Source organism: Lynx rufus, unplaced genomic scaffold (assembly GCF_022079265.1).
Source record: "Lynx rufus isolate CCGP_SWC_20201006 ecotype Redwood Valley unplaced genomic scaffold, mLynRuf1.p SCAF_14, whole genome shotgun sequence".
Classification (NCBI taxonomy): domain Eukaryota; kingdom Metazoa; phylum Chordata; class Mammalia; order Carnivora; family Felidae; genus Lynx; species Lynx rufus.
The window spans coordinates 65,558,012-65,630,100 of record NW_025814828.1 but is presented as its reverse complement, the minus strand read 5'-3'; the positions used below and the strand labels follow the sequence as shown (position 1 = coordinate 65,630,100).

At 40.6% G+C, this 72,089-nt stretch overlaps 1 protein-coding gene across 1 annotated transcript; it reads right to left on the bottom strand.

Moving 5' to 3' along the window:
• Positions 1–19,648: 19,648 nt before the first annotated feature.
• On the bottom strand, positions 19,649–58,143 carry LOC124509298 (nuclear RNA export factor 3-like). The gene is given in 23 exon segments (XM_047075807.1): positions 19,649–19,765; positions 20,653–20,836; positions 21,358–21,430; positions 21,902–21,944; positions 22,038–22,153; positions 22,269–22,327; positions 22,447–22,554; positions 22,693–22,748; positions 22,834–22,902; positions 23,253–23,289; positions 25,075–25,178; positions 25,579–25,667; positions 25,821–25,890; positions 26,017–26,097; positions 26,222–26,326; positions 26,419–26,502; positions 27,147–27,300; positions 27,514–27,688; positions 28,614–28,695; positions 30,646–30,756; positions 56,392–56,442; positions 57,858–58,028; positions 58,120–58,143. Coding segments are annotated over 23 exon segments (2,163 nt in total).
• Between the last annotated feature and the right edge of the window lie 13,946 nt (positions 58,144–72,089).

Below are 72,089 nucleotides of genomic sequence, written 5' to 3'. Positions count from 1 at the left end.
AGATTGGAGTGCTACAGGATATGGTACTAGGAATTGTTTGCCCCTGGGGTATTAGGTCTTTAACTACTGGAATGAGGCATTGTATGGCCTTGGACTTTAGTGGATATTGAAGTGATTTGGGAAGAGATTTAGTTTTGCCTATCTTAACTTTTATAAGTTCTTCACTTTTTATTCTCCAATTGTCACTGTTAGAGGTGGCCACCAGATATTCAAACAGCTGGATTAAATTAATGATCTTTTGCTGGAATTCTTACTCTTCTATATCGAAGAAAGATTGTGAGAAACATAAAAGATCAGGTTCAAGTTGTTCAGGAAATTCTGAAGTAAGGTCTCCATTTGAGGCCAAATATGTTAGCCCCTTAGATTTAGAAAGGAGATCTCTACCTAATAGATCAACTGGAGCTGTATCACATAGCAAAAATAATGTTTTTCAGTGAAAGGTCCCAGAGACTTTTTCACTGGTTGAAATAGAAGCTGTCTCTGAATTTTATTAGATACCTCCATTATAGAAGTTTCTTTCTATTCAGAGAGATCTGTTGTCTTATGAAAGTGGCATTTAAAGTAGAGAGTGTAGCTTTGGTATCTACCAGATTTTGGAAATATTTTCCATTAACTATGATTTTGGTTTCTGTTTGGTTTTGAAATGGAATTACTGGTAGCAGTGTACCAGAGAATCCCTGAGTCCTGTCAACCTAGAGAGATATTTATTTGGGGGCTCTCCTTAGAGGGTAGGTTTGAAAACATTTGAATTGATGTTGAAGGATTTGCACAAAATCTTGGACAATCTTTTTTTCAGTGTTCTAGTTGATTACAAATGACACACTGCTTCCTGAGGTAGTGTTTTGATGATGGACTCCTAGGAGGATACAATGGGGGATGCACAGGTATTGTTTTGGGTTTCTAGCCTTGGGACTACTGCAGCTCTAAGGCTAATAATTTCAACTTTTATTTACAGCCTTGTTCCTTGTTCCAATGTTCTTCAAAAGTGCGCAACAATGATCATGAATTCAGTCAAACATGTGGTTTTCCATCTTATTTTCTGCCCCTTAATCAACCCACTAAATCTCAGGAGGCAATCCATTTACAGTGGAACCCAGAATGCCATAGAAAGAGAGCTTCCAGACAAGCTTTAAAGTCTGCCACAGATTTATTTTTCTTTTGTTTTCATGTTTGGATAGACCAATCAGTGAAAGCAGGGATTACTCTAGGAATAGTTTAAAAAATGGTTTGCTATTTTGCAAGCTTTTTCTGGTCTATAAGGGGACCCTGTTGAAGATCAAGGATCTAGAAAATCATCCTCAGGGTTATGCCATTCTACTTCCACAGCCATTTTTGGACTTTGCCATGTCCTACCAGCATGTACACAAGTTGATAAAGATCTTGCAGCACAGGGTTATAGGTTCGTATGAGGGCTGTAAGTTCTTCAGAAAAATTTTGGGGATCCTCCCTGGGTTTAGAAAATTAACTATGGCCCTTGTTCAGTCTTTGACCAAGGAGTAAAATATACATGAAGAGAATCACCTGCAGCCTTGGGTGGTTTTGTTTTAGGAGTTTAATAGTTTCTTCAAAGTAGAAGGACAATTTAGTATTGTCTAATACTAAAGAATTAGTATCCTGTGAAAACTCAGGTAAATGAGGATAGAGGGTAGCAGTAGGAATTACATCAGTGATATTCTTTGGTTTTGTGTCTTTGATTTTTCCCTGGCCTTTTGCAATAAGTCTTTCAATGAAGTTATTTTGGAATCTTAAACTATTTTGGAGGCTTCTGCATACCAATTAAAATAGGTGTCCCATTCTGTTTATTTGATTTGGGAAAACTTGCTTTCAAGGCACTTCTCAAATAAATAAATTTTTTCTAATAGGAACATTCTGCATAATGGCCATTGTAATTATTGGTTGTCTTTATTAAGATTTTGCCATTTTAGTAGTATCCATAGCTTCCAGGACCACATTTCTTAGACATAAAATAAACAGGTGTATTGGAATGTAGTGTACTCAGTTCTTTGAACTTGATGATTCCATTTTTTTTATGGATAAATCTTTAGGTCTCTCAGAGGCAAATTAATACTTAAGAGGGATGTGTAACTGGGAGTTGTGGGGTGTCTTATAGGATATCTCATTGCATGGAAATTTTATTGAGGTGGGAAGGTGATCTATTAGCAATGTAACCAATTCCATGATCAACTGATTCTAACACAAGTCTTACAGTTAGGTGATGAGTGCTCTAATGGCTTTTAAGTGCTCAACTGTACCAACCAATTTTATGGTTCTGGTTTCTGAGATTCCCATTTACAATAGATCTATTATTCCTTTACCTTATGTGTATATTAGCAGAAACTGACAGGAACTGTGGAAATAGGATTGTGGTCACAGCAGTAAACAAAGAGATAGAGATGGTGTATGGTATTACAGACTGACCAAGAGAAGGCCTTAGATGTATACCACCAAATTTCCCGAAGTGGAACTACTGAATGAACCGGCAGCCCTGAAGAAATGGGAACCTTGGACTAACCAAAGGCTAGTGACTTGGATTCTGGGTGGAAGCATCTGCCAGTTCAAGCTGACCTGCTAATCTCTGAACTGAAATGTCAATTAGGTCAGGAGCTCAATGCAAAGTGAGTGGAACTGAAAAACAAGAAGAACTTACACACAGCCCTCAGATAGGATGGGAAAGACAGAGAACTCAAAGGGTTTGTGGGTCCCAGTACCTTTTTCTCAGTGTCCCCAAAGCTATCAGAAGTCTCGTCAGATCCCATTGCTGCCATCAAAACTGGTAAAAAAGCAAAATTCAACTAATTACATTTTAGGATCTTATTTATTAGCCTTTATTAATTCGTGAACCAGGAAGCATTTAATTCAACAGATATAAAGGAGCTCTGAGGAGGTGTACAAAATGAAATACTTTTTTAGGCATAAGGGAGCAGGAGTAGAGAAGTCATACAAGCAAAAAAGGGGAGGGTTGTGGCAAGATCACTTTCCTTTAGAGGATGGCAAGTGTCTATCAGATCATGGACCTAGTGCTGATTAGGTGATTCTTGATTGACTGGTTTATGATTACATTTCTAGGAGAGCAAAAACTTATTTAAGTCTTGGTTTGGTGAGATGAGGCTTAGCATAGTGACTCCATTTTGGATCTGTTTTTTTTCTTTTTTCTTTTTAACAGTCCCCAATACCATTCCCCTGTTTTCCTTTACTCATCTTACATCCATTTCTTTATCTCTTTTTTTATAAAAATATGTAAGCAACTATATACATATTTCATATGTCCCTATTTTAGATAAATGGTGCATACTTTACATACATTTCTTCATTTTCATATTTTAACAATATTTCCTAGCAATTTACTATAATAATATATTGAAGTATTACCTATCCAATTTACAGCATAATACTCTGTGTGGATGTTCCACAATATTTTCTCACTCTTCAGGCTCTCTCTCCCATCTTTTTTTGTTTCTTTTTATCTTTTGACTCCTTTTGCCTTTCTCCCACCCACCACCCCCTGACTCTGGCAACCAACAATCTGTTCTCTGAATCTAAAGTTTTCTTTCTTTCTTTCTTTCTTTCTTTCTTTCTTTCTTTCTTTCCTTCCTCCCTTCCCTCCTTCCTTCCTTCCTTCTTCCCTGCCTCCCTCCCTCCCTCTCCCCCTCTCTTCCTTCTTTCTTTCTTTCTTTCTTTCTTTCTTTCTTTCTTTCTTAGATTCCACATATTAGAGAGATCATACAATATTTGTCTTTCCTTGTCTGACTTATTTTACTTAGCATAATGTCCTCAACTTCCATCCATTTTGTTGCAAATAGCATGATCTCATTTATAATGATTAAATAATATTACATTTAGTGACTGAATATGAATACATACACATATACATGTATACATGTATCCATCAATAGACACAGCTTTCTTCCATGGCTTGGCTATCATAAATAATGCTGTAGTGAACATGGGGTGCGTATATATTTTCAAGTAAGTACTTCTTTTTCTTTAAATATCCAGAGTAGAATTGCCAGATCATAGGGTAGTTCCATTTTTAATTTTTTGAATAAACTCCATACTGATCTCCATACCTGCTACACAAATTTACATTCCCATTAACAGTGTACGATATTACTGTTTTCTCCATATCCTCACTAACATTTATTATTACTTGTCTCTCTGATAATAGCCATTCTAACAGATGTGAGGTGATATTTCATTGTGGTTTTGATTTGAAATTCCTTGACGATTAATAATGTTGAGCATCTTTTTCTTTTTTAATATGAAATTTATTGGCAAATTGGTTTCCATACAACACCCAGGGCTCATCCCAACAGGTGCCCTCCTCAATGCCCATCACCCACTTTCCCTTTCCTCCCACCCCCATCAACCCTCAGTTTATTCTCAGTTTTTAAGAGTCTCTTATGGTTTGCCTCCCTCCCTCTCTAACTTTTTGTTCCCTTCCCCTCCCCCATGGTCTTCTGCTAAATTTCCCAGAATCCACATAAGAGTGAAAACATATGGCATCTGTCTTTCTCTGACTGACTTATTTCACTTAGCGTAACACTCTCCAGCTCCATCCACATTGCCACAAAAGGCCATATTTCATTCTTTCTCATTGCCAAGTAGTATTCCATTGTGTATATAAACCACAATTTCTTTATCCATTCATCACTTGATGGACATTTAGGCTCTTTCCATAATTTGGCTATTGTTGAAAGTTCTGCTATAAGCATTGGGGCACAAGTGTCCCTATGCATGAGCACTCCTGTATCCCTTGGGTAAATCCCTAGCAGTGCTATTGCTGGGTCATAGGGTAGGTCTATTTTTAATTTTTTGAGGAACATCCACACTGTTTTCCAGAGTGGCTGCACCAGTTTGTATTCCCACCAACAGTGAAAGAGGGTTCCAGTTTCTCCACATCCTCTCCAGCACTTATAGTCTCCGATTTGTTAATTTAGCCACTCTGACTGGCATGAGGTGGTATATCAGTGTGGTTTTGGTTTGTATTTCCCTGATGAGGAGTGACGTTGAGCATCTTTTCATGTGCCTGTTGGCCATCTGGATGTCTTCTTTAGAGAAGTGTCTACACATGTCTTCTGCCCATTTCTTCACTGGATTATTTGTTTTTCAGGTGTGGAGTTTTGTGAGTTCTTTATAGGTTTTGGATACTAGCCCTTTGCTGATATGCCATTTGCAAATATCTTTTCCCATTCTGTTGGTTGCCTTTTAGTTTTCTTGATTGTTTCCTTTGCAATGCAGAAGATTTTTATATTGATGAGGTCCCAATAGTTCATTTTTGCTTTGAATTCCTTTGCCTTTGTAGATGTGTCAAGTAAGAAATTGCTGCGGCTGAGGACAGAGAGGTTTTTTTTCCTGCTTTCTCCTCTAGGATTTTGATTATTTCCTGTCTCACATTCAGGTTCATTGTCCATTTTGAGTTTATTTTTGTGTATGTTGTAAGAAAGTGGTCTAGTTTTATTCTTCTGTATGTTGCTTTCCAGTTTTCCCAGCACCATTTGTTAAAGGAACTGTCTTTTTTCCATTGAATATTCTTTCCTGCTTCATCAAAGATTAGTTGGCCATACTTTTGTGGGTCCAATTTTGGGTTCTCTATTCTATTCCATTGGTCTATGTGTCTGTTTTGTGCCAACACCATGCTGTCTTGATGATTACAGCTTTGTACTAGGGACTAAAGTCTGGGATTGTGATGCCTCCCACTTTGGTCTTCTTCAATATTACTTTGGCTATTCAGGGTCTTTTGTGCTTCCACACAAATTTTAGGATTGCATGTTCTAGCTCTGAGAAGAATGCTGGTGCAATTTTGTTTGGGATTGCATTGAATGTGTACATAGCTTTGGGTAGTATTGACATTTTAACAATATTTACTCTTCCAATCCATGATCACAGAATGTTTTTTCCATTTCTTTGTATATTCTTCAGTTTCCTTCGTAAGCTTTCTATAGTTTTCAGCATAAAGATCTTTTACTTCTTTGGTTAGGTTTATTCCTAGGTATTTATGATTCTTGGTGCAATTGGGAATGGGATCCCAATTTTGGGATCCTGTATTTGTCTTTCTGTTGCTTCATTATTAGTATATGAGAATGCAACTGATTTGTGTACATTAATTTTGTATCCTGCGGCTTTGCTGAATTCATGTATCACTTCTAGCAGACTTTTGGTGGAGTCTATCGGGTTTTCCATGTATAGTATCATGTCATCTGCAAAAAGTGAAAGCTTGACTTCATCTTTGACAATTTTGATGTCATTGGTTTCCTTTTGTTGTCTGCTGATGCTAGAACTTCCAACACTATGTTAAACAACAGCAGTGAGAGTAGACATCCCGTGTTCCTGATCTCAGGGGGAAAGCCCTCAGTTTTTCCCCATTGATGAGGATATTAGCTGTGGGCTTTTCATAAATGGCTTTTATGATGTTTAAGTATGTTCCTTCTATCCCAACTTTTTTGAGGGTTTTTATTAAGAAAGGATGCTGAATTTTGTCAAATGCCTTTTCTGCATCGATTGACAGGATATATGGTTCTTATATTTTCTTTTATTAATCTGATGCATCCCATTGATTGATTTGCGAATGTTGAACCAGGCTTGCAGCCCCATAAGTTGGAACATCCTTTCATGTACATACTGGACAAATTTATGTATTAATTGGAAAAAATATATCTATTCAGATTTGCCCATTTTATTTTAATTTTTTTTAAGTTTTATTTATTTATTTTTGAGAGAGAGACAGAGAAAGTGAGTGGGGGGAGGGGCAGAGAGAGGGAGAGAGAGAATCCAAAGCAGGCTCTGTGCTGTCAGCACGGAGCCCGACGTGGGGCTCGAACCCACACATCGTGAGATAATGACCTGAGCCGAAACCAAGAGTCGGACTCTCAACCCACTGAGCCACCCAGGCGCCCCCAGATTTGCCCATTTTAAATTATATTTTTTGTTGTTTTATTGAGTTGTATGAGCTCTCTATTTTGAATATTAGCTTTTTATTTGCAATTTTTATTTGAAAATACTTTATTTTTCCATTTACTGGTTGCATTCTTATTTTGTTGGTTTTTTTGATGTGCAGAAGTTTGTATTAATTTTAATTTTAATTTTTTTTTAGTTTACTTGAATTCAAGTTAGTTAACACACAGTATAGTATTGGTTTCAGAAGTAGAACACAGTGATTCATCACTTACATGTAACACCCAGTTCATCCCAAAATGTGTCCTCCTTAATTTAATACCCTTCACCAATTTAGTCCACCTTCCACCCACTTCCCTTCCAGCAACCCTCAGTTTGTTCTCTGTACTTGAGTCTCTTACAGATTGCCTCCCTCTTTGTTTTCATCTTAGTTTTCCTTCCCTTCCCTTATGTTCATCTGTTTTATTTCTTAAATTCCACATGTGAGTGAAATCATATAATATATGTCTTTCTTTGACTGACTAATTTCACCTAGCATAATACACTCTACTTTCATCTATGTTGTTGGAAATGGCAAGATTTCATTCTTTCTGACCACTGAGTAATATTCCATTGAATATATATACCACATCTTCTTTATTCATTCATCAGTTAGTGGACATTTGGGCTCTTTCCATAATTTGGTTATTATTGATAGTACTTCTGTACACATTGTGGTGCATGTGCCCCATGGAATCAGCATTTTTGTATCTTTGGATAAATATCTAGTAGTGTAATTGCTGAGTCATAGGGTAGTTCTATTTCTCATTTTTTGAGGAATCTCCGTACTGTTTTCCAGAGTAGTTCTACCAGTTTGTATTCCCACCAGCAGTGCAAAAGTGTTCCTTTTTCTCATCATTCTCACCAACATCTGTTGTCTTCTGAGTTGTTAATTTTACCCATTCTGACAGGTATGAGGTGGTATCTCATTGTGGTATTGATTTGTATTTCCCTGATGATGAGTGATGTTGAGCATCTTTTCATGTGTCTGTTTGCCTTCTGGGTGTCTTCTTTGGAAAATTGTGTATTCATGGCTTTTGCCCATTTCTTCACCGGATTATTTGTTTTTTTTAGGTGTTGAGTTTGATAAGTGCTTCATAGATTTTCAATACTAACTATTTGTCCATTATGTCATTTGTAAATATCTTCTCGCATTCCACCAGTTGCCTTTTAGTTTTGTTGATTGTTTCCTTCACTGTTGCAGAAGCTTTTTATCTTGATGAGGTCCCAATAGTTCATTTTTGCTTTTGTTCCTCTTGCCTCTGGAGACTTGTCTAGTAAGAAGTTGCTGCAACCAAGGTCAAAGAGGTTGCTGCCTGTTTTCTCTTCTAGGATTTTGATGGTTTTCTGTTCTACATTTAGGCCTTTCATCCATTTTGAATTTATTATTGTGGACGATGTAAGAAAGTGGCCCATTTTTATTATTCTGCATGTCGCTGCCCAGTTTTCTGAGTGCCATTTGCTGAGGAGACTGTGTTTTATTGATTGGATACTCTCCTTCTTTGTCAAAGATTACTTGACCATACATTTGTGAATCCATTTCTGGGTTCTCTATTCGGTTCCATTGATCTATGTGTCTGTTTTTATGCCAATACTACACTGTCTTGATGATTACAGATTTGTAATACAGCTTGAAGTCTGGAATTGTGATGCCAAGCTTTGGTGGTCTTTTTGAATATAATTTTGGCTATTTGGGGTCTTTTCTTGTTCCATACAAATTTTAGGATTATTTGTTCTAGCTCTGTGAAGAATGCTGTTGTTATTGTGATAGATATTGCATTGAATGTGTAGATTACTCTGGGAAGTATAGACATTTTAATAATATTTGTTCTTCCAATCCATGAGCATGGAATGTCTCTCCATTTCTTTGTGTTTTCTTCAATTTCTTTCATAAGCTTTCTATAGTTTTCAGCATACAGATCTTTTACCTCTTTGGTTATGTCTATTCCTAGGTCTCATGATATTTGGTGCAATTGTAAATGGAATCCATTCCTTGATTTCTCTTTCTGTTGCTTCATTATTGATGTATAGAAATGCAAACAATTTCAGTATACTGATTTTATATCTTGTGACTTTGCTGAATTCATGTATCGGTTCTAGCAGTTTTTTGGTGGAGTCTTTTGGGTTTTCCACATAGACTATCATGTTATCTGCAAAGCGTGAAATATTGACTTCTTCCTTGTTGATTTGTATGCTTTTATTTCATTTTGTTGTCTGGTTGCTGTGGCTAGGACTTCCAACACTATGTTGAACACCTGTGGTGAGAGAGGATATCCCTGTCACCGTCCTGACCTTAAGGGGAAAGCTCTCAGTTTTTCCCCATCGAGGATGATAATAGCTGTAGGTCTTTCATATATGGCATTTATGATGTTGAGGTATTTTCCTTCTACCCCTACTTTCTTGAAGGTTTTTATCAAGATGGTGTATTTGGTCAAATGCTTTTTCTGCATCTATTGAGAGGATCATATGTTTCTTATACTTTCTTTTATTAAGGTGATATATCACATTGATTGATTTGCGAATATTGAACCAGCCCTGAAGCCCAGGAATAAATCCCATTTGACCGTGGTGAATAATTATTTTAATGTACTGTTGAATTTTATTTGTTAGTATCTTGTTGAAAATTTTTGCATCCAGTTTCATCAGAGATATTGGCCTGTAGTTCTCCTTTTAAGTGGAGTTTTGTCTGGTTTTGGAATTAAGGTAATCCTGATTTCACAGAATGAGTTTGGAAGTTTTCCTTCCATTACTATTTTTTGAAACATTTTGAGAAGAATAGATGTTAACTCTGCTTTAAATGTATGGTAGAATTCCCCTGGGAAGCCACCTATCCCAGGACTCTTGTTTTTTGAGACTTTAATTACTGGTTCAATTTCTTTCATAGTTATGGGTCTGTTCAAATTTTCTATTTCTTCCTGTTTCAGTTTTGGTAGTTTGTATGTTTCTAGAAATTTGTCCATTCCTTCGAGATTTCCCAGGTTGCTGGCATAGAATTTTTCATAGTATTCTTTTATAATTGTTTATATTTTTGTGGTGTTGGCTGTGATCTCTCCTCTTTCATTTGTAATTTTATCTATTTGGGTCCTTTCTTTTTTTCTTTTTGGTAGGTTTGGCTAGGGGTTTATCAATTTTGTTTATTGTTTCAAAGAACTAGCTCTTAGTTTCGTTGATCTATTCTACTGTTTTTTCTTTGTTTCTATATAATTTATTTCTGCTCTAATCTTTAATACCTCCTTTCTGCTGGCTGTAGGCTTTATTTCCTGTTCCTTTTTTAGTCCCTTTAGGTGTGAGCTTAGATTATGTATTTGGGACCTTTCTTGCTTCTTGAGGTAAACCTGAATTGCAATATACTTCCCTCTTAGGACTGCCTTTGCTGCAACTCAAAGGTTTTGGACTTTTGTGTTTTCATTTTCATTGGTTTCCATGTATTTTTTCTTTATATTTATTTATTTTCTTTTATTTCATGGTAAACCCATTCATTCTTTCATAGGCTGTTCTTTAACCTCCATGTATTTGAGAGCTTTCCAAATTTTTCTTTGTGGTTGATTTCAGGTTTCAAGTGTTGTCATATGCGTTTTGATCTTTTTGTACCTGTTGAGCACTGATTTGTGACACAGTATGTGATCTATTCTGGAGAATGTTCCATGTGCACTCCAGAAGAATGTGTATTATGCTGTTTTAAGGTGAAATGCTCTCAATATATCTGTTAAGTTTATGTACTACAGTGTGTCATTCAAAGCCATTGTTTTCTTGTTGATTTTCTACTCAGATGATCTGTTCATTGCATAGGTGGGGTGTTGCAGTCTCCTACTATTATTATATTTTTATCAATGTGTTTCTTTATGTTTTTGATTAATTGATTTATATATTTGGGTGCTCCCAAGTTGGCAGCATGAATATTTACAATTGTTAGATCTTCTTGATGGAGAGAGCTCTTAATTATGATATAATTCCCTTCTTAATCTCTTGTTACCATCTTTGTTTTAAAATCTAGTTTGTCTGATATAAGTATGGATACTTTGAAATTCTTTTGACATCCATTAATATGATAGATGTTTCTCCATCTCATCACTTTCTATCTGCAGGTGTTTTTTATGTCTAAAGTCAATGTCTTGTAGGTAGCATATACATGAGTCTTGTTTTTTTTTTAATCTATTGTGATACTCTATGTATTTGAGTCTTGTGTTTTTTTTAATCTATTGTGATACCCTATGTATTTTGATTTCAACATTTGTTCCATGTACATTCATAGTGATTATTGACAGGTATGAGTTTAGTGCCTTTGTGTTACCTGTAGAGTCGGTGTTTCTGGTGATGTTCTCTGGTCCTTTATAGTCTTTGTTGCTTTGGTCCTTTTTTTTTTCTCCACTCAGACAGTGCCCTTTAAAATGTCTTGCTGGGCTGGTTTAGTGGTCACAAACTCCTTTAGTTTTTGTTTTTCTGGGAAATTTGATCTCTCCTTCTATTGTGAATGACAGCCTTGCTGGATAAAGAATTCTTTGCTGTATATTTTTCCCATTCATCACATTGAACATTTCCTGTCACTCCCTTCTGGCCTGCCAAGTGTCAGTAGACATGTCTTCTGCTAACCTTATGGATCTACCCTTGCCGGTGAAGAACCATTTGTCCCTAGCTGTTTTCAGAACTGTCTCTCTATCTTTGTATTTTGAATATTTCACTATGATATGTTGTGGTGTTGACCTGTTTTTGCTGATTTTGAGGGGAGTTTTCTGTGCCTCTTGTACTGGAATACCTGTTTCCTTCCCCAGATTAAGGAAGTTCTCAGCTATAATTTGTTCAAATAAACCTTCTGCCCCTTTTTCATGCTCTTCTTCTTCTGGGACTCCTATGATATGGATATTGTCTCATTTGATGGAATTACTGAACTCTCTAATTCTCTCTTCATGACCTAATAGTTTCCTTTACCTCTTCTTTTGTGCCTCATTACTTTCCATGATATTATCTTTTATATCACCTATTCTCTCCTCTGCTTCTCCAATCCTTGCTGAAACTGTATCCAGTTGGTTTTGCATCTCAGTTATAGCATTTTTTTTTATTTCAACGTGACTAGTTTTTAGGTCTTTGATCCCTGCATCAAGGGTTTCTCTCATGTCTTCTACGCTTTTCTAAGCCCAACTAGTAGTCTTATTAATGTTGTTCTAAATTCTTGTTCAGATATATTGGTTATATCTGTTTTGAGCAATTGCCTGGCTGTGATTTTTTTCTTGATCTTTCTTTTAGGGAGAATGCCCTCTGTCTTGTTATTTTGGCTAAGTTTCTGTGTTTTGTGTGATTATTTATTTTTAATGATTATTCTTTCTTTGAAAGACAGACAGAAAGAGCGTTAGTAGGATAGGGGCAGTGAGAGAAGGAGACACAGAATCCGAAGCAGGCTTCAGGTTCTGAGCTATCAGCACAGAGTCTGACATGGGGCTTGAACTCACAGACCATGAAATCATGACCTGAGCCAAATTCTGACACTTAACTGACTGAGATACCCATGCACCCCTATCTTTTGTGTGTTTTAAAAGCTTGTTATGTTTCTTGCACCTGTGAGTAATGCTATATTAAAAAGGGTTCATACATTGTCCAGGAACTTTCACTTCATGAAGTTTTGCTAGTGTATGTTGTGTACACTCTGCTGTTGCATTTTGGCTGCTCTTTCCACTGGTCAGTCTTATGGAAAGCTCATCCTTGCTTGCAGTGGGGAGTGTTTGGACTTTTAGCTAGGTGTGCTTTGATTTGTTTGTTAAAATAAATGTGAAAAAAAGGGGAAACAAAAACCATGACACCAAAAAAAAAAGAAAAGAAAAAAAGGAAAGGGAAGAAATAAAAACAAACAACCAAAAAACCTTGAGTTTGATTCCAAAGAAATAGAAAGGAAAAAAGAAGAAAAGAAAAAAAGAAAGAAAAAGAAAAGAATAAAGAAGATTGAGCGAGAGAGAGAGAGAAAAAATGAAATAAAATAAAATAAAAACAAGAAACTATGAGCCTGATTCCAAAAGAAAAAGAGAAAGAGAATGAAAGAAAAGAAAAGAAAAAAAAAAGTAAGTCTGGTCCTATTTTCACCAGTACTACAGGTGTTACTTCGAAGGACTCAATTTTCGGCACATTTGGTCTATGTGGGGTGCTTGTTACGCTTGTCTTCTGGAGGACAGCCCCTCTGTTTTGGCTTAGAGTCAGTCTTGCCCTAGTAAATAAGCAGTTGCCAAAGACAGGGGACAGGGTTTGGTGTAAGTCAGTCCCTTCTCCACTGGGGGCTGCTGTGTTGCTGTCTGAAGTCCCACCCATTGGTGTTTAGGGGGAAAATGGTGCCACCCCAATGTCTTCTCCTTGACAGAGGATCTCACCCTTCCCCAAGTGTTCAGACAGCCCTCACAGAATAGCGAGGCCAGTCAGCCTTCCCTGGGCCACAACTCTTCTGTGGTTTTTCTTTGGCATGCTCCTGGGATTAAAAACTTAAGTTTTAAAGGGCCAAGAGTCATTTGGACCTGCCCCCCTCCTCTGGAGTAGAGCCTCTCCAAGCTGTCTGAAATTTTCATCCCTGAAAAACATTCCCACAATGGCACAGTGCACGGAATCTCTGATGTAGCACTGCTGAAAGCCACAAAGGTTATATTCCCTCTGGGTGCACCTAGTCCCCTGCTAATGAAAGGCATTTTGCTCCTGCCTACAGGGCTTTTTGCCCTTGGGAAAGCAGTATACCCTCTTCTAAAAGTACTCCAGGAAAGAAAATCTTCTCTCCCAAAGCATCCCAGAGATTTCTACACCATACTATGCACTCAGGGCCAGCTCCCTCCTCCCCAGGAGCGTGCACCACAGCATTGCTCTGGAGAAGGTCACACACTTACAAAACTTCAGAATTTGAGCTCCAAATACTGCTTACAAAAAAAAAAGACAAAAACAGAAAACAAAAACCTGCGATACTCAGTAATTTTTGCTCCCCAATCCATAATCCAGAAAGGTTTTTCTCTTGAGTGAACCTGATGCCGCATTCTCTCAACCCCTCTTTTTCTCCCTTTTGTCACTCAATGGAAAGTTCCCTCCACTCCGTGGCACCATTTTTCTCTCCCCCAATTCACTTCCATGCACCACTCATCTGCCATGCTGTCTCCCTCCAACCATGGGGATCCTTCTGCCAGTCTGCAGATTGGTTTCCTGTTGTTCCAGGTGATCTGACCTTAATACAGCTGTGTTTGAGAGACTAAGAAAGCCCAGGGACCCACTGCTTCTCTGCCATCTTAACTCTACCCTTGATGTGCAGAAGCTTTTTAATTTGATGTTGTCCCACTTATTTTTGCTTTTCTTGCACTTGCTATTTGTGTCAGATTTTGAGAAAGCAAAAGATCTATGTCAAAAAGCTTACCACTTATGTTTTCTTCTAGGAGTTTTATATTATTAGGTCCTACATTCAAATCTTTAATACATTTTCAGTTAATTTCTGTGTATGGTGTAAGATAGCTCTCCAGTTCATTCTTTTGCATGTGGCTATCCAGTTTTCCCATTTTTAAATTGAATTATTTTTCTTTTTTATTTTTGAGTTCTGAGAGTTTTTATATATTCTAGATAGAAGCTCCTTATCAGTCATATAATTTACAAATATTTCAGCCCACTCGTTGGGTTATTTTATCACATTCTTAATGGTGCCATTTGAAGCACAATAGTTTTTAATTTCAATAAAGTCCAGATTATTTACTTTTTTCTTTTGTTGGAAAATTTTTTGTTGTCATATCTAAGAAAGTTTTGCCTAGTTCAAGGTCACAAATACTTAACCTTTACATTATCTTCTAAGAGTTTTATGGTTATACTTTGATAATAGTCACATGGTTTTATTTCTGGACTCTCATTTCTATTCCACTGATATATATATATATATATATATATATATATATATATGTCTACCTTTGTGTTAGTACCACACATTCTTAATTCCCATTGTTTTGTAGTAAATTTTGAAATTTGGAATCGTAAGATTTAGTAATTTATTCTGATTTTTAAAGATTGTTTTAGCTACTGTGGGACTCTTGCATCTCACTATGAATTTTAATACCTGATTGTCAATTTTGGCAAAGGAGGCAACTGGAATTTTGAGAGATTGTGCTAAATTTGTAGAACACATTAATGTATATTTTTGTCTTAAAAACTAAGTCTTCTAATTCATTAACATGAATATATTTCCACTTATTTGTACTTAAAACATTTGTTTTGTGTTTTGTGGTTTTCAAGTTTCAAATCTTGCACTTTCTTGGTTAAATTTATTCCCAAATATTTTATTCTTTTTGATGTTACTGTACATAAAATAGTGTTCTCAATTTCATTTTCAAATTGTTCATTGACAATGTAGAGAAATACAGGTGATTTGCATATGTTGATCTTGTATCCCGAAACATTACTGAACTTGTATATTAACCTTGTGTGTGTGCATGGAGAGTGAGGAAAAGTTTTTTTAAAAAAAAACCCTGCAGTCAACATTGTAGATAATTGTGCCAGACTGAATGCTCTATATCTAGGATCCAAAATAGAACAAATATTTCCACTCTTATCAGTTTTATTAAAAAAGATTATCAGTGGTTTTCTCAGTACAAACCTTGCAGGCCAGAAGACACTGTGACAATATATTTAAAATAGTGAAAAGGAAAAAATATAGACAAAATGAGGATTCTTTGTACAGCAAAACTTTCCTTCAAAAATGAGGGAAAAATTAAGAAACTCACAGACAAACACAAAATGAGAGAATTTGGTAAGGTAGAAAAGGTAAATGCTAAAAATATGAAAACCAGCATGATTATAATTTTTGTTTCAAAACTTACTTTTTGCTTTTCAACAGGATTTGAAAAAGAAAAACATAATAAATCTATATTAATGGATATATAATATATAAAGACATAATTTGTAACATCAATATCAAAGTGAGGGAGACAGAGTTGGAAAGTTGTAGAATTTTGTGTGATTCAAGTTAAGTAGGTATCAGTTTAAAACAGATTGTTAAGACTCTGGATGTCATATATCATGTTCATGGTAACCAGAGGAAATATCTACAGAATATACAAAAAAAATAAAATAAGAAAAGAATCAAAATATGTCACTACAAAAAAAAATCAACTAAACACAAAGAAGGGCCATCATGGAAAAAATGAGACACACAAAAAAAGTGTAAGACACACAGAAAACAAATAACAACATGGCAACCATAAGTTCATCCCTATCAGTAATTGCTTTAAATGTAAATGGATTAGTATCCCCAATCAAAAGACATAGATTGGCAGAATGCATTAAAAAAAACATAATCCAATTGTTTCAATTTTTATTCTAGAGGATAGCATTGACGAAGAGAACATGCCAAAGATGATGTAGGAGGGCAATTGGTATCTCTTAAAGAAAGATCCTTTTGTTGGTATAAAAGGAGTGGGTAATATAAAAAATAAAAACTGGGGGCACAAAAGCACATGAAACAAGAGGAAATAAGGTTGTGATTTTAATTCTCAACCTAAAGCACTGAATCATGTCCTTCCTAAGACAAAATGTAGCAGAGCTGGTGATGACAGACACTAGCTGGGCTGTAAGGGGTGCCTTTGTCTGTTCTGAGTCATTTTCTGTGACCTCAAAACTGGACAATTTTGATTGAGTGGATGTGTGATTTTTGGACAGGGAGGCAGGGATTACAATAGAGGAGAGAGACATTAGGGGATCTTGGCATGGTTAATATGTGGCAACTGTGGCTCAAAATATCTGGTATCTGATGTTCTTTAACCAAGATCTCAGAAGCCACATGCTCATATTTGACAATCTGTCTCTTAAAATGTTTCTGTGGACATAAAAGCAGTAAATGCTACTCAATAAATGACAGGTGCTTTCATTTCAGCTGGTTCAAGAAACATAGTTACCTTACACAAAGGACAATAGGATGATGACTTCTGTTGACTGCCTATAGATAGTGAGCTCCAATTGAAAGTTATGAAAATGTAGAGTAGGCATGAAGTAAACAGAACATATTGCATTTGGACCTTCTGTGGGTTTTTGATCCTGTACTAAGCTCTTCGTGACCCTTAGGATGTTTTTGCCCAAGAGGATTTCTGGTTGTCAGCTGAGCTGCAGATATCATAAACATAAAGGCTTCCCAGGAAGTAGTGATCTGAAGGGTCTTTGCAGATATAATTAAGATAAAAATCTAAAAATGACAGCAGCTTGGATTAGGGTGTATTCTAAATCTAATAAAACATTTCCTTATTAAAAACAGAAAAGTAGAAGACAGAGTCAGAGGGAAGAAGGCAATGTGAAGATGGAGACAGAGATCTGAGTTCTGCTGCCACAAGCCAAGGAAACTCCATACCCACCAGAAACTGGAAGAGGCAGGAAAGGTTTTCCCTTAAAGACTTTGTATGGAGCATGACACTGTTGGTACTATGATTTGGATTCTTGGCCTCCAGAACCATGAGAATTGATTTCTACTGTTTTAAAACATCCAGTTTGTAGAACTTTGTTATGGCAGTCTTAGTAAACTAACAAATATTCTAGTATCTGGAATCTAGTTCTGTGCAAATAAATACCTAAATATGTGGAAGTAGCTTTGGAATTGGGAAATGGGTAGAGAATGAAAGAACTTTGAAAGGCATGGCAGGAAAAGCCTAGGTGGTATTGAAGAGACTGTTCGTGGAAATATGTTGCTTCTGGTGAGGTCTCAGAAATGAGGAACACATTATTGGAAAATGTAGGAAAAGAAATTTTCCTATGAGAGAGGAGAAACTCCACTGAATTATGCTTGGTTAGGTAGAAAGCAGAATTTGTAAACAATGTACTTGAATATTTTGCTGAGGAGATTTCCAAGCAAATTGTCCCTGCTGTTTATGGTAAACACCCTGGTTTCTCCATGCTGTTTAAAAGATGAGAGGAAAGGGTTAAATTGAAGAAGGAATTGTTAAGTAAAAAGGAGCCAGCACTTGATGATTTGGAAATTTTTCAGTCTATTTAAGTTGCAAAAGATTTTAAGTGTGTTCTGGAAAAACAGCTGAGTGTGACTGAACACCTTTTGCTGAAGACATTAGATGTGTGACTAATGGATCCAACCAACTTCTCAGCAGAGTCCAGAAATAAAGATGAGGTTATGCAGCAAGTATCTGTGGAGAACCCTCTTTTCTGTTGGCATGGATACCCTAGGCATACATGGGAGATCCATAAGGTTTTTAAAAAGAGTGTTATACTACCCAAAACATTGCCAGCTTGACTTGGACACAACAAAGGAGGGACAAAATGAAGGAAGCCTGCAGACTTCTGTGATTCTAAAGGCAGGAAACAAGATGGCAGAGGTACTTGGCTGATAACATGTGTCATTCTTCAAGAAAAAGAAAGAATGACTATGAGGGCAAAGACATGGATGCAGATGCAGGGCCAGAGAGAGCAGGGCAATTCCTATGAGCTCAGAGAACAGATCTCCAAGCCATAAAAGATTATTCCTGTGTATTGAAACCTAACAAAATTTACTTTGCTGGATTTCAAACTTTCTTGGGACTAGTAACTTTTTAATCCTTTCATGTTCTCTTTTTCAGAATGATAATGTATAACTGATGCCTTTAGCACCATTTTATTTTGGAAGTAGATAACGTGTTTTCTGGTTTTACAGGTCCACAGATGGAAAGAAATTTTCCCTACACATGGATTATAACCAGAGTCTCACCCATATCTGATTTAGATGAGATTTGGGGCTTTTGAATTGATATTTAGGTGAGATATGGTCTTGTGAAGATGGAAGCAGACATATGAGTTATGTTGCCACGAACAAAAAACAAAAATGCAAACAAAACAAAACAAACAACAACAACAGCAACAACAAAACAAGAGCAATGAAAAGCTGGAAGAGTCAAGAAAGGATTTTCTCCAAGAGCCTTCAAAAGAAACATGGCCTTCTGGCACCTTAGTTTTGATTTCTGGCATGCAGAATGGTGAGACAATCGATTTTTGCTGTTTTAAACCATCCACTTCATTGTAATGTTATGGCAGTTCTAGGAAACTAACACATTAATATAGAGACACCTGCAACGCATGTGCGCGCACTCTCTCTCTCTCTTCTCTGAAAATACACCCATTATTTTTCTTTACTCATTTGTTACCTTATCACAATGTTTTCAGTTGTAGTTTTGTAGATTATTATGCTTGCAAAGCTTTTCATTGATTTCTTAGATATTCCTATTGCATTTAATAACAATTTTAATATCAGTTTACCTTCTCTCTACTGATTTCTTTATATGTCAAAGTCAGTCATACATGAGGGCATGTTTTTTTCTTTTCAGGTTATCTTATGCTCATTAATGCTGTCTTCTCCAAATACATTGCTTTACAATTTGAATAGATTTGTTTAACTAAGAATGTAACACTGTTCTCTGCCTAAAAATATGTGATTAATATACTAGGGGCACAAAACACCATTACAAGGTTTTCCAGAGTTACAGAGTCCCTCACCATGGAAGAAATATGGCCCTGGGAAACACACAGCCTGGAATTTGGGAGGTGTATAATTTGAGACCCCATCCCACTATGTCCCAAGAGTTGCAGACTCTCTCTGACTTTCCTTTTCCTCCCTAGTAGAACAGTGGTCATAATACCTTCCTCACATGGATTTTTCAAGGATTTGACATAACATGTAATGTCATTTATTATCAAAAGAATCAGGGATTCTGAGTGAGACAAATATGCAGAACTGATCTTTTGCGTGGATTAGTGTCAGTTAAAACTTGGCTTCCTGCTGCATGTAAACTTCCCGCTCAGTCACAGGGATATACTCAGACAGAAGGAGGAACACAACAAAGCTGATGAAGATGAAGATGATGACACCCAAGAGTTTCTTGTCAGGGTTGTATTATCAAGATCCTGGATCAGTCTGTATGAGCACCTCCTCTGGGATCATGTGCTTGGCCTGGAAGGAGTGAAGGGAGGGAGTTGGGAAATCAGCAGAGCCACAAGCCCTGAGTCTCATCCCCAGGCTACCCAAACTCTGCTCACTCGGCGTGAATTCCCAGTACTCACCTTCGGCAGAGCAAGAACCAGTGTAGTCCCAGGGGCTGTCATGAAGTCACCTGAGGTGGAGGAAAGACAAGTGACATCAATTATAACCAAAGTGGAGACAACTTGAATATACAGTACCATTTCCCAATCTATCCAATCAATGGAAACATGCCTCCACATTTACTGCAACACATGCAGCAGAATGAGCCCTGTGCAGTGTGTACTGGGAAAAACTCCTGAAACCACATTGTCTGCTAATAAAGGAACAGGGTCCATGGACTTAGAAAAGTAATGAATAAATGTTGTTGTTGTTGTTGTTGTTGTTGCTGTTACTGTTGTTGTTGTTGTTGTTGTTTACCTGCCTAGGGGCACCGTGGCTCAGTCACCTAAGTGTCTGACCATGGCTCAGGTCATGATCCCAAGGCTCATGAGTTCAAGCCTGGCATTGGATTCAGATTCTGTGTCTCCCTCTCTCTCTCTCTGACCCCTGACCTCTCTCTCTCTCTCAAAAATAAACATTTAAAAATTTTGAAAAACTGCCTATCTATAAATAAGTAAATATATACATGCATAAAAATAAAACAGCCTACCATATATGTAATGAAAGGATAATGTTCAGGGTAAGGAGTGAAATAAACAAGGAAAACAAATTATCTGCAAGTTGTCATGATTCACTCCTTGGTTTCTCCCAACTTTCTATTATTCCTATGCACCCTCAGCACTCACTTTTGAGACTACTGGAAGTTCATTCCAGACTGGGTTATGAAAGTATGCACCATTTCCCGCTGCTTCTGGGAAAGGGGTGGGGCAAGAGATGCAGGAAGGTGTGGGCACTGTGATAGGGAATGCATTCTGGGTGTCCTTGAGCCTGGTGTCCCTCGCAAACAGGTAATCGTGCACGATGCTTAGACTGAAAGAAAAACTTCACTCTCAAACAACTGAATGCTGGACAACCCCACACCCCCAAACACAATTCTGCTCCCACATCCACTCAATAACAATATCCTTTCCATACCCCTACTGTAACAGCCATCCAGGTTCCTTGGCTGGTAACTTTACCATTCCCACATAGCCAACCATGGAAAGGTTGTCTACCACACTTACTTTACTAAGTTTATTCCCACACCAGGGACAATTATATAACCACAATTACCCTGTATAACAGAACAAGGATTGGTCAGTCTAATCACCATTTTCACAGGAAGACACTTTGTCACAGACTCAACCAAGGTAACAACCCTAATGAATTTTGGGATCCGAGAGAACACATAATCCAATTGCAGAGCCCATGTTCTTAAACACTAGGCTGCACTGCTCTTTGGATTTCACAGGTGGATTGCTACAACATTGAGAACACCTGCATTACCACTCCATTCTGACACTATTGAATTCATACTGAACTGGGTGATCCACCCACAACAAAGCATTCACCTGTAATTGTTGACAGGGTTAGCAATGAAGGTCCGGGTGAAGGCACGAACAGAATCCTGAGACATTCCTTCCACTTCAACAACAAAAGCAAATAACACCACCCCTTAGCATTCCACATGCTTTACACACTCACACAGCATTCCCAGTCATGGTCTGACTTGATATTCATTCGTGCTGGAGGGGACAATTTTTCTCTGGGAGTCAGAGTGTTCTGAATGGGGAAGGCAATCTGTTCCCCATGACAGGGATCCGACTATGTGCTGGGACCAATGAATACCCCTCAAAACTTACAGGTTCAGAGCCCAAGTTCACAGAGTAAGGATCTAGGGTGAGAGCTATCAAATTCCACAGACTGTGTCCCTAATGCCCAAGCTGTGTGGGGTAGACAGGCATATACCTGGTTCAGACCAGGGTGGTTTGAGGACAGAGTGAGGACAGGAGAACACAACAGGAATCAGGGAAGCTGGGAGAGTTCTGAGAGGGAGCCCAACCACCAGGGAAGGGGCAGTGGGGCAGCTGAGGAGGAGGTTCTACACACACTCACCTTCCTTGAACACTCCATTGACAGAGAAGCAGAGCATCAAGTCCTAAAAGGGAAGAGCCCAGGTGCTAAGTCACCTACACTTCCTACCCACCTGTGGCTTTCTGAGGGCTACCCTTGGGAGGAAGCAGGTGCTCACCATCTGGAACCATATGTCCACCACAAAGGAGCTGAGGTCATGCTGAGTTTTGGGCAGCACACAGAGGGAGTGCACAATGTCATGTTTTGTATGCTTCAGCAGCTGAACACGCAGGTCTATGGGGGGGGGGCGGAGAAGCAAGTGAAGATCAGGGGTTGCCACACCCTGGGTCCTATGATTAGCCCCTCACATCTCCTTCCCCTGCCCAATCTTCCCCTATCACACACGCACAGGGGTCCTGGACCTTCTTCATGTTCCTGCTTTCCTTGAGGTACTCGCACAAGCTGCTTCTAGGGAGAGAAAGAGGAACAGGGAGTGGTGGTCTGGCCAGTGTGCATGCTTCCTGAGCTGCCCTGTGTCTGCTGGGAGCCACAAAGCCCATGAACAGAGTCTGAGCTGTGCCACTCACGGGGCTGGCTCCTTGGGGTTGAAGGGAATGGTCAGGGAGAAGCAGGCCTCATCGTGGTAAGCACTGAGGAGACCCTGACGGTCTCCAGAGTCATAGATCAAGTAGTACCTGTGGGGAAACAATGAGGACAGTCTCTATCTGGGGTCTGGACCTCAAATGAGACTTCAAGACACAGTCAGCAGTCCTGAGCTTGAGTGGCCTCACCATCCTAGCCCTCCACTTTCCCAGGTTCCCAGGAGTACTTACTGCTGCAGGAATTGCAGGACCAGACTCTTCAGTGCATCAGATCCAAAGAAGCTTCCCTGAAATCACAACAGCCCTCAGGACCACAGATGATATCCCTTCCTCACACACCACCCAAAACCTGGCTTGATCTGCCCTCCTCACCTTGCAGGTTGGTAACCTCTTGTGGGCTGCAATACCAACGCTGGTTGGTGAAGGTGACTCCTGGCCATCCTGGGGAAAGGAAGAGGAAGTGAGTGTTGCTGACCAGGAGTGGATTATGGACAATCAGGAAAGGGATGGGCCCAGGAGAGGGTGAGGCTCAGAGGTCAGATATGAAAGGGACATGGAGATTACATGGGCAAGGCTACATTTGGGATCACTGTCTTGGGGTGCTTGATGCCTGTGGAGAACGTGGCTGAAGGAGATCCGGAGCCCTTGTTGGGTTTCCACATAGATCTGCACATCCATGAGGTTTAAGGGTCACGAAAATTGTAACTTCTTCAAGACCTAAATGGCCTCTGGGCAGGTTTGGGGTGACATCAGTGCCAGTAGAGGACTCAATGATCAAAGAATACACCTACCAGGCATAATAACTTGGAAAACAGTTCCAGGATGGAGCTGCAGAAATCCAGATAAAACAGAAAAGTCAGTGAAAGTTTGCAGGTGTCCATCATGGGAGCAAGCACACTTACACCTGACACATGGCCAGTACGTCCCACCTACACTGCAGTGCCCCAGGCTTGCAGGGCCCTTGGCACCTCCCTTGTGGACTGACTTAGAGGAAAAGCACACACTCTCTCTCCCCATCCCTTCTCATTCCTTTCTTCTGCCTGACCCCCTCCTCCCTCCCTTTCCCCCTGGGTGGCTCCCACCTAGATCATCCTGACTCCCATCTCCAGATTCACCAGAAGCAACATTTGGATCCCAGGGTCCAGGGCTGCCTTCCCCTCCCTGCCTCCCTTCTTTCCTCTAGGCCCGCACTGAATACTCCAGAGAGAAGAGGGAATGGGGTGATAGCCCAGGGTTCTGGTACCTCACTAGGGGCCCAGCATTCTGCAGGACCATGACACCCCCAGGGATGGCCCAGAATGCTGGGGCACGGAGGTGAGTGAGGCATGACCCAGGAGACAGGGAGGGAGAGGAATGGGGATGAGGACAGAAGGAGTGAAGGAAGGAGGGGAGAGGTGAGAGAGACAGGGGAGTAGAGACAAAGGAGGAAGAGAAAGCAAAGGGAAAAGAAAGAAGCTTTACCATGGTGGTGGGGCCAAGGAGGAAGAGAAAAGAAGGGGGAAATGTCTCCCCAGCTGCAGCGCATTCCTTCATTTGCCCTGGCTGGCCCTGGCATCCAAGGTAGGAATGGAAAATATGCAGGTGTTGGGCTGGGGGCCCATTGGATGCTGGTTGAAACTTTGTCACCTGTGTGAGCTCAGTCTGAGCTGGGCATGGGGAATGGGGCAGCCACAGGGGCAGAAGACCTTCCCCAGAAGGAGTAGAGTATCAATCCCCAGGTCAACATGGGGCTGAAGGTCTGTGGTCCCCCCTCTTATGATCACCACCTTCCCTCCTGATGGCCCCAGTGCACCTGTGCCTGTCCCAGTCGGTTCCTTCCCTGAGGCATTATACCCGTTGCCAGGCTACCCAGGGCTCCACTGAAGGAACAGTCTGGATGATGTGACATGTGGGGGTGGGGTGGGAAGGGGGTGGTGCCTCTGAGAGGCCTGTCCTTCATCTCCTCAAGCTCCTCTCCTCTCTGCCTTCCATTCCTGCCTGAGGAAGCCCTCTGCTCCCTGGCAGTCTCCCACTTCTGGCCCCCTGACTCAGGGAACCCTGGTTTCTCTCAAGGAGGGCCCAGCTCCTGGCATTGGGTCAGAGGAACAGATGTCATGATGGCAGCCCCCCAGGACCTCAGCCCTCAGCGTGGGCAGGAAAGCCACCATGGCTGCCTGGAATTGACGGGAGGAGGGGGGATACATCTGGTTCAAGGAAAGGAGGGTCCCTCTCAGAACAAGGGAAGGAATCCCTGTCTCAGCAGGGAGGCAGGACTGCCTGTCTCAGCATGAGGCCCTGGCCTGGATGGAGGACCCTTGTGAGTCCAGGTCACAGCATGTGGCGCACAGCAGTCACTCTGGTCCTAGTGAGGAAGGGGGGCCCTGATTCATGGATCACACTTTGGGGAGGGCATGCTAGAGAAGGCTGGGTGTAGATAGCCAGCAAACAGACCTCAGACCAAACAGGTGAGAGGATCAGAGGAAGGAACGGAGACCCCTAAGCACAGGCGACGGACAGAGAGAGAAGAGCATAGGGCCTCTGTTCCTCGCAGAGGAACAGGGATGCTGTCCCCTCCAAGCAGGCACCGTCAGGCATAGTTCAGAGTCCCACAGGGTGACGGAGAGTATAACTGACCTTATGTTGGTTGACTTATCGGGAAAGGTGGTGCACAGGGGACTTCTGTTTGCACTCATGTCTTCTCGCTGCAGTCTTTTGCCCTTGTCCAACTCCCCTGCAGACTTCAGGGGAGTAATTATTGGAAGGAAACGCAAGAATCAGAGAAAGATGTCCAGGATGACCCTGCACCCCCGGCCCTTTCTTTTTCCAACAAATCCACTTCCCTGACTCTCGCCACCACCCCATGAGCACTCTCACCTTCTTTTTAAAGAAAGATCTGGGTACCACACCTTACCTCACTGTTGGAGAGGTTCAAGTCCTCGATGCTGGAGGCATTCTGCATACTGTTGGATAGGCCATCCATCTGGTAGGGTTTCTTGTCGCTCAGGTTCGAGGGCAAAAGCTATGATGAGGAAAGTGTTAGAGTGAGGACCCCAACAGGGGTTATCTGAGACCAATCTGCCTCTTCTACCTAATCTCCCACCTTTGCCATCAATCCCAGCACTGGGCCTGAGTTCTCACCTTGAACATGTTCTTTTCATGAGTCTGCCGGGAGGCAGCCATGCTGTTTCTAGGATTTGGTACCATTTCAATATCTCGGGTGACCATGTCTCCGAGAAGCCGAGGGGAGGGAATCACAAGGCTGAGACAGACCCGGCTGGTTACAGCTTCAGGTTAACCTCCCCACATTACCATCCCCAAGTCTCCTTTCCAGACAGGCTTCTCTGATCTTACCTGCCCTAGAACTACTTCTGTAGACATACCAGGGGCAAAGCGGACTCTCTGGATGTTAAGAGATTGTTAGGAGACTACATATCTTTTGTTTGTGGTCAACTGCAGAGTTAGAGATGGGGTCAGTGGCTCTGAGTCTGAGGTAGAGACGGGGGATGGAGGCAATAGGTGTGGGAAGAAGATATGGGTCTGGATATAGATTCACAGCTGGTCTCGGGTCTGCATTACCTTTATCTGATCCACATTTTCTGGCTTCAGCTCCTTCTGCACAGACTGGGGTGCATCAGAGGGGTGGACAAAGATAGATATCTGTAGGGAACCCAAGAGGGGCTGAGTAAGCACCAGGAAATCTGATCCTTGGGATCAAGCAAGACCTTGCCCCTGTCCTGCCATCTTGCCCCTAACTAGCCCTGGCCATGCCCTTGACACACACCATTTCATTATTCTCATTCCAGATCTTGCCGTTGACACTCTTCAATGCGAAGGCAATGCCGGCATTCTCAACAAAGAACTGGGCCTGCATTTTCTCATAGTGAAACTGTAGGGTGAATGGCAAAAGAAACAATATGAGACCCAAGCCACTGCTCATTTGCCCTGTTTCTTCTCATCTGCCTCACTGTCTTCTCTTACTTCCACTGGGGTGAAGGGGACACTGCATTGCTTCTGAATCAGATTCAGCAGCCACTTCTCATCATATCTGATGCCAAATGGAATCTAAGAGTAAGAAATGGGAGAAGAAATGGGAGAAGAGATTGACACAATGGAACCCAAAGTTAAGATAAAACTCAAGCATGTCTTCCTTTCACACCTTTTGTGTGTGTGTGGGGGGAGGGTTCTTCAAAATAATTTCTTATGATAGGACAATATCCATTATTGTGAACTTTTGTACCAGTCATGGATTTCCTAAATAACCTTTCTTTCCATTCAAACACTTTCTTCAGATAATCAACTTAAGATGTTTAACATGAACTTCCTTATATAAAGTTCCAAGTGATCCTTGCTCAAGGAAGGGTGCCTTAGCCTGTCTGTCCAACAGAGACCCCGGAGACTCGACCCCCTCCCACACTCAGCTTGAGCTAAACTGAGACTTCCAGGGTGGAGCTGCTACTTCTCCTTGGCTGTAGTTTCCTTTGTTCTTAGACAACCTACCCAATTCTCCCTTTAGTCAATCTGTTCCCTTTACATTGCTTCTCTGAGTCTGCCCTTACCTGATCTAAGATGCTAACTCTTAGTAATAAAAAGATGGATTACCCACTCCTCTCCCCCAGAAAGGTACCTAGCATCTCTATATGAGTCCAACATAATTCCCTCTGTTCACCTCCTTCTGCACATTGGGTTCATTTTGCCAGGACACTCACTGTGATCTTGAACCAGCTCCTGGAGGTCTCATCCTGCTTCTCCCCCTCCATTCTTGTCTCTGGACGCTTTTGCTCTCCCTCCATGTTAGCTTGCGTTTGGTCTTGTATCTGAAAACTGCCTCTCCAATGACAGGATGGAATGGCATAGGGAGCACTGTGGGGAAGTGGAGAGAAGGAAGTAATCCACACATGCTTGGAAAGTCTTCTATTACACATTCGCCCCACTGTACAATAAAGTTTGCTCAACCATTAACCTGATTCCATCATCCTGCACTCTTCCAGGTTGAAGAAGAGAACGGCATATTCAGCTACAGGGCTATGTATTCCACTGGCTGGTACATTTCAGCTATGGTGACTGGTCACTTACTATCTTCCTCGGGTGCTCATGCGACTGTCATTTGTTGCTGGATCTCCATCTTGCTGCTGGTGGGATGAAGAATCAATGCCAGAACGGACATGCCCAGACCAATTGTTATGCCTCCGTCGGTAAATACCCGAGCATCTTGCTCTTCTTTGTAAGGAGTTACCTGTGTTATTATGCCCTGAAATTGAGAATAACACATCACTGGTTCCAATATCACAAAAGGTTCTGGGGAAACATCATGGCTAATGAAGAAATATCACTGACTTTATCGTCTAAAATGAAATGCAGCACAGTGCTAAAAAGTTTGAAAGACTTCCCTGGGGCTCCACTTCCCGGGAGATGAGAAGTGGGGAGCATGCACAGCCAAGAAGAAAAAAAAAAGCACAGAGGAAAGGGTTTGGGCCTAGGGTTTAACCTGTGATGTTAGCCCTTGCTCTGCCCTTTGCAGGCTAGGTGACCAGGGACAAGTTGCTTATCATCTCTAACTCACAATTCCCTTCTCTGCCCTAGGGGGATAACAAAATCCATGCTGGAAGTTTGGTGTTATGGTTCACAGGTCAAAGGTGAGTTCCCACCTGAAAAAGGAATTAGAGAAGTGAAAGTTACATCTGATGAAAATATCCAGAAAAACCTAGAGAGACATACTATGGAGAATACCAAAAGAGAGGGGGAGAGAATTAAAGGAGATGTCCCCAGAATGAAGGAGAGGGAAATGTGGAGAAGTGGCATTTGATGGGATCTCGCTTGAGAAGTTTCCCAAAGTAACAGGATAATCAAGTCAGTATAACAATACTAATAGGAGACAAAGTATGCTTTAAGAAAAAACATTCCTAGAGAAAAGATGTACATTTCACAGTGATGTTAATGTAGCACAAACTGAGAAAATTTGTGACTGGAGGAGTCAAACTAAAAGAAATATTAAAGGTTCTCCTTCAGGCAGAAGAAATAGGATCCCAGATGGAGGCACACAGTTGCAGGAAAGAAAGACTAATGGCATTTGTGAATATGTAGGCAAGTCTAAATGAGTATTGACTATATGGCACCATGACACTAATTTCTTCTAGGGGTTTAAATATACATAGAATTAAAATTCATGGCAATACATCGGGAGGGGGTGAGAGGAATCAAAGTGTCCCAAAGTTCCTTCATTGTCTGAAGAGCTTTGAAGAAGTAATTCACATCACACTGTGAAAAGGAAAACAAAAATTACATTATAGTCAGAAAGGTAAACACTAAAAGAATGGCTAAGGATGTTTAATTGTCTGGCCAAATGAGGTAACAATCTAATACTAAAAACAAACAAGCAAACAAACAAACAAACAAAAAAACAGTATTAAGTCATTCCAAAGAAAGGAGAGGAAAAGGGCAGGCAAACCATAAGATACTCTTAAATACTGATGGCGGGTGGGGGAGAGGGGAAAGTGGGTGATGGGCACTGAGGAGGGCACCTGTTGGGATGAACACTGGGTGTTGTATGGAAACCAACTTGACAACAAATTATATAAAAAATTAAAATAAATTAAATAAAATATTGACATAAAAATACATGTGCAGTCAATATGGCATACAGAAACCAAGTTATATATATATATATATATATATATATATATATATATATATATATTTACATTAAAAGTTTCAGACTGGAGGGGCGCCTGGGTGGCTTGGTCGGTTAAGCGTCCGACTTTGGCTCAGGTCATGATCTCACGATCCGTGAGTTCGAGCCCCGCATCGGGCTCTGTGCTGACAGCTCAGAGCCTGGAGCCTGTTTCAGATTCTGTGTCTCCCTCTCTCTCTGCCCCTCTCCTGTTCATGCTCTGTCTCTCTCTTGTCTCAGAAATAAAATAAAAAAACGTTAAAAAATTTAAAAAAAAGTTTCAGACTGGATATTCCAAACAGAAACACAGATATTATGAGACTGGAAGGAAAACATTCCATCAAATGCTCCTTAAAAGAAACATCTGCAAAATTTAATGATCTAGAAAATTTGGAAAAAAAAAACACTTGGCAAAATGTATAGCATTTACTTACTGACCTCCCAAAAGCTGGTGTAACCATATTACTAAAAAGAAAGGTATTTTTTTCAAGAAAAAAAATTACTAGATTAAAGAGGAGGTTTCATTATAATAAAAGGTTCAATGCAATAAGAAGCCATCAATACAAAATCCTAAATTTGTGTGCGTGTCTTAACACAGAGTAAAAATGTGCAGAGCAAACAGTGACAGTAAAAATATAAATGGATAAATTCACGATTACAGCAGGAATATTAACACACCTCCTTGAGTAACATATAAAATGGCAGACATACAAAGCATAAGAGACTCTTAAAAACTGAGTACAGAGGGTTGATGGGGGGTGGGAGGGAGGGGAGGGTGGGTGATTGGTATTGAGGAGGGCACCTTTTGGGATGAGCACTGGGTGTTGTATGGAAACCAATTTGACAATAAATTTCATATATTGAAAAAAATAATAAAAATAAAAAAATAAAATGGCAGACATAAATTCCACTAGGTGGAGAATATTTTAAAATCAGAATAAAGCAAATTAATAAATGTACTTAATTGACATAGAACAGTGCACATAACCATTACACGTGGAACATTCCAGAATAAGTCATGTGCTGGGCTATAAAGCAAGCCTCAAGAAACTTCTATGGAGGTAATACAATCTACCCTGAATAGACGATGTAAGAGTTAAGGGTAATAGTGTGTTCTCTGCCACTCCTTCACCTGTAGTAGGCATCCAAAGAATATTCATTTACAGCAACCCCCCACTCCCTTGCCTCGCACGTGGCCAACCTAGGAGCCCCTCCCCACTCTCCAAACTGTGGACTCTCCAAACCGTGAGGACCACATAAAATCAGATCTATCCCTTCAATCAGTGAAAAAAAATCCACCTGAGCCATAACCACTTCCATAGGAGGGGAGTTTTTCCATGTGGAACCGGGATGGGAATGTCAGGGCACACCTGGCACATTTCCTCAAGAGATTAGAGAAGAGTGAGCCTGGGCCCTCATCACCCCTTCTCTAAAAGGGGGTTGGCTGGGTGTCCTGTGGGGTGGGGTGGGGGAAGGGACCCAGCAACCCTTGTAACTTCTGGGGATCTGAGACCAAGTCCTCATGCTGGCCAACTCACCCATGGTGTGGCCTGAAGGCAGTGACCTGTCACCAATGTCCTCACAGGCTGCTTATGAAGAGAACCTGTGGAATCTGCAGCTGGAGGTTTAGAGAAGATCAAGGAAAGCTGCTGAGGACGAAGAGAGCAGGCCCCAAATGACTTTGTCAGCCTCACACAAACAAGATGGAGTCCTTACAGGAAGTCCCCTCCTCAAAGCCATGGAGAAGAGAGCCCCGGGCACCAGAGGTGATTACTGTGATTACTGCCCCCTGAGTTTGCTATCAGCCTATCAGGGAACTGTTTCTAACTGAACCAGCCCTGCAGAAAAGGCCAACTAGAGTCAGGGGGCGTGGGACCCAGGCACTTGCAGCTACAAACACAGGGAACTCTGTATGCCAGCCTCTGTATTCACTTATAATACATCCTGTTCCCTCATTCTGCAAACCCAGAGAACTCTGAGTGCCAGCTGTAGGCCAGCCTCTGTACTTGCTACATTGCATCTTATCTCTCATGTGGTCCTCACAACGGGACTCTGAGATCACAGTCACAGGCTTTGCAAGGTTACTGAGACTTAATGAGGTGTTGGAGTTTTCCTGGAGTCATTCAGATGCTACCTGGAGAAACAGAGACTGCAACTGAGCTCCATGGAATGGGGGTGACATGTAAATGCATAGGTAGCCTAACTAAATTCTTGCTGCAATATGTGGGATTTGCTAAAGTTGGAGCAAGGTAACAGAATGTTTTGAAACTAATCACATGGCTGGCATTATCTCCCGTGCATCCCAGAGAGATAATAACAAACAAGCAAACAAACCACCGATCCCCCATCCCCCCAAAACAACAGCAAAAACCAACACACACACACACACACACACACACACACACACACACCAGATCTGGAAACTATAAAGGAAAAAAAAACAACAACAGAGTTTCGTGGGTCACTGTAATGAGAGTAGAATGAAATATAGTCAGTGTAGGTAGATGCCCCTTTAGTGGTCAGAGTGAGAATTGTAGCTCTGAATGTCTCAGACCAGAGGGCTTTGCAAGGGGGAAGGAAGGAAGGAGGCACCTGGGCTCCAGTATATCAGCCAGGAATTTCTGGAATTTCTACTTCTTTCTGGAATTTTCTACTCTGTGCCCACAATCCCTTCCTAGATCTCCATGCCCTGAGAGAGAAACTTCAGTCCCTGAGAGAGGTGAGGAAAAATCTCCACATATGAGAGTGTGAACACTTGGGTTTAGGGAAGTGTAAGACAGAAACACACATACATACACAGATAAACTGTCAAGTCAAAGGGTGAAGTTTGTTATTTGCTTATTAAACACTATCATGTGAACATTTTCATAACGTGGTAAATATATATGAACTTTTCTTGTGAATTGGTTATTATATATTTTCAAGTGTTTCTCTCAACAAATTTGCCTAATCACAAAATGTTAAACATTAAAAATGTATACATAGAAAATGGAAATCATTCTGCACCTTCCATCTATATATGATCCCCGCGCCCCAAATAACTGATATCCAAGATGGCTTATGTAAATAGTTTGCTACACATTATCCAGATGTGTTTCTCTTTAAGTAATGTGTATACCTACCTTAAAATATCTGTGTAGTTATGTGGTTATAGATACACACTTTTTAAAATTTGCCAACACGTAAATAATGTTCTGCAAATTGATTTTTTCACTTACTTACTATACCATCTCCAGATTGCCATTTCTTCAGTTAATGTGGTGTGGCATCTTTCCAGATGTCTGGAGAAACATTTTGCTTTTTACATAAATTATTTGTTGTCATTTGTCCCTTTCTCCACCAATAGACAAAAGCCCTTTATTTTCTTCCCTGGTAGCACAAATTCTGCAATATTGTTGGCAAATATTTACCCCATCTTTTCAAACTTTTAATTTTTTTCTTTCGATAGTGCAGAAATTGCTTTAATTTTCATGGGGTTTCTTCACTTAAAAATAATACAGCTATGACAGAAAACAAAACAAGAAATACTTAAGGTTACATCGAATAATAGTCTAGTGGGAATTCTTGATCCAAAGCCTTGAAGGCTTCAGGGCACAGTGGAATAAAGCTTCAGACCGACTTCTACGTCTGCAAATAATGGGGATAATAACTGAGTACTTGTTAGGTTGTAGGAGATACCATGTGAAGTGCCTCTGGCTTAAAATAATTCTGTAAATGATCATTTCCTTCCCTTGGTGGAGGTTACTTTTCCTCTGCTTCTGGTTGGGCCACACACACCACCCCTAGGACAGTGCTATCCATGTGGCCACGCCTATCCAGGCCTCTAGGCCTGAGGAATGGGATTTCATCTCCACCATCATCTTCAAGGCAAAGACATTGGGGAGAGGGTTGTTCCAGTACCCTGTTGGGTACCATAACATGAACACCTGGGAAATTCAAAACCAACTATGTGACCCAAGGAAAGCTTTTAACTCTGTTACAAAATTAATTGGACAAATTAAAGGGATGTTAAAGAAAAAAACAAACAAACAAACAACTCTTCTATCCCAAATAAGAATGTCACGTATAAAGAGATGCATATTACTGGGAAAATACATGGAATATGTTTTAAAGGCAAATGTTTAATATTCTGTTATATAATAAATCTGATCAGTAAAAGAGTGTTATTAAAGTCTATTGAAATAATTCATGGCCAACAGGCACATGAAAAGATGTTCAGCGTCGCTCCTTATCAGGGAAATACAAATCAAAACCACACTCAGGTATCACCTCATGCCAGTCAGAGTGGCCAAAATGAACAAATCAGGAGACTATAGATGCTGGAGAGGATGCGGAGAAACGGGAACCCTCTTGCACTGTTGGTGGGAATGCAAATTGGTGCAGCCGCTCTGGAAAGCAGTGTGGAGGTTCCTCAGAAAATTAAAAATAGACCTACCCTATGACCCAGCAATAGCACTGCTAGGAATTTACCCAAGGGATACAGGAGTACTGATGCATAGGGGCACTTGTACCCCAATGTTCATAGCAGCACTCTCAACAATAGCCAAATTATGGAAAGAGCCTAAATGTCCATCAACTGATGAATGGATAAAGAAAGTGTGGTTTATATACACAATGGAATACTACGTGGCAATGAGAAAAAATGAAATATGGCCTTTTGTAGCAACGTGGATGGAACTGGAGAGCGTGATGCTAAGTGAAATAAGCCATACAGAGAAAGACAGATACCATATGGTTTCACTCTTATGTGGATCCTGAGAAACTTAACAGGAACCCATGGGGGAGGGGAAGGAAAAAAAAAAAAAGAGGTTAGAGTGGGAGAGAGCCAAAGCATAAGCGACTGTTAAAAACTGAGAACAAACTGAGGGTTGATGGGGGGTGGGAGGGAGGGGAGGGTGGGTGATGGGTATTGAGGAGGGCACCTTTTGGGATGAGCACTGGGTGTTGTATGGAAACCAATTTGTCAATAAATTTCATATATAAAAAAATAAAAAAAAATAAAGTCTATTGAAATAATTCAAATAAGAACTATACATTACAAACTTATAAGATTTAAACATGTGTAAAACAATTATATATGCATGTATGTTTGTGTGTACATATATTTCCATATATATATATATACATATTGTGAGCAAAATTTGGGAGAATATATATGTTCATGTAAATGTACTTGCATAGTACTATGCACAGGGAAGTATATCTGGGGAATATAAACTAAATTACCAAGGATATACATCTTGTTATGTAACAAGATAAAGAGAATATACAAAAAAAATTACTCAAATACACATTTCTGCACTGCATTTGATTTTGAAATAAGCACATTAACTTGAAATCCAAAAATAACTGATATAAGAACTTATGTCATTGTAGTATATAGCTGTTTGGAAAATTCATTACAAAAATCATATGTATGTATGTTGCCTACCTGTGTATATCTCTATCTATCTATCTATCTATCTATATTATTTTTTTCCCACATTATGTTTGTCTCTCAATCACACACACATATGGGTTTCCTGTCATAGTTGAGAGGGGAGAGCTGGAGAAAAGTTCTTGCTACTGGGTTTAATGTACATGGGCTCTGAGTCACCCTTAAGGCTTCATTTTCCACAGAATCTTCCAGAAGTTTCCCTCTGACCAGGACCTTCCTCCCTTTCCCCTTCCAAGGCTCTCTGCTAAGTGATGATCAACCTGCCTCTCTAGATATGTTCAGATGGTCAGATGGCACAGACTTCCAATTTCTGAATTTTCTCCAGTGAAAAATATTAAAAGTTATATTTTGTGTGGCGAGTGATGAAACAGTATGTAAAATGAAATCATGCTCCAACTGCTTTACCTAACCATCTTTTTCTTCTGCATGGTTTTGCAGAGAAAAATCATAGTACAATATCACACACCTCTTAGAGGGCTGGTGGATGTTATAGGTCTTAGGTGGGAGCAGAGAGGGCAGAGGGGGTTCAAGAACTTTCTAGAATTGTCTTGTTAAGTATTACAAAGTTTTGCTCAGCATGCCAAACTGCTGTGTAAAGGATTTCCACACTGGACCCCCCAAAGCGATGAACCAGGTTATAAGGTATTTCCTTCTTGCTCTATCTGGTTAGTCTCCACCCTCTCCTCTCCTGCTGGCTAATGCTTCCTTAGCCTCCAATCTCAGCTTAAGCATTCGCTTCCTGTGAGAAGTCTCAGACACACCCTTCTTGTTTGATTACCATTAGTCATGTAGTAACCCCATCACCTTTACCATCATGGGATACACCTTTCATGTGAAAGGGGACAAAAGACCGTGAGCTCAAACGTTCCCATGGGCTGTGGCTTCACACAGCGGACTGAAGATTCTGAAGTTTTTCCAAGTATTTTACCTTGAAGATTTGCCACAAGTTTGCCTCTTCTACTTTTGAGGGGAATGTCCAGGACACAAGTCAGTTCAGAAATTGAACTGTAGAGTTATCCCACAGACAACAACTAGGGCATGTACTTCAGAGAAGCTGTTGAGGCTGCAGACTGATGCTTCCTTCTCTAAAAGATCCAATAAGAGTACTGTAATGGCAATCTGTAATTTTGAGGAGGCATGGATTTGCATGACACAGAACAAATGAAACTTCCAGAGGTAGAACTGCCAAGTTAGAAAGTTGTTGTTCATGGTGGTGGTGATATATATTTATATCTATCTATATCTATCTATCTATCTATCTATCTATCTATCTATTTATATTTAATTGAAACATAATTAACATACAGCATTATATTAGATTCATGTTTATAATATAATGATTCAACAGTTCTGTACAGTACTCAGTGCTCATCACAATAAGTGAGGTCTTAATGCTCTTTATCTATTTCACCCATCCCTTCACCCACCTCCTCTCTGGTAACCACCAATTTTTTCTCTGTATTTATGAGTGTTTGTTTTGTTTGGTTTTGTTTTGTGGTCTGATTCTTTCTTTTTTCTTCTTCTTCATTCGTTTGTTTTGTTTCTTAAATTCCACATATGAGTGAAATACTATGTTATTTGTCTTTCTCTGACTGACTTATTTCACTTAACATTTACCCTCTCGGTCCATCCATATTGCTGCAAATGGCAACATATCATTATTTTTAACGGCTGAGTAATGTTCCATCACACACCTACACACACATAAACATGCATACACGTATATATAAGCCCCATATATGTCTACACCATATATATATGTATATATATACACACACACACGTATATGTATACATATACATATGTATACATGTATATGTATATGCATATGTATACATATATATGTGTGTGTGTATGTGTGTGTGTGTGTGTGTGTGTGTGCGTGTATATATATATATATATATATAGGATCACATGGCAATTCCATTTTAAATTTTCTGAGGAAGCTCCATACTGTTTTCCACAGTGGCTACACCAATCTGCATTCCCACCAAAAGTGCACCTTTATCCTCCACATCCTTGCCAGCAAGTTTGGAAAGTTTTTAAAGAATTTGCTTTGTGGAATGCTCTGAAATATATTTCATAGTATTTAAATGAATTTCAGAAATCAGAAAAGGCATTAAAGAAGGAAGCAAAAATTTCCATTAACCCCTGGGGAGATGGCATCTTTCTTTATATTCTCATTAATGGTGTGTATAATATGACACTGGCTGATATTTTAATCTACATAATAACATTTAATCCCTTTGACATAACCACAAAGTCCACATGGTGATTCCTTCTTTACAGATGAGGAAACTGAGCCTCGGATTCCAGGCACAGCTGAGGCTGAAGCGTTTGTGTAACCTTCACTGCCCTGTGATTTCAATAAATCCTGGCAAAGACCCTATGAGGAAGAGAATCCTCACTCCTTGAATGGGGAAGCTGGGACTTGGGATCTCAACATCCCACACTGCCACATGTCATGCTTCTACTCATTGGATGAGCCCAGACTGGAAACCAGGTCTTCTGAAGCAAAAGCCTTTACTCTTCCTACTGCTTCACCTGGCCTTGCCTTAATTATTGGATGTAATTTTATAGGCTTTGTTTATGAACATAATGGAAATTCCCCCTCAGTTTAGACAGTGTGGAAAATGCATGAAAGGATGGAGGAGGACATGCAAATAATTAGTAACACCACAGAACACTCACAAACCTAGTAAACTTTTAAGGTTCCCTTTTGGATACCTGAAAACTATTCAAAAATCTAGCTTCAATTTACTGTGACTATTTGAGACAATTCTTTGTTTTTATTTCTGTTGTTTATCACCTGGATATCTATCACCCAGATGTTGCTTTTAACAGAGAAGGAAAGCTGTATATCATTTCTCAATGAAAACAAGTTAACAATTGTAAGAATGCCATTGTCAATCCCTGGAGGAAATATGTGTTTCTCAAAACGGATTTGTTTTCTCCCAATTAAAGAGATACCATATGGTTTCACTCTTATGTGGATCCTGAGAAACTTAACAGAAACCCATGGGGGAGGGGAAGGAAAAAAAAAAAAGAGGTTAGAGTGGGAGAGAGCCAAAGCATAAGCGACTGTTAAAAACTGAGGACAAACTGAGGGTTGATGGGGGGTGGGAGTGAGGGGAGGGTGGGTGATGGGTATTGAGGAGGGCACCTTTTGGGATGAGCACTGGGTGTTGTATGGAAACCAATTTGACAATAAATTTCATATATTGAAAAAAAATAAATAAAAATTCATTAAAATACTCAAAAAAAGAAAAAAAAAGAGTTTCATTTTTAATAATTACAATTAAAATCTGCATTATGACATGTTTGCTAATATGTAACGCAAACTACGGAGTTTGATGTTAAAATGAAGATGCCTTCATACACATACATGGGTACTTTGTTTTTTTTTATTTTTTTATTTTTTTTTATTTTTATATATATGAAATTTATTGACAATTTGGTTTCCATACAACACCCAGTGCTCATCCCAAAAGGTGCCCTCCTCAATACCCATCAAACCATCAAAACCTTAGAGGAGAAAGCAGGAAAAGACCTCTCTGACCTCAGCCGTAGCAATCTCTTACTCGACACATCCCCAAAGGCAAGGGAATTAAAAGCAAAAGTGAATTACTGGGACCTTATGAAGATAAAAAGCTTCTGCACAGCAAAGGAAACAACCAACAAAACTAAAAGGCAACCAACGGAATGGGAAAAGATATTTGCAAATGACATATCGGACAAAGGGCTAGTATCTAAAATGCCTGGGTACTTTGAATGAAACCCTTGAACTTGACTAATTTGGCGGCACACCAAAATCCAGTTTAAGTACCATCCATTACTTTCTCAAAACAAATATGGCCAATACAAAGCAGTCCTTGACCTCCCATCGAGTCAATCCATTTTCAGTAGCTGGGAAAAGAAACTATTTGGCAGAAGGCACAAGCACAGCTGTTTGTTAAAACTGCAGAGGTGAAGGTCCATAGTGGAAGGGAAATTGACTTTCTACTGGTGAAAGTACCATGTACCCATTATACAGTATATGGAGCGCTAAAATCAACATGAGAAGAAAATGGTTGAAAACCTCAAACATGACAAGCTCTCCCCCTGTAGAAATCCTAGGAGGTATGTGTGATAATGCATTGCTGTGAGCATAGACAGCCACACCTCACTTACTCCAAACTGGGCCTCACCTTTCACTGGCTACCACAGTCTAGGATCTGCCTGTTGTCTCACTTCCTTGTGTGAAAATGCCTCCCCCCGCCCCCCGACAAATTTAGTCTTTTCTTCTGTGCTGGCCTCATCTTTAAGAGAGGGTAGAGCCAGATCTCACTGGTTATACACCTGTGCACAGGAGTGAGGCAGATCTAGATTTGAGCCCTGTTTCCATTACCTCTTAGCACAGTGGCACCCAAGTTTGCTCACTATGCACTCAAATGAAAAAATATGTATAATACAATATATATTAAATATTATATATTTGATTTATTATATAATATTTAATATATAGTGTATATATTTATTTATAATATATAAATATATTTAATTTAATTTATTATATAACATTTATTATATATATTATATTATATTATATTATAGAGAAGGAGTGCAAGAGAAAGAACCTTTGTATCTGTATAACTGGTGTGGTCATCCTCACTGGCTCCGTCTACACCTGGTTTTGTCCACACCAGAAATCTCTGTCTCTCTCATTGAGAATATAAGTCTCTCAATTTTTTCTTGCTGCCTACACAACCATTCTCCATCACGAAATCACCTGACACTTACAGCTGGGTTATATTGTTCTCATGTTGAACATCACCCATCAAAAAGAACACCAATATCAGACTAAGCCACTCTGTGACCATGATGAAATGAGATAAAAAAAAAATAAAAAACAAGATCACAGTGAATAAAGTAAAGTTGCAGGATGCACATTCCGCAATTAGTTGCACGTCTATACACTAACAGTGAACCATATGAAAAAGACATCAAGAAAACAATCCCATTTACCATAGCATCAAAAGCATTAAAGTACTTATGAATCAATTTAATCGAGAAAGTGAAATATCTATATGCCAAAAACTATAAGACATTGATGAGAGAAACTGAAGAAGACACAAATAAATGGAATGATATCCCACGTTCATGAATGGAAAGAATTAGTATTGTTAAAATATCCATACTACCCCCAAAATAGTCTATAGACTCAATGCAATCTCTATCAAGATACCAATGCCATTTTCCACACAAACAGAACAAAAAAGGCCTTAAGTTCATATGGAATCACAAAAGACCCAGAATAGCTAAAGCAATTTGAGAAAGAAGAACAAAGCTGGAGGCATCACACCTCCTGATTTGAAAGTGTATTACAAAGCCATCATAATCAAATGGTATGATATTGGCATAAAATATACACATGGACCAATGGAACAGAACAGAGAGCCCATAAATAAACCCGTGAATAAATGGTCAACTAATATCTCATAAGAAAGCCAAGAATATTCAATGGAGAAAGGATAGGCAGTTCAAGAAACGGTGCTGGGAAAACTGGACACTCACATACAAAAGAATGGAATTGGACCCCTATCTTATACCATTCACAAAATTCACTGAAAATGGATCAAAGATTTAAATATAAGTCCTGGGACCATAAAACTCCCAGAAGAAAATACAGGGGGAAAACTCCTTGACAATGTTCTTGGTAATGATTTTTTTTGCAAATGACACAAAGGCACAAAAGCAGCAAAAGGAAAAATCCACAAGTAGGGCCACATCAATCAACAATTAAAAGGCAACCTGTGGAGTGGGAGAAAATATTTGCAAACCATATATCTGATAAGGGGCTCTCATCCAAAATACATAAGGAACTTACACAACTCAATAACGTAAAAGTAATAACCTGATCAAAAAATGGGCAAAGGACCTGAATAGACATTATTCAAAAGATGATATATAAAGGGCCAACAGGTATATGAAAAGGTGCTCAACATCATTAACCATCAAGGAAATCAAATCAAAACCACAATAAGATATCATCTCACACCTGTCAGAATGGCTACAATCGAAAACAGGAGAAACAAAAAGTGTTGGCAAGGATGTGCAGAAAAGGGAACCCTCTTGCACTGTTGATAGGAATGCAAGCCGGCTCAGCCACTCTGGAAAAGAGTTAAAAAGTTAAAAATAGAACTGTCCTAAGATCCAGTAATAGCATCACAGGGTATCAACCCTAAAAATACCAAAACACGAATTTGAAGGGATACATGCACCCCTATGTTTATAGCAGCTTTATTTACAATAGCCAAATTATGAAAGCAGCCCAAATGTCCATCAATAGATGAATGGATAAAGAAGGTGTGTGTGTGTGTGTGTGTGTGTGTGTGTGTGTGTGTATGCATATATTTTTCATCCATAAAAAAAGAACAAAGTCTTTCTATTTGCAATGGCATGGATGGAGCTAGTGAGTATAATACTAAGTGAAATAAATCAGTCAGAGAAATACAGATACCAAATCATCTCACTCATATGTGGAATTTAAAAAACAAAATAAATGAGCAAAGGGAGAGAGAGCAAGAGTGTGTGTGAGTGTGTGTGAGTGTGTGTGTGTGTGAGAGAGAGAGAGAGAGAGAGAGAGAGAATCAGACACTTAACCATGGAGAACAAACTGATGGTTACCAGGGGAAGTGGTGGTGAGTGGAGGGATGAGTAAAATAGGAGATAGGGATTAAAGGGTGCACTTGTTGTGGTGAGCACTAGGTGATGTATGGAGTTTTGGAATCACTATGTCATGCATCTGAAACTGACAGAACACCAGGTTAACTATACTGGAATTAGAATAAAAACTTAATAAAAAAAAAAAGGAACTACACTGTGTATAAACCATCTCTCAAGCAACATCTTCTTTATTAAGATAGAAATTAAACTTATGTGTAGGAGCATACGGGAATAGCTGTGTAGGAGCATATGGGAATAGAAACTATACTGTGTATAATGCGTCAACCCAACAACTTTCTGTAAGATAGAAGTGCTTTTCAACATAGGTGTAGAGGCATTTGGGAAAAGCTGTGTGATTAACTACTTGAAAATATACCGAGTATAAACTGCCCTTCAAAACACACACACACACACACACACACACACACACACACACGATGAGATTTCGCCTCATGCCTGTTAAGATGGCTATTATTAAAAACACAAGAGATAACCGGTGGTGACAAAGATGTGGAGAAAAGGACATCCTTGTGCTCTGTTGAAGGAAATGAAACTTGGTACAGCCACTGTGGAAGACAGTATGGGAGTTCGTCGAAAAGTTTAAAATAGAACTACCATAAGATTCAGCAATTCCTCCTCTGGGTATATATCTGAAGGAAGTGATATCACAATCTTGAAAAGATGTCTGCATCTGCATGCACACTGCAGCATTATTCGCAACAGCCACAACATGGAATCAAACCAATTGTCCATCAATGGATGAATGGATACAGAAAATGTGATGTATATATACACAATGGAATATAACTCATAAGAAAGAAGGAACTCCTGCCATTTGCAACAGCATGGGCGAAACTTTAAGGCATTCTGATAAGTGAAATAAGACAAAGACAACTACTGTATGATCTCACTTGTACATGGAATCTAAAAAAGCCAAATCTGTAGAAACAGAGAGACGAATGGTGGTTGCCAGGGGCTGGAGGTGGGGAGAATGGGTGATGGTAGCCAAAGGGTACAAACTTCCAGTTTTAAGATTAATAGGTTCTGGAGACCTAATGTACAGCCTGCTGACTACGGTTCCCAATACCGTACTGTATACATGGAAGTTGCTAAGAGAGTAGATTTTCAATGTTCTCACCACACGCACACACAAAATGATAACTATGTGAGATGACGTGTGTGCCAACTAACCTTATTGTGGGAATCATTTTGTAATATGCACATATATCAAATTGTCACGTTGTACACCTTAAACTCGCACAACGTTATGTCGATTATATCTCAATAAAGCTGGGGGTAAAAACAACACAAAATCACCATGCGAACCACAAAAATGACCAAGCACCCTCTTCTCCTGGTTAAAATAAGTAACCAATGCTTCTTTACCGATTACAGCTTTAATCTTGCTCTATGCTTCTCTCCTTTCAGATAAAATTTATCACTGTACCCAATTAAAGAATCACTCCCACTTCCTGACAGCATTCAATATGGACCAGCTCCCCACTTCCTTGAACCTCCTCCACAATCACTGAACACAAGTCCAAATCTTATAATACTTCATTCCTTTTTTAATGAATATAAATTATTGTCAAATTGGCTTACATAAAACACCCAGTGCTCATCCCGACAAGTGCCGTCCTCAATGCCCATCACCCATTTTCCCCTCTCCCCCACCCCCCCATCCACCCTCAGTTTGTTCTCCGTATTTAAGAGTCTCTTGTGGTTTGCCTCCCTCCCTCTCTGTTTGTAACTAATTTTCCCATTTCCCTTCCCCCATGGCCTTCTGTTAAGTTTCTCAGGATCCACATATGAGTGAAAACATATGATATCTCTCCTTCTCTGACTGACTTATTTCACTCAGCATAATGCCTTCTAGTTCCATCCACGTTGCTGCACGTGTCATAAGTTCATTCTTTCTCATTTCCAAGTAGTATTCCACTGTATATATAAGCCACATCTTTATCCATTCATCAGTTGATGGACATTTAGGCTCTTCCCATGATTTGGCTATAGTTGAGAGCACTGCTATAAACATTGAGGTACACATACCCCCATGCATCAGCACTCCTGTATCCCTTGGGCAAATTCCTAGTAGTACAATTGATGGGTCACAGGGTAGTTCTATATTTAGTTTTTTGAGGAACCTCCACACTGTTTTCCAGAGCGACTGCACCAGTTTGCATTCCCACCAACAGTGCAAGAGGGTTCCCGTTTCTCCACATCCTCGCCAGCATCGGCAGTTTCCTGATTTGTTCATTTTACCCACTCTGACCGGCGTGAGGTGGCAACACAGTGTGGCTTTGATTTGTATTTCCCTGATGATGAGTGACACTGAGCATCTTTTCATGTGTTTGCTGGCCATCTGGATGTCTTCTTTGGAAAAGTGTCTATTCATGTCTTCTGCCCATTTCTTCACTGCGTTATTTGTTTTTCGGGGTGTGGAGTTTGGTGAGTTCTTTATAGATTTTGGATACTAGCCCATTTTTATCTTATTATTATTATTATTTTTTTAAAGTTACATCCAAATTAGTATACAGTGAAACAATGATTTCAGGAGTAGATTCCTTAATGCCCCTTTAGCCCATCCCCCTCCCACAACCCCTCCAGCAACCCTCAGTTCTCCATATTTATGTATACTAGCCCTTTATCTGATATGTCATTTGCAAATATCTTTTCCCATTCCATCGGTTGCCTTTCAGTTTTGTTGACTGTTTCCTTTGCAGCGCAGAAGCTTTTTATCTTGATGAGGTCCCAATAGTTCATTTGTGCTTTTAATTCCCTTGCCTTTGGAGATGCGTCGAGTAAGAAATTGCTGTGGCGGAGGTCAAAGAGGTTGTTGCCAGCTTTCTCCTCTGGGGTTTTGATGGTTTCCTGTCTCGCATTCAGGTCTTTCATCTTTTTGAGTTTACTTTTGTGTATGGTGTAAGAAAGTGTTCGAGTTTCACTCCTCTGCATATTGCTGTCCAGTTCCGCCAGCACCATTTGCTAAAGAGACTGTCTTTTTTCCATTGGATACTCTTCCCTGCTTTGTCAAAAATTAGTTGGCCAAACACTTGTGGATCCAATTTTGCGTTCTCTATTCTGTTCCATTGGTCTATGTGTCTGTTTTTGTGCCAATACCATACTGTCTGAATGATTTCAGCTTTGGAGTAGAGGCTAACGTCTGGGATTGTGATGCCTCCCGCTTTGGTCTTCTTCTTCAACATTACGTTGGCTATTTGGGGTCTTTTGTGGTTCCATAAAAATTTTGGGATTGCTTGTTCTACCTTTGAGAAGAATGCCAGTGAAATTTTGATTGGGATTGCATTGAATGTGTAGATTGCTTTGGGTAGTATTGACATTTTGACAATATTTATTCTTCCAATCCATGAACATGGAATGTTTTTCCATTTCTTTGTGTCTTCTTCAATTTCCTTCATAAGCTTTCTACAGTTTTCCACGTACAGAACTTTTACATGTTTGGTTACGTTTATTCCTAGGTATGTTAAGGTTCTCGGTGCAATTGTAAATGGGATCAGTTTCTTTATTTCTCTTTCTGTTGCTTCATTATTGGTGTATAAAAATGCAACCATTTTCTGTACATTGATTTTGTATGCTGTGACTTTCCTGAATTCATGTATCAGTTCTAGCAGGCTTTTGGTGGAATCTGTCTGGCTTTCCACGTAGAGTATCATGTCATCTGCGAAAAGTGAAAGTTTGACTTCATTGTCGCCCATTTTGGTGCCCTTGATTTCATTTTGTTGTCTGATTGCTGATGCTAGGACTTCCAACACTATGTTAAACAACAGCGGTGAGAGTGGCCATCCCTGTCGTGTTCCTGATCTCAGGGGAAAAGCTCTCAGTTTTTTCCCACTGAGGATGATATTAGCTGCGGGCTCTTCTTTTTCTTTGTCTTTTTTAATTTTTTTAATGTTTTATTTATGTTTAAGACAGAGAGAGACAGAGCATGAGTGGGGATGGGGCAGAGAGAGAGGGAGACACAGAATCCGATGCAGGCTCCAGGCTCCCAGCTGTCAGCACAGAGCCTGACATGGGGCTCGAACTCACGACCCGTGAGATCATGACCTGAGCCAAAGTCGGATGCTCAACCGAGTGAGCCACCCAGGCGCCCCAGCTGTGGGCTTTTCATAAACGGCTTTTATGAAGTTTAAGTACGTTCCTTCTATCCCGACTTTCTCGAGGATTTTTATTAAGAAAGGATGTTGTATTTTGTCAAATGATTTTTCTGCATCTATTGACAGCATCATACAGTTCGTATCCTTTCTTTTATTAATGTGATATACCACATTGATTGTTTTTGCGAATATTGAACCAGCCCCGCAGCCCAGGAATGAATTCCACTTGATCATGGTGAATAATCCTTTTATATGCTGTTGAATTCGATTTGCTAGTATCTTGTTGAGAATTTTTGCATCCATGTTCATCAGGGATATTGGCCTGTATTTCTCCTTTTTTTGTGGGGTCTTTGTCTGGTTTGGGAATCAAGGTAATGCTAGCTTCATAAAATGAGTCCACAAGTTTTCCTTCTGTTTCTATTTTTTTGGAACAGCTTGAGAAGGATTGGTACTAACTCTGCTTTACATGTCTGGTAGAATTCCCCCGGGAAGCCATCTGGCTCAAGACTCTTATTTGTTGGGAGATTTTTGATAACTGATTCAATTTCTTCACAACTTATGGGTCTGTTCAAACTTTCTATTTCTTCCTGTTTGAGTTTTGCTAGTGTGAGGGTGTCTAGAAAATTGTCCGTTTCTTCCAGGTTGTCCTGTTTGTTGGCATATAGTTTTTCATAGTATTCTCTGGTGATTCCTTCTACATCTGAGGAATTGGTTGTGATAAATACATTTTCATTGGTGATTTTATCTATTTGGGTCCTCTTTTCTTTTTGAGAAATATGGCCAAGGGTTTGTCTTTTTTTATTTTTTTTCAAAAAACTAACTCTACTTTCATTGTTCTGTTCTACTGTGGTTTTTTTTCAATTCTATATTGTTTATTTCTGCTCTGCTCTTGATTATTTCTCTTCTTCTGCTGGGTTTGGGGCTTCTCTGTTGTTCTGCGTCTAGTTCCTTTAGGTGTGCTGTCAGATTTTGTATTTGGAATTATTCTTGTTTCTTGAGATAGGCCTGGATGGCAAATTTTTCTCTTAGGAGTGTCTTCACTGTACCCCAAAGGGTTTGGATTGTTGTCTTTACATTTTCATTTGTTTCCATATGTTTTTTTTTTAATTCCTGCTTTAATTGCCTCGTTGACCCATTTGCATTTGGAGATTTTCCAAACTTTTTCTTGTGTTTGATTTCAAGTTTCATAGCATTGTGATCTGAAAGTGTGCATGGTATGATCTGAATTATCTTATATTTATTGTGGGTTGTTTTGTGACCCAGTATGTGATCTATCGTGGAGAATGTTCCATGTGCACTCGAGAAGAAAGTATATTCTGCTGCTTTAGAAAGAAAAGTTCTGAATATATCTGTCAAGTCCATCCGGTCCAGTGTATCATTCAGGGCCATTGTTTCTTTACTGATTCTCCGTCTAGATGATCTGCCCATTGTTGTAAGTGCAGTGTTACAGTCCCCTGCAACTACCACATTCTTACCAATAAGGTTGCTTATGTTTGTGATTAATTGTTTTATATATTTGGGTGCTTTTGTATCTGGTGCATAAACATCTATAATTGTTAGCTCTACTTGATGGATAGACCCTGTAATTATTATATAATGCCCATCTTCATCTCTTGTTACAGCCTTTAATTTAAAGTCTAGTTTGCCTGATGTAAGTATGGCTACTCCAGCTTTCTTTTGACTTCCAGTAGCACGATATATGGTTCTCCATCCCCTCACTTTCAATCTGTAGGTGTCCTCACGTCTAAAATGGGTCTCTCGGAGACAGAAAATTGATGGGTCTTGGGTTTTTTTTTATACATTCTGATAACTTATGTCTTTTGATTAAAGCATTGAGTCCATTTACATTCAGTGTTATTATTGTAAGATATGAGTTTAGTTAGAGTCGTCTTGTTGTCTCTAGGTTTCATGCTTGTAGTGATGTCTCTGGTACTTTGTGGTCTTTGCAACACTCACAGAGTCCCCTTTAGGATGTCTTGTAGGGCTGGTTTAGTGGTGATGAATTCTTTCAGTTTTTGTTTGTTTGGTAATACCTTTATCTCTCCTTCTATTCTGAATGACTGACTTGATGGATAAAGGAGTCTTGGCTGCAGTTTTTTTATTTTCTTCTTTTCATCACATTGAAAATTTCGGGCCACTCCTTTATGGCCTGCCAAGTTTCAGTAGATGGGTCTGCTACAACCCTTATGTGTCTACCCTTGTAGGTTAAGGCCCGTTTATCCATAGCTGTTTTCAGAATTCTCTATCTTTGTAGTTTGCCAGTTTTGCTATGATATGTCATGCAGAAGATTGGTTCAAGTTACTTCTGAAGGGAGTTCTCTGTGCCTCCTGGATTTCAATGTCTTTTTCCTTCCCCAGATTGGGGAAGTTCCCAGCTATGATTTGTTCAAGCACACCTGTGGTCCCCTTCTTCTTCTTCTTCTTCTTCTTCTTCTTCTCCTTCTCCTTCTCCTTCTCCTTCTCCTCCTCCTCCTCCTCCTCCTCCTCCTCCTCCTCCTTCTTCTGGAATTCCTATGATACGGATATTGTTTTCTTTCATTGAATCACTTAACTCTCTAATTCTCCCCTCATGATCCAGAATTTTTTTTCTCTCTCTCTTTCTCAACTTCCTCTTTTCCATAATTTTATCTCCTATTTCACCTATTCTCTCTGCCTCTTCAATTCTCCCTGTCACCACCTCTAGTTTATTTTGCACCTCATTTACAGCACTTTTTAACCCACTCTGACTATTTTTTAGTTCCCTGATCTCTGCAGCAATAGATTCTCTGCAGTCTTCTATGCTTTTTTTTTCAAGTCCAGCAATTAATCTTATGAGTATTATTCTAAGTTCTTGTTAAGTTATATTGTTTATGTCTGTTTTGAGCAATTATTTAGCTGTCATTTCTTCCTGGAATTTCTTTTGAGGGGAATTCTACTGTTTCATCATTTTGGCTAGTTTTCTGTCCCTCATGTGTTTTAAAAGTTTTTTATGTGCCCTGCACCTGCAAGCACTATTATATTAAAGAGGGGTCATACACTGCCCAGGGCCTGGCCATTCAGGATGCGTTTTGTGGAGAGTGTTATTTGCTGTCTGTTGTTGCGACTTTGGTTACTTTATCTCCCTACTCGTAGTGATGTTTTGAACCCTCCCTTAGGTGTGCTTTTATTTGTTCATTGAAGTAGAGGTGGAAAGGAAAACAAACAAACAGAAAGCTGAAACATGCGCGCACACACACACACACAAAACCCAAAAACAAAACAAAACAAAACAAAAAACCATGAAACACCAGCTACAAGTAAACAACAGGGTGGAGGCAGTGCTGATGGAAGAGGACTTATCCCATATAAAGAGAGAAATGACATGGGCGGGGAAAAAGAAAAAAATAATAAAAATTGACCAGACATAAAAACTATACAGCTTAATCCAGAGAGAGAGAAAGGAAAATAAAAAAGAGGCGGGGAAAAAAGAAAAGAAAATAACGTTGTCCAGACAGAGAAATGACAGGGCTTAATCCAGAGAGAGAGAAAGGAGATGTGGAACATGTATCAAGAGAATGGATTAAATATGTCTGCTTAAACCAAATCAACAGCCAGAGTAACCAGACTAGAGGAGGGAAGAGATAAGAAGGAGAAAAGGAAGGAAGAATATATCTATATAATAAAAATTGTCTGAGAATTAAATCAGACAATGCAACAGTGCTGGTCTGGGGGAGGGGCTGTCTGGTTCGTCAGCATCAATCCCGCTCCAGTAGATATGCAGTTACCAGGCGAGGAGGGTCATGGTTTGGTGTAGGCCTGTCCCACCTCCACTGTGGGCCCTGCTCTCCAATCCCTGAGAGCCTGCCTTAGTGGTGGTGGGGAGGAAAATGGCGACACCCCAGTCTCTCCTCCATGGACCAGGTGTCGCAATCCACTCTGAGCCATCCTCACTGTGCCACAGGCACCAATGAAGCAGTTTGTCTAGTTCTGCCGAGTCCCGTGCCCTGGCGCTTGGCTGTGATTCAACCTCTCACTCTGCCTGCCCTGGTACCAGGGAAGCACTGCTCTGCACTGCCCGATATGCGGTCTCTGGCTGGAGGATGCAAGCGGGCTTTGTCCTGTCCCACAGCACTCCAGGGAGGGGATCGCTTTTTCCTACTGCGGACCGCACCCCTGACCTCGCCACTGAGCCCAGGGCTGGCTTCCCTCCATCCCAGGTGTGCTATTGGAGCAGCCGGCCCCAGTCAGGAGAAAACCCCTCGGTTAGAGATTGAATCTTTCTCCATCCCGGTCCATGGTTTTTCTCTTGTCCAGATACAGTCCTATGCTTCCCTAGCCTCTCTTTCTCTTCTCTTTGTCTCTCCGCAGAAGGGGATCTCTCCCCTCCGTTCATTTTATCTCTCCCAGTTTGCAATCATGCACCTAAGGCCCATCAGGTTGTCCCAGTGGGTCCCTGGATGTGACTGTCTCTTTGTCTCCCGGACTCTCAGAGTTCAAAGTCCTTTAGCTTCAACACTGCTTTCTTTGAGAGACAAGGGACTTCCCAATCCCCCTACTTCTCCGCCATGTTGGTCCTTCCTCTCTCCTTATAATATTTCATTCCTAGTGTTCTCTTATTGAGACACCCCATGGGTGTCCATGGTGTGCCTTCTGCCTCACTGCAATGAGTAACAAGCCCAACTTTGTTTGGTTACAGATGTGTTTCCGGTGGTCTTTTGGCTAGAGAACATTGACTGTGGAGTGGTCTTGAATTGGTTGGCCACCCCAAGGGGGGCAATGCAGATTATTCTTAAAGTCCTATCACTCTTTGTTTCCACAGTATCTGGTCTCCAGGCTGGTCAACTATCTGTGAAGAGCAGAGTCCATTGTAGATGCCTGTACCAAGGAGTATGTGGAATGTCTATGATATGGTATAGAGTGTGAGGTGGGAAGACTGTTTATGGCAGAGGGTAGCAGATGGGAGTCTGGACACGAAGGTCCAGCAGCAGCTGCTCTATTCTTTTCCCTATGCTGAGGCACACTCGGCTTACAGATAGGGTGGCAGAGAGGCTGGGGCTGTGGAATTCCATGTGGGCTCAGCTTATGAAATCATAAAAGAGGCGTTATTTCCCATATGTACTTCTCTTCCTGCCCATCAATTACAAAGACATCAAGTACCTGGACCACTTCCAATGAGGTGCACTTCTCACAAAGGCTGCTGGTGGGGATGGGTGGTGGGACCCCTCCTCCCTGTCCCCCATCAGGGCCCAGGAGCCTCTGTGAGGAAGGAGGGGCCTAGAAGCAGGTGCAGAAACTCCAGGGAGAGTGGCCTGATGGTGTCCTTTTCCATACCTCATCTCCAACTAACTTGTGTGCCAATGTGTTACTCTCTGCTCCCAATACTTTGTCCCAGAAGTGATCTCTGACTGATCAGATACCCTTAACCCTGGGAGCCCTGCCTGTGGTCCCCACCCCCAGTCCCAGTTCATAACTGCTACTTATCTTCCCAAAACATGGATTCCATTGATCCCACAAGACTTCTCATAAGCCTTTAGTGGTATCATGCCTTTAATGACCTCAAAATCCCCCTCCATTCACAGCCCCGTGTCATACCACCATCTTATAACTCTTGTGCTGAAGAAAGCCAGTGGTTGGATGTGAACACTTCACCCCCTCAATGGCCATATCCAAAGGTGGGAACCTCATACCTAGAGCAGACAAGGTTAGACACTGTCCCCACCCCTTCAAAATAAAATAAAGTACGAAGAAGTGATGCCTGGCTGTTCTTAGCACCCTAGCCTGCATCAAAAAAGGTGGTGGTGAGGTAATGGTAGGGGGACATGCTTCTAACCAAGTATCTCCTAGGTCAGGCAAGGCTTGGATCTCACCAAGACTTCCTGGAAGGTCATGTAATATCACAAGGAAACAAATACATAATGATGCTGCAATTGCTCCTTAAACCAGGATGGCCTCAACCCCTTGGAGTGTCCAATCAGTTACCTCTGAGCCACGTCTTCTCACCTGGGAGCCCCCACTCTTCACCAAGTCAGGCTGGACTTCCCATCCCCTCCCTTCCACCCAGCCCCCATTAGTCGTGCTCACTGTTCCAGGCACAGCTCATCTTTGGGGGAGTCTCTGACGACTCCAGTGAGCTCTTCCTCCTCTGTACACATTAAGAAGATTCTACAGAGGTTAGCTCCACAAAGACCTGGACCATGTGAAACCATTACCATGATCTCTGCAACCCCTGGGCCACTGGAGGTGTGAGGAGTGACAGATGCTCAGTGAACACCCATGTGACAATGTAGGACATGCAGGGGAAGGAACTCACCCTGGGATGGCTCAGGCACTGAGACCCAAGAAGAGCTGCTGACCCACATTCCAGTATCCCTCCCAGCAGATCCCCAGTCACCTCTTCCTGGGTATAAAGATCTTCCCAGACACTCAGGTCATGTGCAGTCCTGATGCGAACATAGAGAGTAACAAATGAGGATAGGAAAAACATAATTGTTACATGGAGAGAATAAGGACTTTGTGCCAGCACATCTCCATTACACTGCATGTCACAGAGATGGCACTGAAATACCTATGTCAAGTGGATGGATATGTGCGGTTTCCTTCTTCTTACAGTCTCAAATACTTGCCAAAATGTGGTGATGCTATTAAGGTAAGAAACCCCATCGCAATCAAAGATTGGAGCAGTTGGGATGGGAAGACAGCAAATATTGGCATTGTGGATGATATGCCAAGGCTCATGCTGGGATCTTGAAGGTGGTTTCCCCTTGAACTCCTCACAATGCTCCCTTAAGGTAGAAACCAGGATTTCCATTCACACACCAGAAAGGTGAGGCTCAATGAGGTTACTTATGTTTCTAGGTTCACACAGCTTTTTAGAGATAGAGCCAATATCATCTAGCCTGTTTGCCTGACTCCAAGGCCCATCTTTAGAATCAGGAACACAACCTGCCCCTTCAGATGTGTGATATGGGCAAGGAGAACTGACAGGTGCCCCTGGTGAGTGTACAGCCACTCTGGGGGGCAATATGGCAACACCCACTAAGTGTGTGGGAAAGCTGAAAGCGGCCAGCTTGCAACATGAAGCACATGTATTAACCAACAAAGAGATGGATATAGGACCGCTACAGAGAACTCACTGAAAAAATGTACACGCACAAAAACATTGTTGAATTCCAAAGCCACAACCACCAGTGAAATTCATAGAATAATTAATATGAATAACAATAGATGGGAAAGGAAGCTAAAGACGTGTATGTGTAACATACTATAATTTTGAAGAACATGTGAATAGGAATATGTATATATATAATATACACATATATAATGTATATATATACTATACACATATATAATCTGTACATGCAAGTTAAATCTCTACCTACAAATAACCATCTCTGGAGAGTATGTACCCTTCTATTGACAGAGGCCCCTTTCGGTCAGAGGATGGGGATTAGAAAATGACAGATACCAAGTAACGTTAATTTATAAATACACATTCACATATTGTTTGAAATGTTACATCAGGAAAATCATCAATGTAATAATGTGGAGACAAGGAATTTAGAAATGGATTGACAAAGGAAAAAGTACATATGTACTTACTATTTTTGAAACATGTACAAAATAGAGTGCTCGTGGGAGGGAAAGCAAGTTCAAAACTAATTGCTTGGACATGGTAGATTGTGTGTGTGTGTGTGTGTGTGTGTGTGTGTGTTTCTATGGCTGAAACACAATATTCTGCGAGTCTGTGTTTTTATGTCGCAAGCTCTATCATCCCATACACATGCTCAAAGTGCAGCTTTCTCTCCAACTCAGACAGGGATGGGCTTTCTGTTTTGAGACTTACAGATAACAAAAAGTGATGGATGCAGAGGGACTTCTGCCAGTGGGTAGAAACTTCCAGAAGGCTCTTTTTAATTTGTTTTAATGTTTATTTTTGAGAGAGAGAGAGAGACAGAGTTGGAGCAGGGGGAGGGGTAGAGAGCAAGGGCAACACAGAATACGAAACAGGCTCCAGGTTCTGAGCTCTCAGCACAGAGCCTGATGTGGGGCTCAAACTCACGAACCACGAAGTCATGACCTGAGCCAAAGTCAGACACCTAACTGACTGAGCCACCCAGGGGCCCCTGGAAGGCTCTTTCTGGTCCCACCAAACCCAGGTCCTTTTCTGCTTCCTTCCCACCACTCTGGCTGTGTCCCCATCCAAGATTTTTAGAACTGCAATTCTCGATGTGACCAGCAAAGGGGCATCTGTCTCCATTGTGCTTTTTGCTTTCTTTAATATTAAAATTCCTAATTTTTGAAAGGAGAAAAAAAGATGTGTTATTCATTAGAATAATTCATGAAACAGTATGGAGAGCATGCCACCAATTCTGTTTGGAAAAAGTCCTGTGTATGTGGAAAGACTAAACACAAGCTTTATTTAGTGTTTTGACCCCATATCTGTATTTGGCTCATTAATCTATCCCATTTACTCACTGTCTTCCCTCATCAGTGTCACCTAACATGTCCACACTGTGGAACGAGCCCCTCTGGGAGAGCAGGCTGCTCCAGAACCCAGGACCCCACCCCTGGAAGGGCTTCCCAGACCTATTCCCACCCCCTTCTCATCTTCCCCTCTCCAGGATGCTGTGGACACAGCTGACCAGAGCAGTGTCTCTGAGTCCTGCTGTGGTCTCAGAGGGAGACTGTTGCATAGAAGCAGAGCCTGAGAGTCAAATATATCCCCTGGAAGGAGCAGCAGTCCCGGTTAATGCTGGTGATATTAGGAAAGTGGATAAAGACAATCGCTCTTACAAACACCCTCAAAGGCAGCCCACCTCCTCTCCCTGCCAAGGCCCCACATCCTATGGACCCAGCCTGTATGTCTAGCCCTTGTGTGCCAAGCCCTCTGTGCCCTGAGCAAACTGCACCATTGACCAATCCCTCCATATTCCAATCACTCCAGTGTCTAAGGGGTTATATTTGCATGGGCCTTGTTTTATGCACACACAGGGTGGGGTTACATCTTCAGAACCACCCCGTAAGGGAGTATTGTCAGTCCCCCCTTTTTGGTGATGAAACTGTGTCTTCAAACCAGTAAAACCTGGCACTGGCCTTTGTGTCTTTTTTTATTTTTTTTAATTTCTTTATATTTGACATATACATAAAAACTACATGTATTTAGGGTGTGCAAACTGATGTTTTGGTATATGTGTGCATTGTGAAATGATTACCACAATAAAACTAGTTAACCTATCCATCTACCCCCATATTTACCACTCTTTCTGCGTGTTTGGTGATTACACTTGAGATCTACTCTCTTAGCAAATGTCAAGTATACAATACATTATTGTTAGTTATAGTCGCCATGCTGTACATCAGATCTCTAGAACTTATTCATCTTGTAACTGAAAGTTTGTACCCTTTGGTCAATATCTCCCCTTCTTCCCATTTCCAGACCCTGGTAACCACCATTCTACTCTCTATTACTAAGACTTTGACTTTTTTTTTAAAGGTTTCCACAGGTAAGTGAGTGTGTATATATATTTGTATATATATATGTATGTGTGTATGTGTACACACACACACACACACACACACACACACACACACAGTGGAATACTATTCAACCTTAAGATAAGAAGGAAATCTTGCCTGTCCTTTGAAGGGCAAGGAGTGCAGTGCTTCATGAGGAGAACACAGAGCTGGGATTCAGCAAACCTAAGCTCTAGTTCAAGTTTATGAAACATGTAAATGGCTCAAAATGCCTCAGTCCAACATCTCGCTCAGCCAAAGTTGATGATCTTCATTCTCATTTTACCAAAGAAGTGGGTGCTTCTTTCTTTAGGAGACAGCCACCAATGGGGCGCCTGGGTGGCTCAGTCATTTAAGCACCCTACTCTTGGTTTTGGCTCAGGCCATGATCCCATGGTTCATGAGACTGAGTCCCACGTCAGGCTCTGGGCTGACAGTGGGGAGCCTGCTTGGGATTCTCTCTCTCCCTCTCTTTCTGCCCCTTCCCCACTCGCATGTGCATGCTCTCTCTGTCTCTCTCTCTCTTTATCAAAAACAAACATTTTAAAAAGAGAGAGAGACACCTACCAAACAATACAACATTCCTACATCCATGCTAAACCAGTATTTTTATTATGCTCTAGCTCTGTTTTATAAACTAGAAATAGGAGTAGAATTGTATCCTGTCATTATCTTATCTCTGAAATTAATTGTGTGATTTTATTCTCTTACTAGAATTACATATTAGATTTTCTTTTACTTTTATTAGTGTAGAGGAGATGCCAAGATTAGATTAATGTGTTGAGGAGTATTACTACATGAATAGGCAAGTCTAATTGGAAAGAGATGAGCAATAAACGTTAGTTGCCCATAGGGGGGAAACAGAGAGAGACAGAGAAAAAGGGAGAAACCTATGCCGACGTAGCTTTCTGTCCTGTCCCTCTCTCACCTGGAGGACGCTGTCCTGGCCACAGGTAGCGGGGTCTCAAAAGTAGCTCTGACTGTCTATGTTCTTCAAAGGAGTCTGCCCTCCCAACAACACCCCTTCCACACCATGTGAGGCCCTACACTCACATACCAGGAGCTGCCTACAGAACTAGGTTCCAAGGCCCACAAACATGGAAGTATCATCCCCACACAGGGATTTCTCATGCCTCTGAGAAAGGAGCATGTGCCACCCCTATTATTAGGCATCACATTCATAACTGGCCAACCTGATCGAGGGCCCCTGATTTGCACTCATTTCTTCCATCAGCATCCTATATGCTAAGGGTTTCCTTAACAGCTAACACCTCCCTAGCATTCCTCCCTCTCCTTAATGCCCAAGACGCACATGCCCTTAGAGCGTCATGGAACACATCTTTGTCCACACAAAATAGCTCAGGGAATGAGAGAAGTAGAGGCAGACCCTGGCTCCACGCTGGGGTCACCATCCCCAGTTGATGGTATCTTTTTACAAGTAGGGCATCATCAGTCATTTGCGATCTCTTCTCTTGATCCGTGAAGTTTGGGGTCAGGGATTAAAATCAACACACCATGTCCACTTAAGTAAGGAATTTTGTGTCCTCTCAGTTTACCTGCGGGTTAACATCAAAGAAGCATGCATTCTCTTTGAGCTCCTGGAGATACTGCAGAGGGACAAGAGCTGTGATTCTGTAAGTTTGACAACCCTCTCAGAAGACTCTCCCATGAGGCATGTCTAGGGAATATGAAAAGATTGGATGAGCAAGAAAAACAAAAGCTAGTAATACCTGGCCTTGCTGGAATGAAGGGGAAAAGTCATTCCCACAGGTTGTTGGTGCCAAATGATGCTTTATTTGTTTTCTGGGGCCCATTTGGTCATGGCTTAATAACCTAAGTGGCCTTTGATACAAAAGCCCGATTTCCACCTTTTAGGGAGATTCAGAGAAGGGTTAAGGAAAGAATCAGCAAGGTGATTCTGAAGCACCCAAGTTAAGGGGCCCTGGCTGAGAGGGCAGGACAAGTTGCCTCAGGAGTTCCCGGCTCCAGGGAGGAAAGACAGCTAATCTTTACAGAGGAAACTGCTTACAAGGCTCTGACTCCTGTTTTTCATTCAGTGGCTGGGTTAAATCTCAGGATAACCCTGGTAGTGAGGTATGGCTATCCTTCCTTCATGGGTGTGTGTGACTCCAAAGCACAGACACACATGGCGAGGAGGTTATGCCTCTTTCTCCAGATCTCTGCAAAGAGTGGGTCTTACCACATTATTAATATTAATCCCTAATGTAATATCACCCCGTTAGAATATTAGAATGCTTTCATTTTTCCCTATCTCACTTCTCTTTTAATGACATATTTTTCATACACATTCCTAAGTGTTTAGCTAATGGTCCCATTTTATGCCTCATAGTATGTCCTACAATAATTCTAGAGTTTGACAAGCAAACCTGCTCAGTGAGTTTCTGTTTATGCAGCATCCTGTTTAGATGGAAATTGGTTGTAACAGGATAATGAGAACTCCATATACTGCTGGGGGAGAGCTAATTTGGTTCTTTGCAACTTCTTTGCAGAGACATTAGGCAGCTTCTGTCAGAGAGGAAAGTGGGGTCCCATCAGCAGCCCCACTCTTATTTCTGACCTGCAGAGAACTTGGGAACCTGTGCCCGAGGAAGCATGTGTAAGAAGGGCCATGGAAACATGGCTGGTCATATCAAAACAGCCCCACCGTCACCTTATTAGAGAAATCTCAGAAACACTGTTTTCAGAGAAAAGAGGATGCCAAAGGGCACTTACACCACGATAACACTTATATGTTTGTAGCTGAAACATGCACACAATTATATATGTGCAGTATTCTCTCACAAAAATTCTCTGAGGATGGCATCATTATACTCATTTGACAGATGATAAACTCAGACTCATCACAAAGGAAAGTCCATCTTCCAGAGTCACCTAGGCAGGAACAGGAATGAGATTCTACCTCTTACACTCCCCAAAAGACAACCAACAGTCTCCTTGATAGATGAAAACCTTCTAGGGCTTGAAAACTTGCAGTTTTACACATTTCCAGTATTGTGCCCACGTGGATACACACTCCCCAGCCCTTCTCTTTGAAGAAGCTGATGGTGAAGCTGATGGAATTCCGGTGCATGGTCCCGTAGGGTGTAATGGGTCTGGTGTCCGGGTCAAGGGCTTGTGATTCCTGCATCCTCTTTATCTGCACTCTCTCTTCATTTGGGGGCTCCACGGGAAACTGTTTTTCCAATATCAATGTAGAAAATAAACATAGAAAAGGGATATGACAATGAATTAAAGGGCACAGCTTGATGATCTTCTTTTCTCACCCCCAAATCCCTCAGCAAAGCCATCCTGCAACACAGAAATGGCCCTAAAGGTTCATTCATTATGTGAGTAGGGGATACTTACTACCACATTTCCGGGTGGTCTCTGTGGGAGTTATGTTGTTCGGTTTTAGGTAATAGTCATCACTCTCTGGGAAGGAGGAGAAAGATAGGACAGGACGCACATTTCTTGAAGTCTTCCTATGTGTCATGTACTCTGTACCAGGTTTCCCATTTACCTCCCCCCTACAGTTCTGTAAGGAAAGCATTGTGGGTGTCCTTTTACAGATGACCAAGGGTAAGCCAGTAGAGCCTAAGTAAGATTTCCACATATCATAAACCATATAATTGGGTTCCAGCTTTTGTGCTCATCACAATAATCAATCCATACTTAACAGATATTAACCCCAAATGACCTAAAAATGAGGTTTTGAAGGTAGGAAGTTGCTATCCTTTATGTTACAACAGTTTGCGACACTGCAAAGGACCACAGTACTTAAACACTTGGCATTTCACCTGTGGTATTAAAACTTCACGTCCTAAGCAAAAAGGGATTGATAACGGGAAAAGTCTAAAAGCCCTCTGTGGGTGAGAGGGGACAAAATGAAAGAAGAGTCAGGAATATTTCATATATCCAGCAACCTGTTATGTAGATGATAGGCCACCAAGGATTTATGATTGGTCATTTTACACTCCACCATGGGTGCTCACTCAACAACCACTCTTGGAGGTGATGATGATGATGATGACAACGACGATGACGACGATGACGATGACGACGATAATAATGGTGGTCCAAGTGAAATTTTGCCCCTGGGGCCGAGAGACCTGGGAATGGGAACCATGCGAATTGACTGTTTTTCAAGGCAGTAGACAGACACGGAGGAGTCAGAGGAACAGGCATTTCCTCCAGGAAAGATGATCTAGAAGGTGGGAAAATCAACACTGGCAAAGCTAATATAAGCAAATAGTACTGAAAATTGTATCTCCTTTTATCCAAACTCTTATTCAAGTAAACTATTATTCAGTTCATGGTTTAAGTCAAGATATTTGAAGTTAGGAAAGGCTAAGGGATTTGGAGAAACTGCTATGTGAATGTCTGCTCAGTCATGAAACCTGGAATTATTCTAGTTTCTTCACTGTGCCTTGAAGCCACCAGGGCTCCAATTGCCCTAAGTGTATTTTGGCACTGACATTTGACACTTCCCAAGCCAATGGTGAATTTTTTATACTGACCTGTAGTACTTTGTGTTTGCTTTGAATATAGTTGACACACAATGTTACATTAGTTTCAGGTGTTAGACATAGTGATTCAACAACTCCATATGTTATGCTATGGTCACCACAAGTGTAGCTGTCATCTGTCACCATACAACGCTCTTAAAATACCATTGACCATATTCCCTATGATGTGCCGTCTATTCCTGTGACTTAGTGACCTGTAGTACTTTTAAATTATCATGTTTTTGACATTTTTTTAACACTGTGAATGGCAATTTCTTATTATTACTGCCTGGTGCCCCCATTTGGAACTTGGGGGCTGCAGGAAGTAGGTGGCTGTCAGGACAGATCTGAATGCATCTTTGAAAGTGTCGGGAATGTTGGAGACCCACAGCTCTAGAAGACCACTCCTTCTGCAGTTCTGAAACAGCTCCAACCATCTTTCCTAATATAAACCATTAGTACTCGGCTATTTCAGGGGCCTCCAGGGCTTGAATCAAGGAAGTAGAACCATTGTCTCTGCTGAGGAGAAAGAAGGATGTGGGATATGCAGGGACTTAAACCGTGTGTGAGAAGGCAGTATCTTAAGGAATGAGAAACATTCAGTGGAACTGGAGGATTTCCCTCTTCATCCATGACCAAAACCCTTGGTGGAATCCCAGGGCTGTGAAAACAGAGTATGATTATGTGAACCTCTTTCCCTCGCTCCCCTCCCTAACTCCTTTTCCCCTGAGATCTCTCACTCTCTATCTAAACTCAGTCCTTGCCAGAGCATTGAAATGAGTGAGCTGCAAGCATAGGCATTCTGTGTCTAGGGACACACGCATGTGCTTAACCGCTTCCTGAGGAGGCATTACCAGACAGGTGATGGCAGGCCCAAGGACGTGTAATCTTTGAAAGATTTCCCATGTTTATTGCCAAGCAAACACGTGGAAAAGTTTGGCAGTTAACATTCCATGAACTTGGTTTGAGATGACTGCCTGAATTTCTGAGTCAGGGAGGAGCACTGCCCTCCTGAGATTGGGGCCCAAAGTGAGTGAACTAACTCTGGTGTAGAAGGGAGGGGGAGTTGACGAGAGCTGTACTCAGTATGAGGGGGACAGATTGAGGGGAAAGCACAGGACTTGAGGTCAGCAGGCCTGGATTTCTGTTGTAGTCTCCCCAAGTGTATGTGAAGGCATGTCAAGGTCTTGGCTCTGGAGACACCAGCTATTCTTATGCAGCAAATGAGTCCCAGGCCAGCATCCTATTAGTCAGCCTTGATCCTAGTCCTTGCCAACATGCAGCATAAGAGACAGGGAGGGCCTTTGCCTCCTGTGTCATTTCAACCCGGTCCTGAAGGTAGAGACACATATTTTATTGAGCAGTGTTTTTTACTTCTCTTTGCAGAGGGCAAAAACCTCTGTTAAAGTACCAATCATAAGGATACTCACTAGGCTTGAGAAAAAAAAAAATTGAAGACATCAGCGAGACCCTTACCACAGAGATAAAAGAGTTAAAGAAGGATCAATCAGAGATGAAGAATACAATAAATGAGAGATTGGAAACAGGCCTGATGCAATGAACAGCAGGATGAAAAAAGCAGTGGAATGAATTAGTGACCTAGAAGACAAAATAATGGAAAATAATGAAGCTGAACAAAAGGGAGAAAGAATTATGCAACATGAGAATAGACTTAGGGAACTCAGTGATTCCATCAAACATAATACCATTCGTAATATAGGAGTCCCAGAAGAAGAAGGGAGAGAAAAGGGGGCAGAAAATCTATTTCAGGAAATAAGGGCAGAAAACTTTACTAATCTGGGGAAGGAAACGGACATCCAGATCCAGGAGCCACAGAGAACTCCCATCAAAATCAGCAAAAGCAGGCCAACACCAATTAATTAATTTTGCAAAGTGTAATTATAAAGAAAAAGTCTTAAAAGCAGCAAGACCAAAGAAGACCTTAACTTACAAGGGAAAAACCCATAAGGCTAGCTGCAGATTTCTCAATAGAAACTTGGCAAGTCAGAAGGGATTGACATGATATATTCAAAGTGCTGAATGGGAAAAGTCTGCAGCCAAGAATACTCTATCCAGCAAGGCTATCATTTAGAATAGAAAGACAGATAAAGAGTTTCCTAGACAAACAAAAATTAAAGGAGTTAATTAAAGGCTGACCACTAAGCCAGCCCTGCAAGAAATATTAAAGGGGACTCTTTGAGTGGAAAGGAGAGACCAAAAGTGACAAAGACAAGAAAGGATCAGAGAAAATCTCTAGAAACAATGACAAAGCAGGTAACAAAATGGCAATAAATACCTATCAATAATTACTTTGAGTGTAAACAGACTAAATGGTCCAATCAAAACATATAGGGTGTCAGAATGGATTAAAAAAAAATCCATCTGTATGCTGTCTGCAAGAGACTCATTTTAGACCTAAAGACACCTGCAGATTGAAAGTGAGGGCGTGGAGTAACATTTGTCACATAAACGGATGTCAAAAGAAAGCCAGAGTATCAGTACTTACATTGGACAAACTAGACTTTTTTGTTCTTGTTTTTATCCTGCTTTGGTATCACGATAAAATGGGCCTCATAGAATGATTTTGAATGTGTTCCCTCTATTACATTATTTGTAAGATTTTGGCAAAGATTGTCATTAATTATATATTTTTAAATGTTTGGTAGAATTCACCAATGAAGCCATGTAGTCTTGGGCTTTTCTGTTCTGGGAGATTTTTGACTCCTAATTCGATTTACATTCTTGTCATTGGTCTAAGAAGATTTCCTATTTCTTGGATTCAAGATTAATGATTTCATCTTGGTAACTTGTGCATTTTTAGGAGTTATCTGGTTTTTTTCTACGTTATCTGATTTGTTAGTGTATAATTGTTTATACTGATCTGCTATCACACTATGCATTTATGAAGTATCTGTTCTATTGTTTTCTCTTCCATTTCTCACTTTGGTTTCTGAGTCTTCTCTCCTTTTATTCTTAGGACATTCAGTTAATATTTGTTATGTCTCTTTTTACATGATTTAACCAGGGGACTCTTCTGTGTGTACTTGAGGAAAATGTGCATTCTATTTTTCTTGGATGGAATGTGCCATATATATATATATATATATATATATATATATATATAGTTAGAACCATGTATTCTGGGGGCACCTGGGTGGCTCAGCTGGTTTAGTGTCCAACTCTTGATTTCAACTCAGGTCATGATCTCATGGTCGTGAGATCAAGCCTTGCATTGGGCTCCACACTGGGTGTGGTGCCTACTTAAGATTCTCTCATTCTTCCTCTGCCCCTCCACTGAATGTTCCTTCTCACTCTCTCTCTTTCTCCCTCTCTCTGAAAAAATAAATTGAAAAAAGAACCATGTATTCTGAAGTATCCTCCAAGTATGCTCCAAGTTAAAAACAAACAAACAAAAAAAACATTTTTGTTGATTTTGCATCTGGATAATAAAATTTGTCAAAAAAATTTTAAAGATTAATAAAAAAAAATAATCGCTGAACATTCCATGTTCTAACAAGGAACGGAGAGACTGATGTAGAAAGCTGTTAAGTATCTCCAAGAGCCCTGCTTTACACCCTTCTTTGCAATTGTTTCATGTGTATCAGAATGGCCTATAAAGCTCACTATTGCTGGCAGGACCTTATGGGCACTTACCTTGCTCTTTCACAGCACAAGATCACTGCGTGAGGAGCATGTTAGATATTGAGTAGACACCTACTTGTTGGTAAGTGGACCACAGAATAGGGAGATGAGTCACTGAGTGGAGATAATGGAGTCAGACACCAGAAATAGGAGTAACACACCAAATTCCCTCCAAAACTGGGGCTCATTCTGCACCCTATCACTTAATGCTTCTAGTGCTTTCTTTGAATACTTGTATTATTTCATTTTTAAACTTACAAGCATTTGAAGCATTTGAAATTCTTCCTGGTTTAAGACAGAGAAATGGGTCCATTTTTACCTATTTACCTGAGTGAATGGATATCTTGTTATCACCACACCACTTCATTTTTCTTAATTGTTTTTAAATTTAAATTCCAGTATAGCTAACATATAGTGTTATATTTGTTTCACATGTGTAATATAATGATTCAATAATTCTATATATTACTCAGCACTCATCATGATAAGTATAGTCTTTAATCTCTATCACCTATTTCAACCATTACCCCACACACAACTTCCCTCTGGTAACCATCGGGTTGCTATCTAGAGTTAAGTGTCTCTCTCTCCTCTCTCTCTGTCTCTCTCTATCTCTCTCTTTCCCTCCTTCCCCCCCTCGTTTTTCTTTGTTCACTTGTTTTGTTTCTTATTTTTTTTCTTTTTTTAATATAATTTATTGACAAACTGCTTTCCATACAATACCCAGTGCTCATCCCAACAAGTGCCCTCCCCAATGCCCTTCACACACTTTCCCATCTCCCCCACCCCTCATCAACGCTTAGTTTGTTCTCAGTGTCCAAGAGTCTCTCATGGTTTGCCTCCCTCCATCACTGTAACATTTTTCCCCTTCCCCTCCACCATGGCCTTCTGTTAAGTTTCTCAAGATACACATATGAGTGAAAACATATGGTATCTGTCTTTCTCTGACTGACTTATTTCACTTAGCATAATACCTTCTGGTGCCACCCAGGTTGCTGCAAACAGACAGATTTCATTCTTTCTCATTGCCAAGTAGTACTCCATTGTATATATAAGCCACATCTTTTTTTTTTTTATTTTTCAATATATGAAATTTATGGTCAAATTGGTTTCCATACAACACCCAGTGCTCATCCCAAAAGGTGCCCTCCTCAATACCCATCACCCACCCTCCTCTCCCTCCCACCCCCCATCAACCCTCAGTTTGTTCTCAGTTTTTAACAGTCGCTTATGCTTTGGCTCTCTCCCACTCTAACCTCTTTTATTTTTCCTTCCCCTCCTCCATGGGTTTCTGTTAAGTTTCTCAAGATCCACATAAGAGTGAGAACATATGGTATCTGTCTTTCTCTGTATGGCTTATTTCACTTAGCATCACACTCTCCAGTTCCATTCACGTCACTACAAAGGGCCATATTTCGTTCTTTCTCATTGCCACGTAGTACTCCATTGTGTATATAAACCACAATTTCTTTATCCATTCATCAGTTGATGGACATTTAGGCTCTTTCCATAATTTGGCTATTGTTGAGAGTGCTTCTATAAACATTGGGGTACAAGTGCCCCTATGCATCAGTACTCCTGTATCCCTTGGGTAAATTCCTAGCAGTGCTATTGCTGGGTCATAGGGTAGGTCTATTTTTAATTTTCTGAGGAACCTCCACACTGCTTTCCAGAGTAAGCCACATCTTCTTTATCCATTCGTCAGTTGATGGACATTTAGGCTCTTTCCATAATTCGGCTATTGTTGAAAGTGCTGTTATAAACATGGGGGTACATGTGCCCCTATGCGTGAGTACTCCTGTATCCCTTGGGTAAATTCCTAGCAGTGCTATTGCTGGGTCATAGGGTAGCTCTATTTTTAATTTTTTGAGGAACCTCCACACTGTTTTCCAGAGCAGCTGCACCAGTTTGCATTCCCACCAACAGTACAAGAGTGTTCCCATTTCTCCACACCCTGGCCAGTATCTATAGTCTCCTGATTTGTTCATTTTAGCCACTCTAACTGGCGTGAGGTGGTATCTCAGTGCGGTTTGATTTGTGTTCCCTCATGAGGAGTGACGTTGAGCATCGTTTCATGTGTTTGCTGGCCATCTGGATGTCTTCTTTGGAAAAATGTCTATTCATGTCTCCTGCCCAATTCTTCACTGGATTATTTGTTTTTCAGGTGTCGAGTTTGGTGAGTTCTCTGTAGGTTTTGGATACTAGCCCTTCATCCGATATGCCATTTCCAAATATCTTTTCCCACTCCGTCGGTTGCCTTTTAGTTTTAATGATTGTTTCCTTTGCAGTGCAGAAGCTTTTTATCTTCATGAGGTCCCAAAAGTTCATTTTTGCTTTGAATTCCCTTGCCTTTGGAGATGTGTGAAGTAAGAAATTGCTGCAGCTGAGGTCAGAGAGGTTTTTTTCCTGATTTCTCCTCTAGGGTTTTGATGGTTTCCTATCTCACATTCAGGTCATTTATCCATTTTGAGTTTATTTTTGTGAATGGTGTAAGAAAGTGGTCTAGTTTCATTCTTCTGCATGTTGCTGTCCAGTTCTCCCAGCACCATTTGTTAAAGAGACTGTCTTTTTTCCATTGGATACTCTTTCCTGCTTTGGCAAAGATTAGTTGGCCACACATCTGTGGGTCCAATTCTGGGTTCTCCATTCTATTCCATTGGTCTGTGTGTCTGTTTTTGTGCCGATGCCATACTGTCCTGATGATCACAGCTTTGTAGTAGAGGCTAAAGTCTGGGATTGTGAGGCCTCCCGCTTTGGTTTCTTCTTCAATATTGCTTTGGCTATTTGGGGTCTGTTGTGGTTCCATACACATTTAGGATTGCTTGTACTAGCTTTGAGAAGAATGCTGGTGCAACTTTGATTGGGATTGCATTGAATGTGTAGATTGCTTTGGGTAGCATTGACCTTTTGACAATATTTATTTTTCCAAACCATGAACGTGGAATGTTTTTCCATTTCTTTGTGTCCTCTTCAATTTCCTTCCTAAGCTTTCTAGAGTTTTCGGCATACAGATCTTTTACATGCTTGGTTACATTTATTCCTAGGTATTTTATGGTTCTCTGTGCAATTGTGAATGGGAACAGTTTCTTTATTTATCTTCTGTTGCTTCATTATTGGTGTGTAAAAATGCAACCGATTTCTGTACATTGATTTTCTACCATGCGATTTTGCTGAATTCATGTATTAGTTCTAGCAGAGTTTTGGTAGAGTCTGTCTGGTTCCCCAGGTAGAGTATCATGTCCTCTGTGAAAAGTGAAAGTTTGACTTCATCTTTGCCCATTTTGATGCCCTTGATTTCATTTTGTTGTCTGATTGCTGAGGCTAGGGCTTCCAACACTATGTTAAACAACAGTGGTGAGAGTGGACTTCCCTGTCATGTTCCTGATCTCAGGGGAAAAGCTCTCATTTTTTCCCCACTGAGGATGATATCAGCTGTGGGCTTTTCCTAAATGACATTTATGATGTTAAGTATGTTCCTACTATCCTGACTTTCTCGAGGGTTTTTACTAAGAAATGATGTTGTGTTTTTCCAAATGCTTTTTCTGCATCTTTTGACAGGATCATATGCTTCTTATCTTTTATTTTATTGATGTGACGTACTACATTGATTGATTTGTGAATATTGAACCAGCTCTGCAATCCAGGAATGAATGTCACTTGATCATGGTGAATAATTCTATTTATATGCTGTTGATTTTGATTTGCTAGTATCTTCTTGAGAATATTTGCATCCATATTCATTGGGGATAATGGCCTGTAGTTCTCCTTTATTGTGGGTTCTCTGTCTGCTTTGGGAATAAAGGTAATGCTGATTTCATAGAATGAGTCCAAAAGTCCTCCTTCCATTTCTGTTTTTTGGAACAGCTTGAGAAGGATAGGTATTAACTCTGTTTTAAATGTCTGATAGAATTCCCCTGGGAAGCCATCTGGCACAGTACTGTTATTTGGTGGTTTTTTTTTTTTTTTTTTTTTTGATAACTCATTAAATTTCTTCACTAGTTATGTGTCTGTTAAAATTTTCTATTTTTTCACCTTTTGAGTTTTGGTAGTGTGTGGATGTGTAGGAATTTTTCCATTTCTTCCTCGCTGTCCAGTTTGTTGGTATATAATTTTTCATACTAGTTGCTGATAATTCCTTGTATTTCTGAGGGATTGGTTGTAAGAATTCCATTTTCATTCATGATTTTATCTGTCTGAGTCTTCTCTCTTTTCTTTTTGAGAAGCCTGGCTAGAGGTTTATCAATTTTGTTTATTTTTTCACCAAAACAGCTCTTGGTTTCATAGATCTGTTCTACTGTGTGTTTTTTTAATTCTGTATTGTTGATTTCTACTTTGATCTTTATTATTTCTCTTCATCTGCTGGGTTTGGGGTGTGTTTTCTGTTCTGCTTCTAGTTGCTTTAGGTGTGCTGTTAGACTTTGTATTTGCAATTTTTCTTGTTTCTTGAGATAGGCCTGGATTGCGATGTATTTTCCTCTTAGGAGTGCCTTTGCTGCACCCCAAAGGTTTGGGATTGTTGCATTTTCATTTTCATTTATTTTAATATATTTTTTGAATTTCTTCTCTAATTGCCTGGTTTACTGATTCACTCTTTAGTAGGACGTTCCTTAACATCCATGCTTTTGGAGTTTTTCCAGACTTTTTCCTGTGCTTGATTTCAAGTTTCATAGCATTGTGATCTGAAAGTGTGCATGGGATGATCTCAATTCTTTTATATTTATTGAGGGCTGTTTTGTTACCAAGTATGTGATCTATCTTGGAGAATGTTCCATGTTCACTCAAGAAGAAAGTGTATTCTGTTGCTTTGGGAAGCAGAGTTCTAAATATATCTGTCAAGTCCATCTGGTCCAATGTATCCTTCAGGGCCATTGTTTCTTTACTGATTCTCCGTCTAGATGATCTGTCCATTGCTGCAAGTGGAGTATTAAAGTCCCATGCAATTACCATATTCTTATCAATAAGGGCACTTATGTTTGTGATTAAGTGTTTTATATATTTGGGGGCTACCGTATTCGGTGCATAGACATTTATAATTGTTAACTCTTCCTGATGGATAGACCATGTAATTATTATATAATGACCCCCTTCATCTCTTGTGATAGTCTTTAATTTAAAGTCTAGTTTGTCCGATATAAGTATGGCTACTCCAGCTTTCTTTTGACTTCCAGGAGCATGATCGATGGTTCTCCATCCCCTCACTTTCAATCTGAAGGTGACCTGGGGTCTAAAATGAGTCTCTTGTGGACAGCAAATAGATAGGTCTTGGTTTTTATCCATTCTGATACCCTATGTCTTTTGATGGGGCCAGTTAGTCCGTTTACATTCAGTGTTATTATTGAAATATACGAGTTTAGACTCGTGTTATCTGTAGGTTTCATGCTTGTAGTGATGTCTCTGGTACATTTTGGTCCTTGCAACTTTTCAGTCACAGAGCCTCCTTAGGATCTCTTGTTGGGCTGGTTTACTGGTGATGAATTCCTTCCGTTTTTGTGTGTTTGAGAACAGCTTTATCTCTCCTTCTAGTCTCAATGGCAGGCTTGCTGGATAAAGGATTCTTGGGGGCATATTTCTCCTGTTCATCACATTGAAGATTTCCTGCCATTCCTTTCTGGCCTGCCAAGTTTCAGTAGATAGGGCTGCTACTACCCTCATTTATCTACCCTTGTAGGTTAAGTCCCATTTATCCCTAGCTTCTTTCAGAATTTTCTCTTTATCCTTGTATTTTGCCAGTTTCACTATGATATGTTGTGCAGAGAATCGATTCAAGTTATGCCTGAAGGGAGTTCTCTGTGCCTCTTGGATTTCAATGCCTGTTTCCTTCCCCAGATTGGGGAAGTTCTCAGCTATGATTTGTTCAAGTACACCTTCAGCCCCTTTCTCTCTCTCTCTTCTTCTTCTTCTGGAATTCCTATGATACGGATATTGTTCCGTTTGATTGAATCACTTAATTCTCTAATTCTCCCCTCGTAATCCTGGATTTTTTTAATCTCTATTTTTCTCAGCTTCCTGTTTTTACATAATTTTATCTTCTAATCTACCTATTCTCCCCGCTGCCTCTTCAATCTGCTCTGTGGCCGCCTCCATTTTATTTTGCACTTCATTTATAGCATTTTTTAATTCATCACGACTATTTCTTAGTCCCTTGATCTCTGTAGCAGTAGATTCTCTGCTGTCCTGTATGATTTTTTCAAGCCCAGCAATTAATTTTATGACTATTATTCTAAATTCTTGTTCAGTTATGTTGCTTAAATCTGTTTTGATCAATTCTTTAGCAGTCGCTACTCCCTGGAATTTCTTTCAGGTGAATTCTTCCGTTTCGTCATTTTAGCTAGTTTTCTGTCCCTTATGAGTTTTAAAATTTGTTGTGTGCTCTGCACCTGTGAGCACTGCTATATTAAAGGGTGGTCATACACTGTCCAGGGCCTGGCCCCTCAGGAGGTATTTTTTTGGAAAGTGTTACTTGCTCTCTGTTGTGACTTTGGTTAGTTTAGTTCCCTACTCATAGTCATGTCTTGGACCCTCCACCAGGTGTGCTTTGATTTTTTTCCTTGACATACCCCTGTAAAGGAAAGCAAACAGACAGTCAAACAGGAGACAAGAACATGCAAACACACAAACATATAAAACAAACAAACAGACAAAAACAAAAAACAAAAACAATCCAACAGCAAAAGTCCAGAAACACCAGCTAAAAGTAAAGAACAGGGTGGAGGCGGTGCTGATGGAAGAGCACATACAAAGAGAGAAATGACAGGGGCGGGGAAAAAGAAAAAATAAACATTAACCAGGCAGAGAGACTAAAAGACTTAATCCAGAGAAAGAGCAAGGAAAATAAGGAAGGAGGTGGGGAAAAGAAATGAGAACAAAATTACCCAGACAAAGAAACTATATGGCTTGATTATTCCAGAGAGAGAGAAAGGAATGTAAAGAACGAGGTGTAGAACATGTATCAAGAGAATGGATTAAATATGTCTGTGTAAACCAACCAATAACCAGAGGAATCAGCCTAGAGGAGGGAAGAGATAAGAGGGAGAAATGGAGGGGGGGGGATAATATATCTATATAGCAAGAAGTGTCCCAGAATTAATCCAGGCAATGCAGCAGCACTGGTCAGGAGGAGAGGTCTGTCTCGTCCTACAGTGTCTACCCAACTCCAGTAGATACACAGTTACCCAGCGTAGAAGGACCTGGTTTGGCGTAGGCTGGTCCCGCCTCCACTGTGGGCCCTGCAGACGGATCCCTGAGGCCCCACCTTGGTGGTGGTGGGGAGAAAAATGGCAAACCCCCAGTCTCTTCTCCATGACCCAGTGTCCCGAATCACTCCTTTGGAGCCGTCCTCCCTGTGCCACAGGCGCAGACAAGGCTGTCTGTCTTGCTCCTCCAACTCCTTTGCCCTGGAGGCTTGGCTGGGAGTTAAACTCAGCTTCCGTGTGCCCCAGTACTGGGGAAGCGCCTCCCGATATGAGGTCCCGGCTGCTTTTGTCCTGTGCCGCAGCCCTTCAGGGGAGGAGACCGGTTTCTCCTAATGTGGACAGCGCCCCTGATCTCCCAGTGAACCCGGGGGTGGCTCCCTTCCTCCCCAGGTGTGCTAACAGGGCAGCGGACCCCAGTCCAAAGATGAGATCTGCAGTTAGAGATCCTCTAACCTGCAGTTAGAGATGGGATCCCTCTCCGTCCTGGTCCGAGGTTCTTCCTCTTGTCCAGATACAGTCCTACACTTCCCCAGCCGCTCTTTGTCTCTCAGCAGAAGGGGATCCCTCCCCTCTGTGCCTACACAGCCCATTTTATCTCCCCCAGTTTGCAATCATCCACCTATGGTCTCTCAAGCTGTCCCAGTTTCTCCCTTGTAGACTCAGTCTCTTTTCCTCCCAGACTCTTGAGGTTCAGAGTCCTTTCACTTCAGTCCTTCTTTGTTTGGGAGACATGGGAAATACAGATCCCCTACTTCTCTGCCATGTTGTGAGCCTCATTTGTTTCTTAAATGCCACATATGAGTGAGGTGATATAATATTTGTCTTTCTCTGACTGACTTATTTCACTTAACATTATGCTCTCTAGCTCCATTCATGTTGTTTCAAATGGCAAGGTTTCATCTTTTTTATGGCTGAATAATATTCCTGTGTGTGTGCGTGTGTGCGCACGTGTGTGTGTGTGTGTGTGTGTGACTTCTTCTTTATCTATTCATTTTCTGGTGGGCACTTGGACTGCTTCCATAATTTGACTATTGTAAATAATGCTGCAATAAGCATAGGGATGCATGTATCCTTTTGAATTAGTGTTCTTGTACTTTTTCATAAATACCCAGTAGTGCGATTACTGGATTGTAGGGTAGTTCCATTTTTAACTTTCTGAGGAAACTCCATACTGTTTTTTACAGTGGCTGCACCCGTTTGCATTCCCACCAACAGTGCAAGAAGTTTCCTTTTTCTCCACATTGTCGGCAACACTTGTCATTTCTTGTGGTTTGGATTGTACCCATTCTCATAGGGGTGAGGTGATACCTCATTGTGGTTTTGATTTGTATTTCCCTGATGATAAGTGATGTTGGGCACCTTTTCTTTTTTTAATTTTTTAATGTTTATTTATTTTTGAGAGACAGAGAGAGGAAGAGACAGAGAGTGAGCAGGGGAAGTGCAGAGAGAGAGGGAGACACAGAATCCGAAGCAGGCTCCAGGCTCTGTCTGTTGGACATCTGTATGTCTTCTGTGGGTAAATGTCTGTTCGTGTCCTCTACCCATTTTTAAATTGGATTATTTGACTTTTGGATGTCACAACAGCACTTCTAAATCATCAGTCACATCTCCAATGATTTGAAATGCTGCTTTAATCACATCTTAATCTTGAAAATATAATTAGGTTGTATTAGTATCATGTTTTCTGTTTCATTAGTCATGCTGTCAATTCATGAGTCAACATCATCTTCTTGTATTGTACACTATGTATTGTGTGCTTTAGTATCTGATAGGACCAACTGTCACATCCTCCCATTACACTTATTTTCCAGATTTATTTCACAATTGCTGTTTATTCTACCAAACAATCTGACAATCAACTTATCTAAGCCTATCAAAACAGCTAATGGCATGTAAATGGGATTGCATTAAGTT